The sequence below is a fragment of the Quercus suber genome, unplaced genomic scaffold, assembly GCF_002906115.3.
Source record: "Quercus suber isolate HL8 unplaced genomic scaffold, Cork oak 2.0 scaffold_108, whole genome shotgun sequence".
NCBI classification, from domain to species: Eukaryota; Viridiplantae; Streptophyta; class Magnoliopsida; order Fagales; family Fagaceae; genus Quercus; species Quercus suber.
The window spans coordinates 334,365-406,453 of record NW_027069573.1 but is presented as its reverse complement, the minus strand read 5'-3'; the positions used below and the strand labels follow the sequence as shown (position 1 = coordinate 406,453).

At 34.5% G+C, this 72,089-nt stretch overlaps 5 protein-coding genes, 1 long non-coding RNA gene and 1 pseudogene across 13 annotated transcripts in view; 5 read left to right on the top strand and 2 right to left on the bottom strand.

Moving 5' to 3' along the window:
* LOC112028940 (S-type anion channel SLAH2) overlaps window positions 1-3,586 on the top strand; it is a 7,268-nt gene extending 3,682 nt beyond the window's left edge. For all 3 annotated transcript variants that reach the window (XM_065775277.1, XM_065775276.1, XM_024061633.2), the window contains 5 exons: window positions 1-136; window positions 415-894; window positions 1,568-2,338; window positions 2,825-2,856; window positions 2,951-3,586. The exon at window positions 1-136 is cut by the window's left edge and continues 52 nt beyond it. In XM_065775277.1, the coding sequence (XP_065631349.1) occupies window positions 1-136; window positions 415-894; window positions 1,568-2,338; window positions 2,825-2,856; window positions 2,951-3,326 (1,795 nt within the window). In that variant the 3' untranslated portion in view covers window positions 3,327-3,586. The remainder of the gene's footprint in view (window positions 137-414; window positions 895-1,567; window positions 2,339-2,824; window positions 2,857-2,950) is intronic.
* Window positions 3,587-8,886: 5,300 nt separating this feature from the next.
* LOC112028936 (probable membrane-associated kinase regulator 6) lies at window positions 8,887-10,373 on the bottom strand. Its single transcript, XM_024061629.2, has 2 exons — window positions 9,548-10,373; window positions 8,887-9,438 (listed from the first exon to the last, which is right to left on the bottom strand). The coding sequence occupies exons 1-2, from the start codon at window positions 10,221-10,223 to the stop codon at window positions 9,431-9,433; spliced, it is 684 nt and encodes a 227-aa protein (XP_023917397.1). The 5' UTR covers window positions 10,224-10,373; the 3' UTR covers window positions 8,887-9,430.
* A 4,470-nt stretch (window positions 10,374-14,843) lies between these two features.
* LOC112028899 (uncharacterized) lies at window positions 14,844-21,589 on the bottom strand. Its single transcript, XM_024061594.2, has 4 exons — window positions 21,180-21,589; window positions 19,273-19,425; window positions 18,441-18,506; window positions 14,844-15,626 (listed from the first exon to the last, which is right to left on the bottom strand). Exons 1-4 carry the CDS (start codon window positions 21,387-21,389, stop codon window positions 14,958-14,960), a joined length of 1,098 nt encoding a protein of 365 aa, XP_023917362.2. The 5' UTR covers window positions 21,390-21,589; the 3' UTR covers window positions 14,844-14,957.
* Window positions 21,590-23,635: 2,046 nt separating this feature from the next.
* LOC111991692 (G-type lectin S-receptor-like serine/threonine-protein kinase At5g24080) lies at window positions 23,636-28,461 on the top strand. Of its 5 annotated transcripts, none has more exons than XM_065775272.1 (5): window positions 23,636-24,018; window positions 25,103-26,448; window positions 26,569-26,749; window positions 26,997-27,450; window positions 27,795-27,912. In XM_065775272.1, the coding sequence occupies exons 1-5, from the start codon at window positions 23,777-23,779 to the stop codon at window positions 27,852-27,854; spliced, it is 2,283 nt and encodes a 760-aa protein (XP_065631344.1). In that variant the 5' UTR covers window positions 23,636-23,776; the 3' UTR covers window positions 27,855-27,912. The 5 variants fall into 5 exon arrangements, with proteins under 5 accessions (XP_065631344.1, XP_065631343.1, XP_023879254.2 ...); XM_065775271.1 differs by lacking the exon at window positions 27,795-27,912 and adding an exon at window positions 27,922-28,461 and having other exon boundaries at window positions 23,639-24,018; XM_024023486.2 differs by lacking the exon at window positions 27,795-27,912 and adding an exon at window positions 27,919-28,461 and having other exon boundaries at window positions 23,641-24,018.
* A 4,132-nt stretch (window positions 28,462-32,593) lies between these two features.
* Window positions 32,594-35,653, top strand: LOC112028897 (G-type lectin S-receptor-like serine/threonine-protein kinase At5g24080). Its single transcript, XM_065775270.1, has 4 exons — window positions 32,594-33,504; window positions 33,625-33,805; window positions 34,054-34,507; window positions 35,032-35,653. The coding sequence occupies exons 1-4, from the start codon at window positions 32,703-32,705 to the stop codon at window positions 35,383-35,385; spliced, it is 1,791 nt and encodes a 596-aa protein (XP_065631342.1). The 5' UTR covers window positions 32,594-32,702; the 3' UTR covers window positions 35,386-35,653.
* Window positions 35,654-55,280: 19,627 nt separating this feature from the next.
* Window positions 55,281-60,063, top strand: LOC112028933 (G-type lectin S-receptor-like serine/threonine-protein kinase At5g24080; annotated as a pseudogene).
* A 4,391-nt stretch (window positions 60,064-64,454) lies between these two features.
* On the top strand, window positions 64,455-67,202 carry LOC112028943 (uncharacterized). Of its 2 annotated transcripts, none has more exons than XR_010629681.1 (2): window positions 64,455-64,980; window positions 66,538-67,202. It is a non-coding gene; the product is annotated as an uncharacterized LOC112028943 (long non-coding RNA). The 2 variants fall into 2 exon arrangements; XR_010629680.1 differs by having other exon boundaries at window positions 64,455-65,738.
* Window positions 67,203-72,089: the final 4,887 nt, after the last annotated feature.

Here is a 72,089-nt window from a genome sequence, read left to right as displayed (position 1 = left end):
TTCCACTGAGGTCCCATCTCTCCTCAACTATATATCATCAAATAAAGTAGCTGGCTTTGATGACATTAGTATATCTAGCTCCACAAATGATCAGTGTCAGACAGGCGAATATGGATCTTTCAGTCCAACAACTAATGTACGTTTTCTTATAATCCTGTTCCTATTGAAAAGGAATTGACACTTCTAGATTCATGTCTCTCGGATGATTCTGCAGGACTAGAATGCCTGAATAAGCATTTGAATATAATAACTACTATTATTTCGATCTTGCTCTGAAAGATCTGCTGTGTGGCAATGTTCTATTATCGTTCTATTACTGTCACATAGGAAAATAAAGAGTATATAGTGATTAGGAATATATACTTCTATTACGTGTTATACTAGGGAACTGAAACAACTTCTATATTAAGGCAGGGCATTGAATCTGAACCCATTCAACATCATCAAAGGGTACCTTCTATTTCTATCAGCACGCCTCCATCTCCTGTGAATGTTCACTTACCGAACACCAAAAGAGTTCTCTTCAGTGGCGAAACAATTATTAGGGATGGAATTGCAGACTCTTTTGGTGTAACCAAGACTGCTAGCAGCAAACCATCAAAATATTCAAAGTATCATTCTCAGCCACTTGTAACAGGCCCTGCATTTAAGGAGGCAATTACTGATGGAAAATTTGCATACCACCCAAGTATTAAAAGGATAAAGGACAACAGATTTGATTCTTTCAAAACATGGTCCGGGAAACTTGAGAGGCAGCTCACACAACTACGTGGAAAGTTGCCACGGGAAGCTGGACCCAAGGATGACACAGTGCATAAAGCAGAATTTGAAAGAAATTTGCCTGTGGACCGATACTTTGATGCCTTGGAAGGGCCAGAGCTGGACACTGTTAAGGTATGTGTTTTCTTTCCTCCATCCTTAGGCGCATTTTACTTCTTGTTTTATTCTCTCTCAATATTTTGGGTTCAGCCACATCTGGGAATTTACACAATTCACAAAGTTAGGCCATCCAATAATTACAATGATTTTGAAATAAATAGAAGTTTTGCTTCATAAACATTGAAGGCTAGCTTGATTTTGTATTCAGCAAGGCCAGCCTTACCCCCCTAATCAATTATGAAAACAATGTTTGTATCTATTGCAACACATCAAGAAAGTACTTAGCTGAGAAAAAAAAAAAAACCTAGCATGTGCTACTGCTCATGCTAGCATTTTACATAGATTCTTCTCTGTTTGCGTGTACATATTGCTACTGCAACTAAGTGATATGAAAGTTACACTCCAATAGTATGATTATGAGGAAATCTTTTTGGTTAGTCACAGCTTTAATCAAGTTAGGATGCTCCATTTATGTACAATATATGGGTTGTACTTTCATTGCCAAATGATTAATTGACTGTTTTTCTACATAAAGAATAGTCAACAATTCTTGGTTGCTACTATATATTTGGTGACTATGCAACCTATGTGTTTCACATTGTTCATATAATTGTATATGATCTTGTTTTTCTTCAAAAGAAGCCATATTTTGTTTTGTACCTTGATCATGTATTGGTTCTTTTAACAGGCTTCAGAGGAAATACTGCTTCCAAATGATGATTTATGGCCATTTTTTCTACGGTTTCCCATCTCTTCATTTGGTATCTGTCTTGGTGTTACCAGCCAAGCAATTATGTGGAAATCTCTGGCCACCACTGCCTCCACAAAATTTCTCCACATAAGTCTGACAGTAAATCTCATTTTATGGTGCATCTCTATTGCTCTTGTAGCAACTGTTGCTTCCATCTACCTTCTAAAAGTGATTTTCTACTTTGAAGCAGTTCGTCGTGAGTACTACCACCCTATCCGTATCAACTTTTTCTTTGCCCCATGGATAGCCCTCTTGTTTTTAGCTCTTGGAGTGCCACCTTCAGTTGCTAAAAACCTGCCTCAACCTCTTTGGTATGTTCTCATGGCACCAATTTTCTGTCTTGAGCTTAAGATCTATGGACAGTGGATGTCAGGAGGCCGAAGGAGGCTATCAAAGGTGGCCAATCCTTCAAACCATCTCTCCGTTGTTGGAAATTTTGTGGGGGCATTACTAGGTGCATCGATGGGTATAAAAGAAGGGCCTATATTCTTCTTTGCTATTGGGATGGCTCACTACATAGTCCTATTTGTAACTCTCTACCAGAGGCTTCCAACAAATGAGACACTTCCAAAAGAGCTACACCCTGTATTCTTTCTGTTTGTGGCAGCACCAAGCGTTGCTTCAATGGCATGGGCAAAGATTCAAGGAACCTTTGACTATGGTTCACGGATTGCTTACTTCATTGGCCTGTTCCTTTATTTCTCACTGGTCAGTTTCTAATGTAGATGGACACAGATTATTACTGCTAACTAATTTAAATCCTCCACCATGCACATATGCTTACGCACATATTTTTAAGTGTACTGCCACCTTTTGTTGCATCTAGAACAGATGATTAATTACCACTTTTCCCTAAAGCTTAAGCTTTTTGGACAAGTGGTAGTTTATCATGCATTACAAAACAGTGAGGAAGAAGACTGGTAAAACATGAACAAGGTACAAAAGCAAGCAAGACAGAGAGGTCAAATTTAATATGACCAAAAACCTTTTTAAAGAATCTTATTAGTAGTAAAAAAGAGAAATTTATAATTTGGTAAAAAATTTGCCACTTTAGTGCCTTCACCATGAACGGAAATTACACTTCATTTAGTATTGACTTGGTGCCAAAATATGATTAGTTGCCCCCTAGCACAAACACTATGATCAATTGTTATGATGGTTTTCTGAACTATTTATTTTTCTGTGTTTTTGCAGGCAGTTCGGCTTAATTTCTTCCGAGGATTCACGTATGATATGACTTATATTTCTCAGCTACATAATTATTGTTCCACCTCCTTTTGTTCACTTTTCTGATACTATATATTCTTTTCAAATCCATAGGTTTTCGATGGCATGGTGGGCCTACACTTTTCCAATGACTGGTGCTGCCATTGCAACCATTAGGTACTCAAATGAAGTCACAAGTGTATTGACCCAAGCCCTGTCTGTCATCCTCTCCGCCACTGCTACGCTTACAGTTACGGCTCTGCTTATAACAACTATCTGGCATGCCTTCGTTCTCCAAGACCTTTTTCCTAATGACCTCGCTATTGCCATCAGTGAGACAAAGCCAAAACCATACAGGAAATGGTTTCATCTAGGACACGGTAGCTCAGACGACAAAGATGATGAAAATTTCTTAAAATTTAGAGGCTCAGGTGGCAATGATTTAGAGGCCTCTACAAAACCTCCAAGCTCTGAGAGAGGTGAAGCTTAAGCTTGTACTATGAGGTCCATTTTTCAATGGACTTAAGAAGTTGGTGACATTCAATGAGTGTTTGGCTACTCAGACATGGGAGGAACAAAATATAGAGTTTTGAAAGTTCCCGTGAACATGTGTAGTGTAATGAAAGTTTCTTTACTAAGAGAAGAGTGATGTGTAAACAGTAGCTGAGTGTTACATTGTAACAGATGGTGTTTGGAAGTATATTAATACATGTATATTTTTCTAGAAAAATAGTCAGTTATTTCCACACCAAAAAAAAAAAAAAAAAAAAAAAAAAAAAAAAAAAAAGGAAGAAGAACCATTTCTCTATCTGCTGGGTTCATTTAATCATTATCTTTCTCATACTAGCAAGGAACCAGGTTTGATCATATACAGGCCTTTGATATTTTTAACCACAGAACATAAATGAAATGAAGTGCCTAGGAAGTTTTCACCTTGCTCACTATGGCATGGTGACTCAAATGTATGATTGATAACTGCAAATATTGGATTTAAGCACATTGGTCACACACTTTCATCCTAAATCATGGTGGAGTTGGAATAAACAGAAAGTATATTGGATTTCTATTATGAAAATTTTTGGTTTTTGAGGGTGCAATATCATTGCTACAAAAATTTTGGGTCGAAGGAAACTTGTGTATCATTGATTTGCATGGTTACCAGCCATACTAACTCTCATTATGTATGTTGTTACAATTTTAGGGATTTAATTTCTAAATTATCAAATAGTTTATATACCATATATGTCAATTTGTTTTGAAGGCAGTGCATGTAATATACACAAAAAAATATATATATGGAACGAATATATTTAAGTTTAAATTTACAAATTTGAAATAATTACCAAAACACCATAAACCAGAACCTACAAGGACTGGTTGGCTTCCATTAAACCAGCCTTCTCTCTCTCTCTCTCCCTTGTGTTGCCTTTGTCGTATTCTAGCAAACCTCACACAAAAATGTAAAATATTCATATTTTTTACCCTTTTGGATCCTTCGCACATTTCATTCAATAAAATACTATCAGATAAGTAAGCAGACATATTATTCCCAGATTTGAGGTCAATTTTATTTAAATCCTATTGCTTTGGTTGAAATTAGAGAAACCTTAAAGTTAAGGTTAGGTTTAGGTTTAGGCCTTGATTTAGGGATTTCCATGTTACACTTATATTTTCTTCCAATTGATCAATAAATCACGAAATTTAGGGCCCAAATTGAAGATTTAAACAAACAATTGATCAAACAGTGGCTTCTTAACAAAATTTTAGATATTTGGCATATTAGAATTAGGGTTTAATGCCTAAATTGGGGATTTTGTGTTCCAGCTTTCAATCTATCAAATTTATTACTCAACAATGTAATTAAGGGTCTCAATTAAATATTTAAACTCCCAATTCAGTCAGAGTTTGATCGGAATGATAAGATTTATCAAAATATGGGTTTAGGTATTAGGTTTATTATGTAAATTAGGGTTTTTCAATCCGCTATGGATCTACTCAAATTGAATCAAGTAATATGTAATTGTGACATCTAATTAGGGTTTGGTAACACCAATTGGTCGAAAAAATTATATATTTGGGATTAGTAGGATCCCCTATCTATTTAGCATCATTGAAAGTCTAAATTTTAGATATCACGGACATATTAGGAGGTGCAAACTAATTGAGTTATAAGGCTCTTGGCTCTATGATGAGTTAGAAAATACCATGTCAATTGATGGAAACCTAAATCAGGGACTAGTAATCTAAGACCATCAGTATATTGATTTTGAAGCAGAATAACATGCTTGTGTAACTTCTAGGTGAGAACTTTTAAAGGCTTATCAGATTTTATATTGTTCATGATCATTATCATGAATCTCTGATAATCTTCACTGGCTGGACACGTTACTAATTAACCCAATGAAATTTTCTCCTTTTTTTTTGGTGGTTTGTGATTCTTCCTCTGCTTACCAGCAATGACATCAAATTCTATGCTTTTTTTTTTTTTTTTTTTTTTTTTAATAAACATTTTAAGTGAGGGCTGAGCTATGTTTATGAATTGCCTCAATATCTGAGAACCATATCTCACTTTGAGCAAGTACTTTTCATGCAGTCATTTGATAGCAAATAATATCAATTCAAAAAAAACAAAAAAATTGATATGTATAAAGAAGTCTTGGTTTCCCCTGATATCTTCATGGTCTGTTGAATTTGTTCACAAAAATGGCAACATTAGAAACTGGTTCGAGTTTCTAATAGTGTGTATATACCACATCCATTATAAAATTCTTCCATGCAAGACTGCTATGCCATTATATCATTGGGTCTAAATGCTTCAATTCTTGTCAAATATAACAAAAGCCAAACAACTCAGTGATATGGACCCTGCCCTAGTGCAATGAATATTATTAAGTGCAACACATGATCTGAACTGAAAGAAGTTATATGCACCATTCATTGTCCTAAAATTTGCAAGAATGATCTTAGGCTGAATGCTTCCGACATACGGCCTGTAACAAGCTTTTGGTTCCCCAGCCTGTTTATTTCAATGTGTCTAAAAGTTGCTTCAAAGAAGCCTTCTGAATGCATATCTCTTGGCAAGGAAGATAACTCTCGACATTCATCATAATGGGTTTAGTAAAGCATATTTCTTTCAATAATAAATTATGTGACATGGAAATTTATAGCCATCAATACCCTTTGTGCATTTGTGACACATTGATTCTTTCATTTTCATGTCTCAAATATTATATTGCACACATTATTTTCTGTGGCCCTCTATGTCAGGCTTTTTTTTGGGGGGGTGGGGAATAGGATTGTGAGAGGAAATGAATTCTTTATGTACTTACAAGCTGAGAAAGAAAGAAAAGGAAATGGGAAAAGAAAATCATTATCTTCAATCCTAAGAGCATGATTTTGTTACCCCTATGTCTCATTTTCTCAGTGAAGCCCTTCTTAATGTGATGAGACATGTAAAAAATTCTTGTATTTATATTTCTGTGTCAATGATTTGTCTCTTATTCAAGATAAGATGAACTTCAATGTTGTGTTTTCACATTAATTTTTGTGTCCTCAACAGGACTAATCTTGGAAAACCATATCCTCAACTTGCAAGTCTGTGCAGGGTTTTGATAACAGGCACAATTGTCACTTGGCTAAAGTTTTAGTAGCTACAGTGACTGAAGGATGTAAAGCAGCGACAAGTAGCATGTATAAGTTTCTGGTCCCCCACAAGCTAATTGATGTAGCAACAAGAGAGAGAAATTTATGAAGGTACTCTTGGATGTTCTTCCTTTGATAAGGAGCAGAAAATCCAACATGGAAGACAAACGGATGTAGAAAGAAATGGAAAAGCTGTGTTATCAAACTTTGGAATTTCTCCTAGCACATCTTGTCCATGTCTCCCTATCTTGCTTGTTGACATGTGACAAACTTCTTAGTCTTAGCCATTTCCTTTCCCATTTCCACTGGCTAAAATTGGGCCAGCTAAACTTGAATTAGGTGCCATGAGAATTACTTGCAATGGAGTTTCAAGATTGGAAGATAAGGCATGTCTAGAGTGCAAGACCTATCACATGCCGGACCCATTGGCGCAGGGGACCAGAACCTTTTAGCATGGTTCTTTCCTCTCTTTGATATCGAAAATTCAAAAGGGAATGATTCTCAAATAAAGTTCTGTTTAGTAAAAGATGTACATCCCACGTCAGTTTCAGGAGCATTTAGCACAATCAGCTAGAGCTAGTAAACACTGAAACTAGCATTTTAAGTCAGCTAATTAAAGAATTTTATACTATTGCAAGAAGGATACTGCACTTTTGTAAAGTTGCCCAAAATTATGAAAATAATTATGTGGACAATGCATAACGTGGCTGTACTTGTTGCAATCTTGTGTGGTGTAACAGCAATACCTAGATGATCTCCAACTTCACAATAATACCCAATCCAAGTATCAATGGCATTAAATTGGCTAATTTATGTGCTGGAATCACTGAAGTATATAATTGAGCAGACATAAATATATGCCACAATAATGCTGTAGAGATATGGACACAGCTAGAGCACATTCCATTATACCAATGATTGTACTACAAAGATCACATTGAAGTTTTGTGTGAGGACACTGCGAATTACTCACAATGAAGCTAACATACATGCTAGCTGTCCTTCCATACAAAATTAAATCTCTATATGGAATCAAAGATTTTCCCAATTCCAAGCAAAAAATATGTACCTCTTGCACCAATCCTTTGCCTCTATCACACGTTTCTTTAGTGCTACAATTTGAATATGAGATGCTAGAGCCTAGAAGAAAAGAAAGGAACCCGGTAAATGTGGAGCCACATCAGGCATTATTAAGTAATCAATAAAGAATGTAAAGAATAAAAGGACTGGCAACCATTTCTAAACAACAGGGTAAGACCATTTGGTTGGGGAAAGATTAAGATTGTGAATTAAAGTATAAGAAAAGGAGTCATCAAATTAATTGAACTAAGAATGACAAAAGTCAATGTATTTTGATTCTTGATTCTTGATCAGACTCAATGTATTTGATTAGCTTGATTAATTTATCCCACATTATGTGCAAACTTTAATAAAATGTGGATAATGTACTATATTATGTGAGTAATTAGTTATTTATTTATTTTTTTTAATTTCTTTTGGAAAAGTAAGTCAGCTGCCATGATGAAAGTGTATTTAATAATAGATGAATCCAAATTCTTGACCTTCTGACAAATAAAAATTTCCTCTTTTTCTGTTTTCTGCTGGAAACAAAATTAAACATGATGTAAAATCTAATGTGAGCACTGCAAATATCAGTTGTCATAGGTAATGGAATAACACTATAATACTATACTAATTTTCTAGCATTTTTTTAGTCTTGTTAAATTGTGTAAGAGGGCATGTGAAAGATAATATTCTGCTTTGTTTGTTTAGAAAATGTCCTAACTTTTAGCACGTGCTGGAGAGAGAGTGAGAGATTCTATGGAGCCCTACATTGACATCAGGGTTTCCAAAAAGAAAAAATTTAAACAAAAAGTCTAACTTCTAAACTATGATTTTAAGCTAGTATTGCTCTATTAAGCCTTCGATTTACAATAAACTAGAGTGGTGGATTATATATATTCTTTAATACAACTTTGGCATTGTTGCACTAAAAAAAAAAAAACCGACCTATATCAGCGCTTCAATAACACTGCTATAGGTCTCTAAACCGCTTCAATAACACCGCTATAGGTCTCTAAACCGCTGGCATAAGTCCAGTAGAGCTATACCGGCGCTTTCTATTGTCAATTTTTGAAATAAATCATTGTGTGCAAAAGAGTATCTATTGATCCAATGCTAAGATTACCTTAAGAACTTGAACCCCACTACTAGTCTACAAGGAAAACTTCCTTCACTCAGACCTTTCAAAATATAATTAAATCCTATATGGAATCCCTCTCTCAAAAGCTTAGCAGGGTATATATTTTTGGATAAAGGGGGGCTAAGACTTAGGAGGGCCTATATAGGTATAAACATCGTATTTTCGAACTGATTTCAAACTTTATAGCATTTGATTGCACAGATCATTATAAAGAAAAAATAGTAAGGCCTGTCATATCAGCATAAAGTGTTTACATAGTCATGAACTCTGGTATACATGCTAAAAGAAAAGGAAATCATTCATGCTTAACTTTCATCTCAACACTTTAGTGACTTTACTGTGGTCCTTCAAATCAGTACTACTAGTTTCGTATCTATATAGAAGTGAAAATATACCATGAATTATACAATCCTCTTTTTCATACATTAGATACAACTTCATACGAATAAGCAAGGCAGATTCTTTGTGTTCCTCCCATAATGAAAAAGACAAACACAAAATTATAATGTATCCTTTTTTGTTTTTCCTCTCTACTTTCCCAATGCCAGAAAATTCCATGGCCGACCATTCACACTACTTCTACTCCCTTGTAGGACAAAAACTTTACGTTATCATTCCCAGAAATATAGGACAAAGGGACAAATAACATGTGGCTGATGATCCTCTTGTCACCTCACATTTCCTCTGTTTCTAAATGTATCTTGAATTGCTCCTTTCCTTTCTTTACTTTTCTCTGTAACACCCTCAATTCATTTTCCTGAAAATAACAAAGTTTGGAAAGCTGTTTAGAACCCAAAATATATGCAGAATGATGACAATAATACAATAGTAAAAACCGATTAAGAAAGACATATATTAATATGTACCTATGGATCTTTTGCAATGGAGAACTGCCTCATAAATTGAACTCTCAGAGTCACAAGATTTGCGCCAATCATCATCAGCAGAGTAAGCTACACTAATTCTTGGAGATGTTTCGGATGAGTATACCCAGTTCTTCACCACCTTATGAACTCTTTTATCAACGCTGTCAGCTTTAGAACTTGATTTGCTTCGTCTTAGTCTTTGAAACAATGGCCTAAGAAAATCCATATACTTTTGAAATATGTGCTTTGATAATCTTCGACACCTTCTAATACTTGAAGAGCGACGAGGAATATCATTTGGAATTAGGACTTTAGGTGCATGGGAAGAGGATGGCAGCAGGGTTGGAGTACCGCAATCTGAGGCCTTATAATTATAAGCCTCCATCTTCAATGGATCAACAAAGAGAGGCATAACATAGCCATTGGAAAAGAGCTCGTCTGCGTGAACCAGAGCAAGAGAAGATTGTGAAATTGGAAGGTCAAACTTGAAATCCTGAGAGTTCCTAAAGAATCTCTTGGAGGGTGGCATTCTTGGGTCCATCTCAATGAAGGAGGCTTCATCGGATGCATCAAGCGAGTACCTGAAGGAGTTGTCTAAGCTTTCTAATGATGGTCTTAGGTTCACTAGCCAACTGTATGAAAAGCTTTCAATTGAAAGAGGCTGTGAAGCTTCCATGGATTAAGGTATGTTGGGAATATGAGGAAGCAGAAGAGGACTAATATATACACTACAAAGGGAAATGCATACAAGGTGAGGTAGTGGCAAGCATAGGCCCTATATAGCACATATCTTTAATATGTACATATATATATACCTCAATATCCTCTTTCCCAAAGAAATTGCTTGTGTGGTTGTCTGGCAAGAGACAACGAATTTTAATAATTGAAAAAGAGAAAAGAGAAAAGAAACAGAAATGTGAGCCCCAACAAGACCCATAATGCACTGTTGCATCACAAGTTTACCCCACTTTTTTTTTCAATCATTTCTTTTTTTCTTTGTAACTTCACAAAGAAGATGGTTTCTCTTTTACAAACTTATATTATTCACCATCAACTAGAAGTAACTAACTAAAGAGAAACAGAATCAGATTCGTGCATGCTTCCTCTTTTTCTTTTTTTTTTTCTTTTTTTTTAAGTTCCAAGTCACCTATAGAAATTAAATAAAGAGAATAAGCACAATTGAACCTCCACAAAAGGAAAGTAATTCTAAGAAGTTCAATGTTTACGGGAGACAGGCTCATGCATGCTCCATTAATTATGCAACCTGCTCAAAAAACTAGTACAAAGAGTTCAACCAAATTTAATAATGTTGAATGTTTCTCCATAGTACTATATTCTTTACATTGTGGACAATGTTGATGATGCTTGCTTAGCTACCTCTGTTTGTCATTATCTTTTGATATTATAATTTTTGTGCTAAAAACTTTTGAGTGGGCATGACCAGTTTGAAAAGATGATTTCACCATTTTGATGCTTACATCCTAGCTGCTTCAGCACAAGGCTCCACATAAATGATAAAATATTTGATTGTAACATGATATTATAATCAAATGGTGGTCTGGATAAAACAATATTACAATTGTTTAAAGGGAAAAGAAGAATATTGCAAAGGTTTAAGTAGGTCATTCAGCAGCTTTAGAGCACAGTATGCTGCATTAAATTTTGGATGGTGTATTTTTTATCACTCTCCAACACAATCTGGACAATAGGGTGACCTGGATCTGTTCTAGAAGAGCTGCATGCGTCAAACTCACATAATTAAACAAGAAAAATGTAAGACACAAAAGAAGAGTCGGCATATGCAACAAACCAGTTTTTTACCAATTAACTATATATGGCGGAACAAGTTTTTAAAACTATGGAAAGCTGTTTTAACATTTACTCTAGTTAGTATTTTATGAGATGAATGGTGTGAATTCTAACATATATTTCCAAATTTTTGAAGCAGGAACATCATTATTTTCAGCACATCTGCACCTTACATGGACCATTAGCCAATAGGTTCCACCCTTAGAGGATTGGATTTAGGGTTTTTGGGTTTAGTTATGGTTTAGGGTTAATATATAGTACGGCTCTTTGGGTTTCGGTACTTAAATTAAATAAGATAAAAGTGTATGTAATCACAGTTATGAATCTTTAACAAGCTGATTGGTGCTGACCACGTATATTATTCTCAGTCATTATGTCTTACATTTTTCCAACAATCTATAGTAATTTCTTGTTCAACAAAATCTTGTATCTGTAATTCCGCAGCACTATTATTTGATATACCACATTCAATTTGATACTGTCTTTTAATACATAAACCTCATGAAAATAGGTTATCTTTAATAGGGGGATGGGGATATATATGGTCCTAACTTTTAAATAATTTTTTGCATTAAGTGGCAGCTTTTATTCATCGAACCAAAAATTACGCTTGAAAATGTGACACTTTTACTTTTACACAAAATAATGGAACCTAGAAAAGAAAAAGACAGATAGCTCACACTTGAAAAAAAATAAAGTTGAAAAGGAAAAGAACAGAAAAAGAAAAAGAAGTGTGAGCATCGTATTTGCACTAACATTTGACAAGATTTATGAAAGGTAAATTCAGGAAACAATTCTTGAATTACTCTCTTTCATTACAACATCAAAACAAATACAGAAGAAGACACTAGACATAAATTCTACTTTTCAATACAAAAACAGATAAGAATAAATGACATCCATTGTCATATGTAGCTACACTTTTGTCCTTGAATCAGTTAAAAGATACATCTAAAATGCGAAGGAAAAGAAAATGGAATTAAGAGAATATCACAAAGTTATTGGTAAGGAAATTTCTGGCTTTTCCATCCACTAACAGTTAGTGGTGTTCAATTCAAATGACCTCTAGTTTAATTGTCAAAGAAAGTTATATCCTTTTCTTTCACAATTGAGCTAATTACGATTTACAAACAATTGACAAAAACAAATATAGCAGACAAGGGTCCCCCGGATTGTCTGTGAAAGAAATGAACATTGACTTATGTTTTGGGACAAAAGTCAGAAATAGAGAGTGACATGATACCAATTGGTCCCCCCTCATGTGGCACTTCAAGACAATAAGCAGCTGTGAGAGAATCCAAACACTCATAAATGCAGTTTAATATAAGAAAAAGAATGTTTTTTTTTTAATTATGCAAAATTTGATTACAATTTGGAAGAAAAAATCCATCAGTTATTAGTTGACTTACTACACTTCAGATACTGAAAAGCTTGAAACACGAAGAAAGAACCTTGATAGCTAATAATGTGGACTTAAAACTTGCACAGAGCAGCCTATAACTTGTTACATGAATACAATTTTATACCTGACTCTGTACACATGATTCACTGTATGCTGTGGATTGGTCTCAGTGATTGCCATAACCAACAGTGATCAAGACCACCATCTAGTCCATAGGAAAACATGTACTCAGCTTTCCCAAAGACGAGTTCCACTTCGATTCACTATTTAGTCATTATTACCAAATCAGTAGCATACATGATAAACTCGTCTTTTTGAGAGATGCTAATAGCGTTTGCGCTCGTGTCTCAGACAAGTTTACAAAAGGCTGTTTCCTAAATAATTTTTAAAAAGTACTACTTTAGGAAATAATTTCTAAAAATGCATTATTTATTAAAAAAATGGCCCAATTATGAGTTCAAAATTAATTGGGAAAAAAAATTGATGCTCTAATAATCTAAAAAATATTGCCCATCCCAAATCATAGTGCACTGCATTGAACTAAGGAGGAGAAACAGTTGCAGGGCTCGCGACAGTTGTAATTGTCAAATGACCGCGGTTGTAGTGAATATGAATATGCCACGCATTACATAGCAGGTGGGCTCAAACCTATGCATTTGTCATGGATAAGGATCCTTTCCATTTCACTTTCAAATGAAGAGAATCCATTTCAAGGCTAGAATTTATTTGAGATAAATGTGTGAGAGACAGAGAGAGAAATTTAAATCAAAATAAGCAGATAGCAAGATGTAGGCGTTGTACGCTAGGAACATGATCCTCTCTATTTTATTGGAAATGGAGAGCCCATTTTGCGTTTAAGATTTTATTTCTTGTATCAAACAGTTACAAAAAGTACCATCTCATTTAAAATTTAAATTGGTAATATTTAATTTGAACTATGAAATTGATCATTTTTGAATGGAGAAAATACTAATACTACAAGTTAGCTAAGCTTTCCAATGCCAATTCTATAAAGGGGTGGAGGATATGACAACGGAGGCCGGAGTTTGTTGTGGCTGGCAAATTGTTTTTGATAAATGATACGCCTCAAATTGTAAAAGATCTTTTAAGCAGTGTCTAATTTATGCGGGAACAGAGAAGAAATTTTTATTAAAAACAATTTTGGTGTCTACCACTAACACATTGCCTCACCATTTTTTATCCACCACTCACACACTACCACATTACAATTGTAGCAATGAAGTAGTAAAATAGTTTGTAGTCCTAGATTTTTTTCAATAAATTTTAGCCAGGACTCTCAAAGTGAAATGGAGAGGATTCTTACCATTTGTCATGCACGCACTACTCATGCTCATTAGCCAAGGGCCAACAGCATCAACCATACAATAGTTGCCAGCAAGCAGTAAAATTTCAACAGCAAACCAGAGGAGGATTACCAGTATTAAACCAACGTGAATTTTTTTGGATACGTTTAAACCAACTTGATTATTGTACAAAGTGGGACAAGCAATGCTAATTGAAACTTGATTTGAGAAGAATGGAGTACAGAGCAAAATTATTTCATGAGATCTAAAAAAACAAAAGCATTCCACAAGCTATGCAACAACATCGATGGTAAGAGGTTCCTTGACCGGGCAAAGACAGCACCCATTACCACCCCAAGAAATATAAGTGGCAGCATCCTTTGCATATTGAAATGTGCCAAGGCAAAAGCTACTGAACTCACTAAAATTGAGCACCAAACGGGCATGTACTTGGTCAAGGAAGGAAGAAGGAATCCACGGAAAACAATCTCCTCCCAAATGGGGGCACAAACTGAAACTACTACTGCATAGAGGGCCATTGCCACTGGGTCTCGTGCCACTATTTACAATTGTAGCAATGAAGTAGTAAAATAGTTTGTAGTCCTAGATTTTTTTCAATAAATTTTAGCCAGGACTCTCAAAGTGAAATGGAGAGGATTCTTACCATTTGTCATGCACGCACTACTCATGCTCATTAGCCAAGGGCCAACAGCATCAACCATACAATAGTTGCCAGCAAGCAGTAAAATTTCAACAGCAAACCAGAGGAGGATTACCAGTATTAAACCAACGTGAATTTTTTTGGATACGTTTAAACCAACTTGATTATTGTACAAAGTGGGACAAGCAATGCTAATTGAAACTTGATTTGAGAAGAATGGAGTACAGAGAAAAATTATTTCATGAGATCTAAAAAAACAAAAGCATTCCACAAGCTATGCAACAACATCGATGGTAAGAGGTTCCTTGACCGGGCAAAGACAGCACCCATTACCACCCCAAGAAATATAAGTGGCAGCATCCTTTGCATATTGAAATGTGCCAAGGCAAAAGCTACTGAACTCACTAAAATTGAGCACCAAACGGGCATGTACTTGGTCAAGGAAGGAAGAAGGAATCCACGGAAAACAATCTCCTCCCAAATGGGGGCACAAACTGAAACTACTACTGCATAGAGGGCCATTGCCACTGGGTCTCGTGCCACTATTGATTGCTCAACACTAGAGACAGTGACAGGTGTAGAGGGAAGAATAGGCCACAAATTAAGGTTGACCTGTGAGAGTCGGTTGACAAGGGGAAACATGAGACAGCCCAAACCAACATCGAATTGCCACTTCCCTTCAAGGCTAAACTTGAACCAGTCGGATGGAAGGGGATGAAACCTTGTGAGGCAGCGATGCAGGAGTGCTATCCCAGCAAGACCTTCAGCAACATCAGTCAAGAGGCTGTACAAGGCTTGCCCTCTGTATGTCAAGGATTCCTTCCTAAATCCTGCTGCGTGGGCTAAAAATGGAACTACCCAAGATCCTACCAACCAGAATGAGGCAATCCAGAGAAGCATAACCTGCAGAACCCAAAAAGCTTTTACTTTCCTATTCTTATTATTCCTTTCCACTCATATTCATCGTGACTAACAGCAAGATTTTTCATTTACTTCTCATGAAATTTAAATTTCAAAGTCAATAAGATAACATTATTAAACTTGTTAAACCTTTATTCATACATAAAAGATGTGATTGATTATATGTAATCCAAACTTTAATAAAACCATAAAAGCTTCAAAGATTTTTCAACGTCTCCACTCCAACAGTAGTTTTTATTTCTTTATGAATTACTTTGGGAATAAGACTTAACATTTCATAAATACTTCAAAACCTAAAAGGCAAATATAATCTATTCAATATCATCGCTACTACCTTATGATTAATGCACTGCCACTATCTTTGCAATCTAAAAGGCCTATACAAAACTTCATCTGATTTCTAATTAACCTAATTATATAACTAGCTGCCACAACTATAATATTGATTCAAATTGGCCTGTTCATTTGGCATTCCCATCATTTAAAATTATGCACATATGGTTGCAGTCTTTTAGCTTTATGAAATTGGGATCTTACTACTAAATTTAGGAGAAAAAAAAATGATAATAAAAAATAAAAAATAAAAAATAAAAAAAAACCAATGAAAGTCGACTTTAATGGCCACAACTGATGAAGGACCACAGCAACAACCAATAACAACATAAAAAATGCATCCCAAAACTAATTCTAATTCCCAAGCATTAATGTGGCACATGTCAGATGATGCCAAGGGTACCTGGGAGCTTGAATAGGCTTTCTGGTAGATTATGACTTTTATTTTATTATGTTTTTGAGAATTTAATAGTTCTAGACAGATTTCTGATTGTTCTATTTATTTTTTTAGCGATGTTTTAATTTCTGATAGACTGTACTAATGGTCCATTGGATCTTATTTTAGTTTATTTAGGGTTTCAAGAAGGTACAAGTTCTACTAGGTATAATATTAGTCATCTATTTATATGAATGTAAAACTTTCTATTCAATACAGAGAATAAGTTTTTCTAAATTTCCAGAATTTGTGAATATTTGTTTGTATCTCTTTTCTTCCACGTCCTTAAATTTCCCCCAACTTGAACCTTGCAATCACTGTTGAGTCACCTTTAAAACCCTAGAATCCCAAAACTTCAAAACTCTAAACCAACCATCCATCAAATAGCTCAAAATAACCCACAAACAGCCAAATTACTGTTCATGGGTGACTATTCATAGCCCTAGAACAGCAACCTAAACCCTTGGTTTTCCCCTTTGTTTCATCACACTCCTACTATTCCTTTTCACCAATAGACACCCTATATTTCTACTATTCTCCTGCAGATTTTCCCATCAATCCTGAACCCTAATTCTTCAAAGTCCTAGTTGCCCAAAACTTCCAAATTAGATTCTGTTTCATTTCCCTTTGTCCCACATCAATGTCCAAAAGAAATCCCTCTTGACTGTAATCTACAGACTATGTTCTTATATGATGACTTCATAATTAGCCTTATACACTATGAATCCATCCCAATATTCTCTTCATATGATTACTCCGATGCCCCAGCTAAGTGGAATGTATCATCTGCCCCCAACTCCATCTTTATCGCAATCAACACAACCTTTTTCATTGCAAAGCCAACACCACACTACGCACACACATCAAGTCTCCCACCAGGGACCGTCAAATCCATCACTTTTTTCCCATCCACCACATGTAAACACTCACCTTCTCAACAGCACACTACCACCTCCCACACCACCATTCACCTCACCACCCTAAACATAGAAATCCTGTTTCTCCCACTGATTAGTTTACCTCCAAAATCCTCCATGAAGTTGATTAAGTTATGAACGTTCAAAGATTGTTAATTATAAATACTGCACCTAGGCTGCTCACGGTTGAGTTGGATTGAGTTTGGTGTCAACCCACCACTTGACCGGATTTATTCGGGACTGAGTTGCTTACACCTGCCACTGACCAATAAAATGGTTGGAACTGTTGGTCAATTTCCTCAGACTTAGTAGTTGAGTGCCGTTTAAATAAAAGTTAAAAAAAAAAAAAAAAAAAAAAAAAAAAAACCCTCAAATGACCCAAAGGTACCAAACCTAAACAGTGAATCTGCTGCTTTAGTTCAAGCCATTGACACTGACTAAGATTTTTGCTGGATAAAGCTTTATTGAATTCAGAAAATTGTGCTAGTAAAATTGATCATATCTAAGAATTTCTTATTTGCAACTGTTTCTCAGCAAGAGCTCCAGCATGAAAACAGTTTTATTAGGACATATCTCCTCAATCTTTTTTCTTTTTTTTTTTTTTTTCTTTTTTTTAATTTTTAATTTTATAAGAGGATGTATCTCCTCAATCTTGGACATAACTAAAGTTGAATATAAATCTGAAATCTAAAACCATGATAACAATATAGGGTTCAAATTTTTTTTTTAATAGGTAAATAAAGGGGGAGGGGAAGGTGGGGTTTGAACCACAAACATGGGACACTAGGTTCACACTATCATATAGACAACTCTTATTGTACACCTATGTCAAAAGAATGCCCTTTAGGTAGAGATTCGGCCCAAAAAGCAGACATACATATCATTCTCACCAAATGAAGAAGAAAAACGCAGAGACAAAGGGGAACATTGATGCAAATATTATTTATGGTCATGTAGGAAACTTAAATCTATGCATAAGTAGTTGAGTGGATTAGCTTCAATAAAATTGCAATTTGGAAATAAATTTATATGGTAAATAGTAACTAGAAAACTTAGCGCAAAAAGATGAATGCCACATAACATCAAAGTAATATAAACAGAATGCTGCACCTGTGCTATGGTCTTTGCTGTCCATGGCACCGTCCAAGGCTTTGCACCAAAAAGTGCATCTGTAACCTGCAATATTATCACAAAATAGATATCAATCCTGAAAATGTGCAAAACAATTGGTTATCATTCTTTAAAAAGGAAAACATTATACTAGTGAAAAACACTTTGTGCAACAACTCTTTAAACTGAAATTAACAAAAACTTCATCTAATTTTCAGTAGATTTTGTTTATGATAGTTATGGAGTTAAAAAAAGATCAGGTCTATTTCAATACTATGGCTATGGCCTATAGGTCCATAATAATCATATACCAACCAATAGTAGATTAATGGAATGAGTTTCAGACTTCAGAAACCATCAACTCAAACATGTTAGGGTGAGTAAGCACCAGGCTTTACTAGTAACATGGCATTAAGATTATGCTTATGCCTCTAGTCTTTAATGGGTTCAAGGTTTAATTACGAAGAAAATTATATACAGATGAATTCATTTACATCACAGTGACATGAAAACTGAATGATTATACCACAATCCTTTTTTTAATGGACAAAATATAAAAATGAGATCAGAAATCATTTTGGGTATGTGCAAAAAAGTAGTGCATCCATAAAGACCATATTGATGCATGAAGATAAAATAAACTAAAATAAAAAATTTATTTGAGAGAGATAGAAAGAGCATTCAAAATCAATCTCCCCTTAGAGGCATAAACTTCAATTAATCAGTCACAAACACCCCCCCCCCCCCCAAAAAAAAAAAAAAAAAGGAAAACAAATAATCCTCATCCAAAGACTGAATATCATTGCACAAATGTTATAAAAGAAAATCCTACCTTTCTAGGTCTTGAAATCCAATCTTTCTGCACATCATTTATTTGATTGAATTCAGGCTTCACCAATTCTTCTGATAATTTATCTTCTACAAACTTGGACTCAGGTATTGCAGATGAAGATTCTTCATCCCTAAGACACAAAAATCTCCATTTCTACAAAACAATAATGATTTAGCAATGAATATCAAGAAAAAATAAAAAATAAAAAGAAAAACTAATAATTCATCTTAGAATCAAATATAAGTAAATAAACAAGCACATGGAGGAAGTGTTAACTCTGAAGGGCGGCTGATTCAGAGAGTATGTCAGGATGTTAAGGGAAGAATAATGTAGTGTAAGCATATGAAGGACAATCCAAAACAGGATTTCTGTGCAGCATATGGAAGATTCCTAACAGTGTGCTGCTTTGATATGTTGTTTATTTAGTTTTTGAATTTTATTAATTTGCTGGTTGTCCAGCTGTAGGATTGCTTAGTGGGAACTTGGTGTAGCTGAGATGCTTGTTTTCTGTTGGGAGTTTGTGGTTATGCTCAGGAGTTGTACCTGTGTTTTGATTAAATCAAAATTTATCATTCGTTAGGGGAAAAAACCCTGATGAATCAATCATTTATTCCAAATCTGATGCAACATAACCCGCAACTTGGCCACTGAGAATTTTAATGAAATGTAAGGAGAAGTAACATTTGAATTCTTAGGGTATATAGAAAGCTCAACCCAACAAATGAAAATAATTGTGCCAGGTTCAGTCGTGGAGATTTTTGTTCTATCATCCCGGCTTGCTAACAAAATGTTTGAATGGAGGTATGTATTCTGATCAAACAAAACAAATTTAGAGCTTTTTATGTCTTCATATACACATTTAAGAAATCACAAAATTCAGCCCAATAAACAGGGGTTTGTTCCCCTAAGTGATTTATGAGAGAGCAGACTGTACTTGTCAGCGAGACAAAGGATTCTTTGATTTGACTGATAAAAAATCGTGAGTTGCTTAAGGGGTCCAATCAGCACCTAGAAGGATAATGTTGACGAGGCATCTTCATAAGCGGGGTGGAAAAGGACTAAATTGAAGAGCCAATGGAAAAGAACAGAAATAAAGGAGGATTCCATAAGTGGAAACTGAGATCAAGGAATGGAAAGATGCCTCAATTGATAATGCTTTTGAAGCAAATCCACTTTCAAGGTTACAGGAAGTTACATAGGTATCATATAAAGAAGGTACTGCACCTTGAAACAGAAATTTCTACAACAGAGTCCTCAAGACTTTTGGGGCAAAGGCATTTATTCTCAGACAGCAGGTGCATGATGTGATTTTAAATAAATAAGAAACAAGGACAGTATCTACTAATGGAATTACCCAAAATTAATAATCATTGGACCCTTGTGCGATGGCAAGTGCTCTCCGCCAAAGATATATTTTGCGGGTTGAGTCCGGGGAATCAGACTCTCCAAATTTGTGAGAAAGACTGCCTACCAAGTACCAACCACACTTATTTTTATAATTGCTAGTGCAAACACCATTGTTCACATATTTCAGAAAGTTAATAACTTTTGTAATTAGTTTCTTATGCCTCCAATAGAAGCTCTAAGGTGTCTAATAGTATATATATATATATATATATATATATCAACTATTTATCACTTTAGCTTTAACAAAATTCAGTTCACCCATCCAATAAAAAGAACCAAAGCATATTCCATTTCTTTCCCCCCCCTGCTTTAATTTAATCCTCAAAGATTCCAATCCTATCATTTCTATTAACAAATTCCAAAACCCCACGAAACCCATTTAAAAAAAAATCAAAACTTGCACCTAATTTCTCTTCAAATTCCTCACTTTCTAGGCAAACAAACAGCCAATTTCAAATTCACTAAACAAATGGAAAGAGTTTAAGAAAGAGAGAGCTTACATTTGTTGGAGAGATATAGGGTTTTGCATTGAGACGAGGAAGGGTTGGATTGAAAGAGAATTGGATGAGTCTAGGGTTAGGGTTCTTCTTCAAAACCCTAACCCTAGAATTGGGAGGAGAAGAGTGTGGCAACATGGGTTGTCGTTGAGGTTGACATCGTGGCGGAGCCGGATTGGTGAATCCGGGGCGTAGAGGGCTTAGATTATGCATCAGATATAGGAAATTAAAAATCCAAAATTTTTAGATAGTAATGATGTCCTATGTCCTATCCACTATGAGCTGGGAGGGGTGAGTTGGTTGAGGCTTGCGGTGTTGGAAGTTTCAACGAACACGGGCGGAGAGAGAGTCTGCGACGTCGTTTTGAGTTTTGACAGCAGAGAGAGAAATACCAGAAACTTCTTCGCTTTTACTATTTTAACAGTTATTAACAGTTAACTCGTCTTAACCGCAGTTACAATTATAAGATCTAAGTGTGGAGACAAATGTCAAGATTATAAGGCATTCACACCTATACTACAGTGTAAAAGTCAAAATCACTTAAATTTACACTTTGTGCATTGCAAAGAGAACATGATAAATGTTGTATACATTTACAAAAAGTTGTATATATTATATTATTTTTATAAATGTGTATAATATTTGTCACTTTTTGTGTCTTTATAATGTAAATTTACATTGATTTTACAAGTGAAAAAGGAATTTTCCTAAGAAAAAATAATTTTCTCTAGAAGTTTCATAAAAAAAATTATTGACATTTGACCAACTAATTTTACTCTTAATTTCACAATTGGTTAGTTTATATAATAATATGAGTAATGAAAGACTTTTTGTTCACTATTGACTTTACATCAATCACTTACACTTTTACAAGTCAACAAATTGTAAGAACATTGTAAGTGTGCAGTTGTGACCTCTAATGCACCAAATGATCGATATGCATTTAGTCGTACATGATAATTTTTCAACCTTTTGAAAAGATGTTTGAATAAGGTGTACCTACAAAGAAGGTGAATTAGAAATATTGTACTTTGAGAAGGTTTGATTTGATAATGCATTACCAAACGGGCTACAAAGGAGATGATCTTGTGAATGCCATTCAAATTCCAACGCGTGTAGAACAATCCCTATACAATATTCCATTAGACATGACTTCTTTTTGAGGTTACAAATTTACAATAGGTTTGAAATCTTTGAAATACACAACTTTGCTTTATTGAGTTAATGAAACTACATAAATATATATACAACTTGAAATGATATTATTAATTTCATATTAAGGATGGATGATCAAGGTTTTTGATGATTTTCTTTTGCACACTCGTAGTGTATCTTACTCTGCAGTTCAACGAAAATGATGGGCTAACCAGAGGAGGATTTCTACTTCCATGCAAAGAAATTTTCACGACACTTGATCTGAATGTCAATTTAAATTTAAAATTAATGAGCCTTAATTTATGGTTTTGCAGTCATGATAGAATGCCTAAATTTCAACAATTGATGTATTCGTCCATTTAGACATTACTTCTACCTTACAAAATTGATAAATGTTGAAAAATGAATGGTATGTGAATTCCATTTTCAATGAAATTTTGATGGAGCTATTTATTGTTAATGTCAAATGCAGTCTCTGTTATGTGTGCCCATACAAGAAAATATAAAAACTTACTTTTGAAATAGAATTCTCCCGCGCTTAAAATTTCAAGTTAGTTAAACTCTCTTGCTCTCTCCATGATACACAACCAACTTATAGAGCTTCGCAGTAAATGTACGGTACAAATAACATGTATCTAATTAATGTCCATCTTTATATATCAATATCATGCACGTATAATTTAATGGAAAAACCTGTTACACACGTGAATCCACATGCTGCAAAATGTATTGAACTCATGACTTTTAAGTCACGATTGTGTGTAATAAACACTATCCTAATTTGAATCCGACTTGTGTTCTTTTTTAACTGTTGAGAGTTTTTGATACTGTGAGGCAAAGTTGCACACTAGATGCCAACCTTTTCTGATTGTTACTGTCAAAATTCAGTTAAGGCCATTATTATGACCCTAAGACAACAGATATTACTAATACCATCTCAGGTAAATGATATAGTTTCAGATTAAGCAATCCAAGTCTTGATATAACGCCACCATGACCTCAAAAAGTCATCATCCTTCCCCAAAGGTCTGGTATCAAGTCGTACCAGTCCATATATATTCCCACTATGCTAAAGTGTGAATATCTGAATTTTAAGGATTGTCAATAATTAGAGAGGAGCGTGTCCACTGTCCAAGACTTTTGGCCTATTCGGCTTTTTTGGACTGATCACAAACTCCACAGACTACAGTCCATTTAAAGACCACATAGCAATAAACAAGTGCCCCAGCCACAATATTCAATTATATCTCTTTACCGACCAATATTTCATGCAACCATTTTCAAAGTTTAGCTCACCCACTACTCTATAATTAAGTGTTATGATTGTCCACAACACTCGGCTCCTTTTAAGTTTTTATTCATCCACTTTTTTGACATTAAAAAAGACGAGCTAAACCTTTTTTTAACATCAATACCACTGGCCACTTTAGCTTAAGCTTGATTCCATGGCTTCTTCTTCTTCTTGGATTTTGCTCTGCTTATGTGTAGCCAGTTTTGGCGCTTGCATGGCTGCTAGCCACGTTGGTTTGGGTTCGAGACTGTTGGCTAGTGAGGACCAAACATGGGTTTCGGATAATGGCACGTTTGCTTTTGGGTTCACTCCAGCGGAAGTACGTGATCAGTTTGAACTGGCTATTTGGTTTGCGGAGCTTCCTGGAGATCGAACAATAGTGTGGTCAGCAAACAGGTAAGTTTCAATGGACATCATTAATTTAATAAGTCCTTTAAATATTTGGTTGTTATTACTTAATTATTAATATTGCATTGATCGTCTTGGTTAATTTATTATCAACTACCACTTGTTTAAAAGAACTTAAGCTATTAGCAAAATATATATTTAATCATTTAATATTATTAATTCTAACAATTTTATACTATAAATAATTAATTACTGTCCTAAAACTTCTTCTCCCACTGTTATACTAGATTTTTGTTGTGCTGCATTCGGATAAGTACATATAAACTCATAGATTATCTCACACTCGGTTAGTACATTTTGTCCAAACTCACCATACATTTTTATATTTTAAATGTGAACATTAACAAAAGATATGATTATTTCATGTTTGTATATATGGAGCGTACAATAATAAGGTGTGAAACAATATCTGTCATAAGGCAATATGTATTTTATACGGTGTGCTGCCTAAATACACTAAAAGCGTCACGTAAAGTCCCATTCTCAATATATTTTTGCAGTGTGTGTAATACAATGTGTACAATAGATTTTGCCATTTTTCGTATATATAAACAAAAATACTTTTGCACAAGATCAAAACTAGACTTGTGAAATATTGTCCATGTTTTTCTAAGAAATATGGAGCATATATTAGGATGGTAGATGTTTTGCTAAAAATATTATAGATAAATGTAAAAATTAGTTAAAACAGTACAGTAAAACTTATGAATAATATCAAAAAGTGTAGTGGGGTCCATGAATAGTAGCAAAAATAAGGTGATTTTTTAATTTGAAGCCAAACATGCATTAAAGGAAATGATAAATTCTTAGAAAACTGGGATAGTTACTGGTTTTCGAGTTGCAACAAAGCAGTAGTACCCCATCCCCCAAGTTTGTAGGATTGTAGTGCTGCACACTCCTTGAAAGAGCCTGATACATAATAGGGTGGATATGGTTACTGGTTCTCTAACTTAAAAAAGAGAAAAATCATGAACCATTCCTCCATCTCTAGTCTTTACTAATGCTTTTGTAGGTAATATATGATCCGATCGCTTAAGCCAAAAAATTTCATTCTCTCAATCTAATATTATAGAAACTCTCCAGTCACCAACAACGCAATCTTGGAGCTCGACACCACCGGAAACCTTGTCCTCATTGATGGCGACACCACTGTCTGGATGTCCAACACTTCAAGTGCAAGTGTAGAATATGCAGTCATGTCAGAGTCTGGAAACTTCATCCTCTATAGCACGCCCAACAACACTGTATGGCAGAGTTTTTCACACCCAACTGACACTATACTCCCAAATCAACCTCTCACAGTCTCATTAGAGCTAACAACATCTAACTCAGCTTCACAAGGTGGTGGCTATTACACTCTCAAAATGCTTCAACAATCCAATTCACTAACCCTCGCTTTAACATACAATTTGCCTAAAACTTATAACAACTTGCCAGAATCTTTCACCAATTATTCCTACTGGCAAGCACCTGTTATATCAAATGTGACTGGGGATGTTGTAGCAGTCTTAGATGATGCTGGAAGCTTTGGAATTGTTTATGGGGAATTCTCGGATGGTGCTGTGTATGTGTACAAGAATAATAATGATATAGGTGGATTGTCAGCAACCTCAAATATGACAACAAGGTCAGCGGTTCTTCGAAGATTGTCACTCGAGACCAATGGAAATGTACGTTTGTATAGATGGGATGATGATGTAAATGGCTCGCACCAATGGGTGCCAGAATGGGCTGCAGTTTCGAATCCATGTGATATTGCTGGAATTTGTGGCAATGGGGTATGTAATTTGGATAGAAGCGAGACCAATGCTTCTTGTACATGTTTACCGGGTACTTCTGAGGTAGAAGGTCGTAGTCAGTGCTCAGAAAACTCATTGTTGATTGGTAAATGTGATTCACAGCATAAATATTCAACATCCGAGTTTAGGATTTCAACGGTGCAGCAAACCAATTACTATTATTCTTATTTTTCTGTAATAGCAAATTATAGTGATATTGCCAAGTGTGGGGATGCTTGTTTATCGGATTGTGAGTGTGTTGCTTCTGTTTATGGGCTTGATGATGGGACGCCTTATTGTTGGGTGTTGAGGAGCTTGGACTTTGGTGGGTTTGAGGACGCTGACTCAACTCTCTTTGTGAAGGTTAGGTCTAATGGTTCAAACACACCAGAAGGCAATTCTGGGGGTTCTTTGGAAGGGTCCAAGAATGCAAGAGAGAAGGTCTTGGTTATTCCAATTGCTCTCAGCATAACAGTGCTCATTGGGTTGCTTTGTTTGTTATTATACTATAACATTCATAGAAGAAGAGCTTTAAAGAGAGCCTTGGAGAGCTCCTTGATCTTATCAGGTGCTCCATTGAATTTTAGCTACCGTGAGTTACAAACCAGGACATGGAATTTTAGCCAGTTGCTTGGAACAGGTAAGCATAGAATACAATGCTAATTTCAACAAATAGAGGAAATGAAACAGAGGATGTTGTACTAATTATATAGTTTTTTTTATCATGTATATTTGCATTAAAGTAATGCTTCTTTTACAGGAGGATTTGGGAATGTATATAAGGGAAGCCTAGCAGATGGAACTTTGGTTGCAGTGAAAAAACTAGATAGGGTGTTGCCTCATGGAGAGAAGGAATTTATAACGGAGGTGAACACTATTGGCTCCATGCATCACATGAACTTGGTTCGACTCTGTGGATACTGCTCTGAGGGGTCACAACGGTAAGTAATGTTCCTAGGCAGTCTTTTTTATTATAATTTTGACATAAATGTAACATCTAAAAATGTCCACTGGGTATGAAATTTCCTTTTTTTTAAGCTTTATGAATGATATGGTTTAAAGCTCAGTGGACATTTTGAGATTTTGCATTTAGATCACCTCATAATTTAATATTTAAATAATTTGAAATTAAATTTTTTTTTTAAAATTAGTTATGATTGACAATTTATTGTTTTGCTGCTTTGGCAGGCTTCTAGTTTATGAGTTCATGAAAAATGGGTCCTTGGACAAATGGATCTTTCCTTCATATAATTGCAGAGACAGGCTACTAGATTGGCCAACTCGCTTCCATATAGCTGTGGCTACTGCACAAGGAATTGCATATTTCCATGAGCAGTGCAGAAATCGAATAATACATTGTGACATAAAGCCTGAAAATATTTTGTTAGATGAGAATTTCTGTCCTAAAGTATCTGATTTTGGACTAGCTAAGTTAATGGGAAGAGAGCACTCACACGTCGTCACAATGGTCAGAGGAACTAGAGGCTATTTAGCTCCAGAGTGGGTTAGTAACCGCCCTATAACTGTAAAGGCTGATGTTTATAGCTATGGAATGCTTCTTTTAGAAATTATTGGTGGAAGGAGAAATCTTGACACATCTTTAAATGCTGAGGACTTCTTCTTCCCTGGATGGGCTTTTAAGGTATCGTCTGTCTGATGTCTTTCTCAACTTTAGATCAGTGCAGTACTTTTGGATTCTTCAGGAAAAAACTTTTGAGACTAACTTCTCATAATCATGATAAATAAAAATGATCTTTAAGAATAATCATCAAGGTGAACATAGGCTTGGTTAATCCCGCAAAATGGTCATTCTATATACTAACCAGCCCTTCCAAACAATGTAGAAATAGGAGATTGTGCATTGAGCATAACCAAATGTTCTCATCCAAAACATTAGATAGACATAACAGCTTGTCTACTTCTATTTATGTGTCTGTTTTGCTACTTACTTCCAAGCAAAATAGTAATCCTAATTGTGTTTTTCAGGACAACATCACAATATTGTCAAGTGACATTTGGAAGTCAATCTTCTCAAAGATGCCGTAACTCATAAACAAAAGTGATAACTGTATGCTAATTCTTAACCATAGCAATGTTTATTTCTTGTTAGGAGATGACCAATGGGACACCAATAAAAGTTGCAGATAGGCGACTACAAGGGGCAGCAGAAGAAGAGGAACTCGTGCGAGCTCTGAAAGTTGCATTCTGGTGCATACAGGATGAGGTATTCACGAGGCCTTCAATGGGGGAAGTGGTGAAGATGTTGGAAGGATCAATTGATCACATCAACATGCCACCAATGCCACAGACGGTTCTGGAGTTGATTGAGGAAGGCCTAGATCAAGTATACAAAGCAATGAAGACAGAGTTCAATCAGTTTAGCTCCTTCACAATCAATAGCACAATCCATAGCCATCGTTCATCTCAAGCTACATGTAGCTATTCCACAATGTCACCTAGATAGTAAAGGTAACGCAAAACAGATTTTTGTTCAGACCATGAAACTGGTACCATGGATTGGCAAATAGCTAAAAGCTCCTCAATATTGTGTTGTGCATACATCAATTAGATCAAATATTTGTAAACATTTTAGTTGCACAGTTTACGTAAAAATGAGATCATATATAAACAAGTAGGCGACAGTTTAGAGTGATTCTATGCTCTATATTTGTACGACATCAAATTATAAAACCAAAGTACACAAGCATCAGTTCAATGACCAATACAGCAAGGAAGTACAGGAATTTATTAGGAAATAATTTAGACATCATTCTTGTTGGAAGAGCTTAAGCCAGTTGTTGACACCCCATTTTGCAACCCGTATTTAATCACGCATGGAGGGTAAAAGGGTAATTTTGCCTGGAAATATGCATCTTGATTCTAACCATTAGATCCTTGGATTCATTTCACCAAAATGATCTTGATGTTGTAACGATCAAATCGACTGGTCATAAGCCCTAATCGGACCACCAGATTGAAAGTTATCATCAAATCAAGTTTTAATGGCTAAGATGTACTATCACAAATTGACTCCGACTATATATGATTATGAACAATTGATTTCAATTGGTTATAGGAGTGATCAATTTGAGATCAATGATGTGTCATAATTTGATTGGTTAGGACTACATTTTATGGTGAGGTTGCATATACCTAATTAATTAGATAATTAAACATTAATTATTCAATGAGTAATTTGTATAATTATCTTTTAATTAGAGTAAATTTGGAACCAATTAATTCTGAAATGGGAGTGATTGGAGCCATTTAATGTTAATTAGGAGCTAATTTGGGATCTATTAATGTTAATTGTGCTGAAACCATTTTCTAACAAATGATCTCTGCTCACCATTTCATCAATATCTCTCAGAATATTTTGAATCTGTGAATGAGGTTAATTTTCCCAAAAACTAGACATCCGGGGCTTTAATTTAAGTACAAGAACGAGACAATTCCGATCATAATTGGGCCAGATATGATTTTTCGAAGTTGGCTCTACAAGCTGTTACAGCAGCTACGGGAAAACCGAATTTTGGCTTGCTCCCCACTCCCACCAATCTCTCCATTTAATGCACCAGATTTTTCCCAAGGCTAAAATGAGGTCTAGGTTCATAATCTTTGTCAACCCTCATTAAATAACATTCCATTCATATTCCCTCCACTACTACTATATAAACCCTCCCCCTCCTTCATTCCAAGATACCAAAAAAATTCTCCTCTCTTCTCCTCTCTTGAGTTCTAGTGAAGTAGAGTAGTCTTGTCATATCTTGGTCTTCTTGAAACTCAAGGTATTGAGTGAGACTCACTCTCCCTCTCCTAGTTCTTCTTTTCTCCACCCTTAGGACCTCTACCAAGAGTCTCCTCCTCCACCGTATGGATCTTGCATGAAGGTATAATCCATTTCTCTAACTTGTTTATTGTGTTGCCATGATTAGAATTTAGGATTAAAGCATGATAGTGATTATTTAAATTCTCTTGAATATGTTTGAATGTTCTTAAATGTTCTTATGCGTTCTTTACATGTTCTTGGTTGTTCATCACATGTTCATGCATATCACTAGTTTGGATCTTAAATTTACATCAAAAATATGAAAAACATGTTTGTTTCATAATTCTTTCAAATCCTTGAATCTAGGTTATCACCATCCACACACATTCACTAGAATTTTATTTTTCAATCCAAATGCAATGTTTAATAAATTGAATTAGGGTTTATCACATGCACACACATTAAATTCAACATGTAAATTGATTGACATATTGGATGATATGATATGATTGTTGGCCACCATAGTCTAGAAGATTGGTTTCACCGGGCAAGGTGGGTGCCTAACACCTTCCCACCTTGTAACATAGCCTCCAAACTTAGATCAAGGGTTAGTAGATCAAATGCTTATCCTTGTAATTTTCAATTTTTAGATTGTAACTAGAAAATAAAGCCATGTACTTTATCTTAGATTGTATCTAGGACCAAAGCCATGTAATTTCCTATGTTCAATGTAAATTCAATTTCAAATTAATAAAATGATGAATTTTTCAATTATGGTTTTCTTATTTATTCCAACAATTAAATAAGTGGCGACTCCATTGAAAAACCCTAAATCTAAAGGGGAAAATATAACTAGTCGAACCTTAATTTTGAGAGGCAATAACATGACTCCACCCATTCACGTGAGTTTGGCTCAACAAACATAAAAATCGGCCGGGGGCTCGATCTCTCACAGTGGCAACTCCACTGGGGATATTGAGAGCTAAGTTTCAATTAGATTATGGTGGCTAACCATGTCATTGTCTGTTTATTGCTTTTTTGTATATAATATGTCTAATATGTCATTATTTTGCATGTCATGCATCATTTGCTTGAATGGAATTTATTTTATTTGTGTGCTAACCCAGAAGCCTGGTAGTATTAGTCGTGGATTGTGGTCTTCCTGAGACTCACATACCCAGCGGTGAACCTACCACCCACCACGACAAGGATCATCATAGTTATGCCATGGTGGTTCATAAGGACAAACTGTACCATTCGGACCAACACGACGCTCCTGGCATCACAAGTTGGGAGGTACGACGTCCTAACTTGTGGGAACCTTTAACCTACCTTCTACCCATGTTGTAATGACCCATAGAACCTACCTTTAGGTCGGTCCATGTAAATTGCATTTCATTATGCATTTGTTTGGCTGTTGTTTGAACCATGATGACTCAAGTCCAACGCTTGATCCCATCATAATTGTTTGAATCTTGTATGCTATGAATGAGCTCAAGCCCAAAGGCTTGTGATTGAACTCTACTTGGTATGGAAACTGAAAAATTTTTCTTGAATAATTCTAAGCCCAATACTTGAGCCCATCAAAGGTGTATACGCATGATCAACATCAAAAGCCAAAAGCTCACAAGATGCGAGCCTTCCAAGTGCAAGCCCAAGCCATTTCAAACAAATATCAAAAGATCATAATCAAGGTTCAAGCCTTTCAAGTGCAAGCCCAAGCCATTTCATCATAATCAAGGTTCAAGTACACCAAGCCTCAAGCATCCTAAATGGACCAAGAAAAAGCAAGTGACTCAACTTTGCCTCACTCCACATTTGGTTTGCAACATCATGGTTAAGCTTAAAATTTGTTTGTTTATTCAATGTTTCTATGTCTCTTTGAATTCAAAATTTTCATGTAGCATTTAATGAACTTTGTTCATGTATATATATTAAGAAAAAAAAAATTTCAAATTTTTTTTTTCAAGATTTCCAAATCTTTCCCAAAAAAAGAGAAAAATTTTCAAATGAAAACAATCATTGGACTAGGGGCATTGAGCCCTTAAGTCATTTAAAAAAAAAAAAAAATTTCTTTGAACTAGGGGCATTGGACTTGCTAGTGGTTTTTTTCAAAAAGATCCATTTTTTTTCTTTCAAAGATTTCAAGATTCTTTAAAGTCTTTTTTTCAAAAGGGCACATGAAGATCTCTTGGACAAAACTTTTTCTAAATCTTGATGTTTAAAGGCTTGAGCAATCAACTTGTACCAAGGAATGATTAATTTCATTTTATTCATGTAAAGACTTTTGCTACTTGACTTAGAATATAAGAAGAAATGGTCTTAAAAGGCAATCAAAAAGAATCCATCCATCGGAAAATCCCAAGAATCCATGCACTTGGTCCAATTTTCAAAAATCTTTTGTTTCACATCATTAGAGCATTCATACTTTTTCTTTTAAGAGGAATTTATTAGAAGAGCTCAAGTCATTGTGCCTACAAGCAAGCATTACTAGGGATAGGAGGCCATCTTTAGTTAAACCAAATTATTTCCTATTACCTAGAATGATCATTATCTATTGCTAGCCCATTTAAGCCTTTAAACACTTAGCCTTTTTTTTACATAAACCCACTAAAATCTAAACCTAGGGTGGGAAAATTCAAAGTATGCATGCTTAAATCTCATGTTGAGGAGGAGTCGACCCGGTAGGTTTGAAGCTAATTGATAAAGCTCTCCTAGAAGAGATGAAAGACAAGTAGAGAATTCATTAAACTAAATGAGCTTTCACTTAATCAAGGAAAGAGAAATGAAATTCCATCAAGGTGAAAGAAAGCAAAATGTGCATCAAGTTTGAAGAACCTAAAATTCATCATGCTAAGAAGAGTAGAAGGTTCATTTAAAAGAAATCCAATTCACTAACCCTCGCTTTAACATACAATTTGCCTAAAACTTATAACAACTTGCCAGAATCTTTCACCAATTATTCCTACTGGCAAGCACCTGTTATATCAAATGTGACTGGGGATGTTGTAGCAGTCTTAGATGATGCTGGAAGCTTTGGAATTGTTTATGGGGAATTCTCGGATGGTGCTGTGTATGTATACAAGAATAATAATGATATAGGTGGATTGTCAGCAACCTCAAATATGACAACAAGGCCAGCGGTTCTTCGAAGATTGTCACTCGAGACCAATGGAAATATACGTTTGTATAGATGGGATGATGATGTAAACAGCTTGCACCAATGGGTGCCAGAATGGGCTGCAGTTTCGAATCCATGTGATATTGCTGGAATTTGTGGCAATGGGGTATGTAATTTGGATAGAAGCGAGACCAATGCTTGTTGTACATGTTTACCAGGTACTTCTGAGGTAGAAGGTCGTAGTCAGTGCTCGGAAAACTCATTGTTGATCGGTAAATGTGATTCACAGCATAAATATTCAACATCCGAGTTTAGGATTTCAACGGTGCAACAAACCAATTACTATTATTCTTATTTTTCTGTAATAGCAAATTATAGTGATATTGCCAAGTGTGGGGATGCTTGTTTATCAGATTGTGAGTGTGTTGCTTCTGTTTATGGGCTTGATGATGGGACGCCTTATTGTTGGGTGTTGAGGAGCTTGGACTTTGGTGGGTTTGAGGACGCTGACTCAACTCTCTTTGTGAAGGTTAGGTCTAATGGTTCAAACACACCAGAAGGCAATTCTGGGGGTTCTTTGGAAGGGTCCAAGAATGCAAGAGAGAAGGTCTTGGTTATTCCAATTGCTCTCAGCATAACAGTGCTCATTGGGTTGCTTTGTTTGTTATTATACTATAACATTCATAGAAGAAGAGCTTTAAAGAGAGCCTTGGAGAGCTCCTTGATCTTATCAGGTGCTCCATTGAATTTTAGCTACCGTGAGTTACAAACCAGGACATGGAATTTTAGCCAGTTGCTTGGAACAGGTAAGCATAGAATACAATGCTAATTTCAACAAATAGAGGAAATGAAACAGAGGGTGTTGTATTAATTATATAGTTTTTTTTATCATGCATATTTGCATTAAAGTAATGCTTCTTTTTCAGGAGGATTTGGGAATGTATATAAGGGAAGCCTAGCAGATGGGACTTTGGTTGCAGTGAAGAAACTAGATAGGGTGTTGCCTCATGGAGAGAAGGAATTTATAACTGAGGTGAACACTATTGGCTCCATGCATCACATGAACTTGGTTCGACTCTGTGGATATTGCTCTGAGGGGTCACAACGGTAAGTAATGTTCCTAGGCAGTCTTTTTTATTATAATTTTGACATAAATGTAACATCTAAAAATGTCCACTAGGTATGAAATTTCCTTTTTTTTTAAGCTTTATGAATGATATGGTTTAAAGCTGAGTGGACATTTTGAGATTTTGCATTTAGATCACCTCATAATTTAATATTTAAATAATTTGAAATTAAATTTTTTAAAAAAAATTATTTAGGATTGACAATTTATTGTTTTGCTACTTTGGCAGGCTTCTAGTTTATGAGTTCATGAAAAATGGGTCCTTGGACAAATGGATCTTTCCTTCATATAATTGCAGAGACAGGCTACTAGATTGGCCAACTCGCTTCCATATAGCTGTGGCTACTGCACAAGGAATTGCATATTTCCATGAGCAGTGCAGAAATCGAATAATACATTGTGACATAAAGCCCGAAAATATTTTGTTAGATGAGAATTTCTGTCCTAAAGTATCTGATTTTGGACTAGCTAAGTTAATGGGAAGAGAGCACTCACACGTCATCACAATGGTCAGAGGAACTAGGGGCTATTTAGCTCCAGAGTGGGTTAGTAACCGCCCTATAACTGTAAAGGCTGATGTTTATAGTTATGGAATGCTTCTTTTAGAAATTATTGGGGGAAGGAGAAATCTTGACACATCTTTAAATGCTGAGGACTTCTTTTTCCCTGGATGGGCTTTTAAGGTATCGTCTATCTGATGTCTTTCTCAACTTTAGATCAATGCAGTACTTTTGGATTCTTCAGGAAAAAACTTTTGAGACTAACTTCTCATAATCATGATAAATAGAAATGATCTTTAAGAATAATCATCAAGGTGAACATATGCCCGGTTAATCCCACAAGATGGTCATTCTATATACTAACCAGCCCTTCCATAACTATGTAGAAATAGGAGATTGTGCAGTGAGCATAACCAAATGTTCTCATCCAAACATTAGATAGACATAACAGCTTGTCTACTTCTATTTATGTGTCTATTTTGCTACTTACTTCCAAGCAAAATAGTAATCCTAATTGTGTTTTTCGGGACAACATCACAATATTGTCAAGTGACATTTGGAAGTCAATCTTCTCGAAGATGCTTCTAGCATTACCCTTAGGCACATTCATGGACTACTACTCAGTTTTTGCTAATTGCCGTAACTGATAAACAAAAGTGCTAGTTGTATGCTAATTCTTAACCATAGCAATGTTTATTTCTTGTTAGGAGATGACCAATGGGACACCAATAAAAGTTGCAGATAGGCGACTACAAGGGGCAGCAGAAGAAGAGGAACTCGTGCGAGCTCTGAAAGTCGCATTCTGGTGCATACAGGATGAGGTATTCACAAGACCTTCAATGGGGGAAGTGGTGAAGATGTTGGAAGGATCAATTGATCACATCAACATGCCACCAATGCCACAGACGGTTCTGGAGTTGATTGAGGAAGGCCTAGATCAAGTATACAAAGCAATGAAGACCGAGTTCAATCAGTTCAGCTCCTTCACGATCAATAGCACAATCCATAGCCATCGTTCATCTCAAGCTACATGTAGCTATTCCACAATGTCACCTAGATAGTAAAGGTAATGCAAAACAGATTTTTGGTCAGACCATGAAACTGGTACCATGGATTGGCAAATAGCTAAAAGCTCCTCAATATTGTGTTGTGCATACATCAATTTGATCAAATATTTGTAAACATTTTTGTAAACATTTTTGTTGCACAGTTTATGTAAAAATGAGATCATATATAAACAAGTAGGGGACAGGGAAGTGATTCTATACTCTATATTTGTACTACATCAAATTATAAAACCAAGTACACAAGCATCAGTTCAATGACCAATACAGCAAGGAAGTACAGGAATTTATTAGGAAGTAATTTAGACATCATTCTTGTTGGAAGAGCTAAAGCCAGTTAGATCATCAAAACACTTCAACCACAGCATCACTCCTCCATATTTAGACAAGTTCTTAATGGCAGGAAGAACTTCCGATGTGAGGTCAGCTGCTCCTGCTGGAATGAAAGCCACTTCCAGCTGCCTGAGGTGCAGCAGACAGTCCTTAAAAGATGTAGTCCACTGCTTCCAAGCATCTTCAAGTTTAGCCAAATTGCCTGGACTGTACTGGCATGGTGGGTTGTAAAATTGAACCCAAACATAATTTTCCCAGCCAGTCAAGTACAACTTCTTACCATGCTTGCTATATTGTAAAATAGCGGAAGCTCATATTATCAAAATTGATTGTGAAAATGTTCTAGGCTTGAGAAAGATCTCCAAACAAATAATATGAACGAAGAAAATTAATTCAAAAGAAAAATAAATACAAAACACCAATTCGGCAATAGCCTATATCCATGGGCAATGGCGAAGAAATTTCATTATATCAAATTTGGGTTAATACAAATTAGTGTAAAGGCACTCTTACAAACCCAAATCCCAAATATTCTCAAATAACTCTCTCTCACAAATACAAACCGAAGAACCAAAGCTTCACAAATACCAAATACAAATTGCACACAAACCAAAGAGAGAGGGCACAAATCAAATTCAAAAGTTGCAATAGGCCAAGAGACTGCAAAATCAAAACCAAAACCAAGTGGCAACAAAACCTCTCTCACTATTTTAAATTGCTACTCACAAATATTAAAGAACCAAACAAAAACCTTTTTCACAAATTCTAATTGCTATTACAAAAAAATTGATACTTGGAATGAATATATATATATATATATATCACAAGGAGAATCACTCCTATTCCAAGTCTCTCCAAAGCAATGTAGGACTTATATTCCTACAAGTATGCAAACTTGTTAAACCAAATAAGGACCTATTGACTCCAACACTTATATTGAGTCCACATGTCATGGGAATCCCACATGCCTATTAAATTCAAGCCATATTCTACATGCTATACACTGCCAATTGATTAATTCTCCCAATTGATAAACTAACTAGATTGTTAGAAACAATGCATGACATTTAACTCAAAATGTTGCATAATTATGGAGCTAAGTCTTCAGTATCAAGGCATAAGAACCGTGGATTTCAGTTAGCTCAATTGGTAAAGTCTCTTGTGGTGGAATAAGAGATTACCACTCTCAAAAAAGAAAAAAAGAAAAAGGCATAAGAAATTTTGAATTTTATCACATGGTTATTGTGTTTATTATTGTATTTATTCTTGCATAAGTCAATTAGTAATTACATTACTTAATTCCTCTAGTTAGTCTAAAATTGACTAAGACGTAAAATTTAGGATCTAAATTGGTAACTAAAGGAATCAATTCAAAGAAAATCTTGAAGTCGTAAAGATCAATCCATGGATGAGGAAAAGTACATGAAAAATTTTAGCCGAAAGTTCAAAAGGGGTTCGAGAAGAATGAAGCCACACATTTTCTCTAGAGAAGAGGAAGCAGAGCTCACTCGAAGCAACAAGAAAGTTAAGGATAGCCACCACGCTGATTTCAATGATGGGTCAAGCAAAGGGTCCTTCCCCTGGAATAACCAAAACTCATGGGCTCCCCCTAAAGTATCCTTCAAAGACATGCTAGTAGGATAAACACCAAGAGCTTATGCGCAGGCTTTCAACTTCTGAAACCAAATAGAGGCTGATGTAGAATCAGACAACGATGAGCATTGTGGAAATCCAAGAAGGACTTGCTACAGTGAAGTTAACCAAGGAAACCAAGCTCCGAATGAAAAAGCCTTGGTCAAAAGCTCTTATCATCAAGCTTTACGTTAGGTTTGTGGGATTCAACTATCTACAGATTAAGCTCAACCAACTCTGGAAGCCAACTAATAGACTAGACTGCATAGATCTAAGAAACGGGTATGCTTTGATACTAAAGATGATCTTGACACTATGCTTAAGAAAGACCCATGGTTTATAGGGGACCACTTCCTTTCCATCAGGCCATTGGAGCCGTTCTTCAAGCCCTTCACGACAAATGTCTCTTCAATCGTAGTTTGGGTTAGGCTCAACGAGCTGCCCATCGAACTGTATGAAGTGAGAGTCTTTAGGCAGATTAAGGAGTCCATTGGGAGGTTGTTGAAGATTGATACCCACACAACTATGGAAGCTCGAGGTAAGTACGCTAGACTCTGTATTTAGATTGATATCAATAAGCCTTAAGTTAACACCATCCTTGTTGGAAACCTGGAACAAGTGGTGATTTACAAAGGTTGCCCTTTCACCATCCGTAAGGAAAAAGAACCAGCGTCCATGATTTAGGAGGCTCTTGGTGGTCTGATGGGTAGCCCACGAATGGAGCATGAAGTTCGTTGTACTGGCCAAAGCAATGGTATGCCAGAAGAGAGTGGAACAAAGGAGGATGAAGGACAGTACGGCCCTTGGATGGTAGTGACCAAGAAAAATGTTGGACATAAGGGGACAAGGAAAGGTAATGGCCTAAAGGGCCCCACCAAATCAGTCTTAAAGTCGTTGTCTTCCCAACTATTTAAGGACAGTAGTGTTGGACACTAATGGTAATGGTGGCACCCTTCAAAAAACCAACGTAACCCCCACGCCCCCCAGATCCCCTAAGCTGTATGAGTTGGGCCTTATTAAACAAGGTGGGCCCTATTTGGCCCTTACCAACTTGAACCCTTCATCTGACCCTTCTTTGGCCCATAAGCATGGCTCCAAGTCTTCTGCCAAGGGTAAAAAAGTAATTGCTAGGTGCAAGGTCTCTAAAGCTAACCTTAACAACGCCGCTCCACTTTAGTTAAACTCTTTCTCTCCCACGTCGTCCTCTCTTCTCACTCATGGATCCATCCCTTCCCCTAACTCACCATTCAAGTTCTTGGCCTCTGTAAAAGCCAAGATGGGCCATAAACCTAAAAAGGATGGTAATCGAAATTCCTGACATTGTCATAGAAAAGATAAGGGCGAACCCCACCCACGTGATAGGGTGGTTCAACAACAAACTGAGGAAAGCATGGAGATTCATTTTCCCACTAACAGAGGAGAGTGCAAGGATAGGCCATCTTCCCATCACAAATCCAATGGGGCTTGATGCCGAACCCATGGTGGCAGTTCTTGGCAAACAGACTATCTATGGAGTAAGAAAGAAAAATAGTTTGGCAAATGATCCCACAGATCTCTCCGATTTTGATTTTATGCAAGATGAACCCAAACGAGTCACTATTTGAAAGGAGGATGCTAGAAATCCAACCCATTTCCACTTCCATAAGGGGAAACCGACACACCACCAAGATCATCTAAGTCTTCAAGCCAACATTGGAGTTCAATTTGCATTCAATGGCTCAAAAGATGGAGATGGGAGTCCTCAAACACTGTCTAACACTGATCTTAGGGAGGGGCCAGACGAGTGAGATGCTGGCGAAGATTGGATAGAATCTAAGGAAGGAGGCGGAGCTGCTCCCTCCTTTTAATGAATGTCCCACCCCCAACCATCTTCTATCCATGAACATTATAGTCTGGAATAGCAGGGGCACTCTAAACTCTAAAACCCAACTTTCAGAATCACATCTATGAGCTTGCTCAAAACTATGATCCTACAATCCTTGTGGTTATGGAAACCCAACTTGGTGGTAGGGCGAGAGAAATCATAGACAAACTCTCTTTTGACAGCGCAATACACACCGAAACAATTCAATATGCTTGCAGACTTTGGCTCCTTTGGAACTTTGATAAGGTGGAAGTGGTGCCCCTTACGAACACTGAACAGGAGATCCAAGTGGAGGTAAAGGTATAATCCTCTGACCTTACTTGGATTTTCTCTACTATTTATGCTAGTCTTAAAAGTGCAAAACGATGTATTCTTTGGGAAAATTTAACAAAGTTGCAAATTTACACAATAAACCTTGGATAATGGTTAGGGACTTTAATGAGCCTATTGTTGAAGAAGATAAATTCGAGGGTAGAGGAGTGAGTATCAATCGATCTCTGCTGTTCAAAGATTGTCTGGACAAATGCAACATGGTGGATATGGGATTCTCCAAGCCTAGATTCACCTATACTAACAAAAGGGATATCAACAATCTTATTCTTGAACAGATTGACGGATTTTTTATGAACCTAGCCTGGTGTGTGCTTTATCCAAATGCTAAAGTCACTCATCTCCCTAGGTGCCATTTGGGACCACTGCCTGGTCCTTATGGAAGCTTATCCCAAAAGATTGGTCCAGCTTAACAGGCCATTTAGATTTCAGAGCTTCTGGCTATCTGATTTATCCTTCCTCAAGATAGTTTCATAGGCCTAAAATCAAGAAATAGTAGCTTTTTGAAGATAATGAGAAATCCATATTAGACCTCAAGTTATTTTTCTTTAGAACCTTAGTAGATTGGTTGTCAGCTTTGTGCGACCAATCATTCTCTTCCTTTCTTAAATTTCTTGATTTACGTAATTTTTGTACTGGATTTGTTTGACCCCTGTACACTTCCTACAGACTAGGGCATCTCTTTTTTTATATCAATAAATCTTATTACTTATTAAAAAAAAAAAAAGTATGTAAAAAAAAAGACTTAACATCTAGCATAGACCATTCACATCCCTAAAAAATGGTTGGAACCATTGGTCAATTTCCTCAGACTTAGTAGTTGAGTGCTGGTTAAATAAAAGTTAAAAAATTAAAAAGTTATAAAAAAAATTATAAAAAATGAAAAACAACAACACTCAAATGACCTAAAGGGGATTTTATTAAAAAATAACTATAAAACCCAAACTATATTATTAGTTAGGCGACGTTTCAAACATATTTGGTTTCTAACAATTTGAGTTCTCTGCACTCGGTTTTGCTTAGTGAATTTGCACTTAGAAATCGATTGTCTTATACTCGATTTCCATACTTACTTGAAAATCAAGTGTGTCACACTCGATTTTCTCAGAACAAAATTCAGTCCTCTAAACTCGATTTGTTAGAAATAAAATTTGTTTCAAAACTTGTCTAACTAATAATATAGTTTGAGTTTTATAGTTATTTTTTAGTAAAATCCCAAGGTCCCAAACCTAAACAGTGAATCTGCTGCTTTAATTCACGCCATTAACACTGACTCAGATTTGCAGGCTATGGCTCAGATGGGCAGCAACTGTCTTCAATCTTCTCTACAACGGTAGCTCTATTTCAAGCCGTTGATGGTAGCTTGGATATGTGGACTGTGGCTCCAATCAGCGAGAATTGGCTTTGACCAAGCTCAGATCCGAAGGAAGTGGCTTAGAGAGAGAAGAGAAAGAAACTGGAAGAAGAAGAAATGAGGAGGACTAAGGAGAAAGAGAAATAAAGGCTGTGTGTATGGGTCTTGATGAGATCTCGGGTTTGGGTACTAGGAATGGGAAATGCTCCAGTTGGTTTGATTGAGGGTTGATACACTACGAAACATAATGTTCCGTTTTTGGGAGGACCAACCTGATACCCATCCACTCGTTCTTTCAAAAACATCCCTTAATGCTCAGGTTGGACAGTTGAGGTAGTTGGATGAGCATCCCTTATTTGTGACAGTTTTTTTGTTGGATAAAGCTTTATTGAATTCTGAAAATTGTGCTAGTAAAGTCGATCATTTCTTATTTGCAACTGTTTCTCAGCAAGATCTCTAGCATGAAAACAGTTTTATTAGGACATATCTCCTCAATCTTGGACATAACTAAAGTTGAATATAAATCTGAACTCTAAAACCATGATAACAATATAGGTTTCAAACATTTTTTTTATCGGTAAATAATGGAGGACAGGAAGGTGGGGTTTGAACCACAGACATGAGACATCTCCTCAATCTTGGACATAACTAAATTTGAATATAAATCTGAACTCTAAAACCATGATAACAATATAGGATTTAAACTTTTTTAACTTAGGTAAATAATGGGGGAGGGAAAGGTGGGGTTTGAACCACAGACATGCTACACTAGGTTCAAACTATTATATAAACAACTCTTATTGTACAACATATCAAAAGAATGCCCATTGAAGTAGAGATTCAGCCCAACAAGCAGATATATATATATAATTCTCACCAAATGGAGAAGAAAAATAGAGAGACAGGGAAACATTGAAGCAAAGATTATATATGGTCATGTAGGAAACTATAAAATCTATGCATGAGTTGTTGAGTGGATTAGCTTCAATAAAGTTGCAATTTGCAAATAAATTTATATGGTACTAGAAAAATTAGCACCAAAAGATGAATGCCACATAACATCAAAGTAATATAAAGAGAATGCTTTACCTGTATTATGTTCTTTGCTGTCCATGGCACTGTCCAAGGTTATGCACCAAAAAGTGCATCTGTAACCTGCAAAATTATCACAAAATAGTCATCAATCCTGAAAATGTGCAAAACACTTGGTTATCATTCTTTAAAGAGGAAAAACATTATACTAGTGAAAAACACTATGTGCAACAACTCTTTAAACTGAAATTAACAAACACTTCATCTAATTTTCAGTACATTTTGCTTGTAATAGTTATGAAGTTAAAAAAATCAGGTCTATTTGAATACTAAGGCTATGTCCTATAGGTCCATAATATTCATGCACCAACCAATATTAAATACTGTTTGGTTAGAGCATTTTAATGGAATGGGTTCAGACTTCAGAAATCATTAACTAAAACATGTAAGGGTGAGTAAGCACCAGGCTTTACTAGTAACAAGGCATTAAGATTATGTTTATGCCTCTAGTCTTTAATGGGTTCAGGGTTTAATTAGGAAGAAAATTATATAAAGATGAATCCATTTACATCACAGTGACATGATGCATGGAGATAAAAAAAAAATTATTTGAGAGAGAGAGAAAGAGCATTCAAAATCAATCTTCCCTTTGAGGCGTAAACTTCAATCAATCAGTAACAAAACCCAAAACAACAGAAAAAAAGGGCAAACAAATAATCCTCATCCAAAGACTGAAGATCATTGAACAAATGTTGTAAAAGAAAATCCTACCTTTCTAAGTCTTGAAATCCAATCTTTCTGCACATCATTTATTTGATTGAATCCAAGCTTCACCAATTCTTCTGATAATTTATCTTCTACAAACTCGGACTCAGGTATTGCAGATGAAGATTCCTCATGCCTAAGACACAAAAATCTCCATTTCTACGAATCAACCATTTATTCCAAATCCTGTGCTACGTATCCCGCAACTTGGCCACTGAGAATTTTAATGAAATGTAAGGAGAAGTAACATTTGAATTCTTAGGATATATAGAAAGCTCAACCCAACAAATGAAAATAATTGTGCTAGGGTCAGTCATGTGGAGATTTTTGTTCTATCATCCCGGCTTGCTAACAGAATGTTTGTATGAAGGTAAGGTATGTATTCTGATAAAACAAAACAAATTTAGAGCTTTATACGTCTTCACATACGCATTTAAGAAAACACAAAATTCAGCTCAAAAAACGGGGGCTTGTTCCCCTAAGTGATTATGAGAGAGCAGACTGTACTTGTCAGTGAGACGAAGGATTCTTTGATTTGACTGGTAAAAGATCATGAGTTGCTGAAGGGGTCCAATCAGCACCTAGAAGGATGAAGTTGATGACGCATCTTCGAAAAAGACTAATTTGAAGAGCCAATGAAAAAGAACAGAAATAAAGGAGGATTCCATAAGTGGAAGCTGAGATCAAGGAATGGAATGATGCCTCGATTGGTAATGTATCTTATAAAGAAGGTACTGCACCTTAAAACAGAAAGTTCTTCAACAGAGTCCTCAAGACTTTTGGGGCGAAGGCATTTATTCTCAAACAGTGGGTGCATGATGTGATTTTAAATAAAGAAGAAACAACATTCTCAAAAAAATAAAAATAAAGAAGAAACAGGGACAGTGTCTGCTGATGGAATTACCCAATATTAATAATCTTTGGACACTTGTGTGATGGCAAGTACCCTCTGCCAAAGAAATATGTTGCGGGTTCGAGTCCGGAAATAGACTCTCCAAATTTGTGAGAAAGACTACCTACCGAGTATCAACCACGCATTTATTTATATATTACTAAAAGTTGAAGTGTTGTATTTATTATTGTTGAGCCCTATTGCGTCACGTGATTCGCCACATAATTATTATTTATTATTTATTCCTTTTTTTAAAAAAAATATATAAATAGATTATTAATTTTACATATTTATCTTTATCGGTTTTAGTATCTATATATATTTCTTTTTTATTTCCAATTTCCCTATAATTTTTTTTTTTACATTCACTTATTTTTGAAATATTTACACTTTCTCCAACCCTTTTTCTTTCCTTACCTTTTCATCTTTCTACTACCCTCTACTTTAATATTTCTATTTCAATTTTCCCATTAATTTTTTTACATTCACTTATTTTTTTAAATATTTACACTTTCTCTAACCATTTTTCTTCCCTTACCTTTTCATCTCCCCACTACCCTCTACTTTAATATTTCTATTCATCTTTCCCTTCATCTTCCTTTATTTGTCTCTTCTTATCCCTTCCCTCTTATTATAATTTTTTCACTCTTTTCCATTCTTTGCATAGTTTTCTCTCACAAAAAGGTTCTCTCTCTCTCTCTCTCTCTCTCTCTCTCTATATATATATATATAAATATGTTTTGGTGGATGTTTATTTTTTATTGCATCTCTGCTTTAGGTTGATAAATTTTTGTGTTTTTAAGAACTCTAATTTAGGTTGATACGATATTGTTTGTGTTTTAAGTTATTATTATTATTATTATTTTGCTCTTTGATTGTTAAATTTTATCTGATTACATTATAAAAAATTAAAGATAGTAGATGAAAATAAAATAGTATACAATCATATAGCATAATTTGGATAATTTAGTGTTTATTGTTATATCTTTTAATTTTTTTTTTCTTCTCTTCTATTTTACTCAATATTTAAATTCAACCACATCCTTCTTATCATTAAATTATTTAGTATTTTCTCTCTTTTTGTTTTAAAAAATAAAAAATGTAATATTTTACTTAAATTCAAATAAAAGAAAATTATGCTCATCAAATTGTACTCATTTTTTTTAACACTTACACTTTCTCCAACTTTTCTCATTCTCTTTACCTTTTCAACTCCCCAAACATTCTACGTTGATATCACTCTTGCTCTTTCCTTTTATCTTCCTTTATTATGTTTCTTTTTATTATCATCCTCTTAGTATAAATTTGTCATTCACTCTTCCATTCTTTACATAATTTTCTCTCACAAAAAAGTGGTTATTTCCCACTCTTTCTCCCTCAATTTTTTGGTGGATTTTTATTTTTATTTTTCTTACATCTCTATTTTAGCTTGATAAAGTTTTGTATTCTCTAGAACTCTATTTTGGTTGATGGGATTTAGTTCTGTGTTTTAAGTTTTTTTTTTTTAATTTTTTAATTTTTTTTATGACTTTGATTGTTAAATATTATCATATTGCATTACAAATAATTAAAAATAGTATATAAGAATGTACTATAGTTATATTACATAGAATTATTTGGATAAGTTAGTGTTTATTGTTATGTATTTTTTTTTTCTCATATCATTTTATTTAACATTTAAATTCAGCCACATCCCTCATATATATCATTAAATTATTTATATTTCCACTCCTTTTTTATTTTAAAAAATTTAAAATATAATATTTTGCCTAAATTAAATATAAAAAAATTGTCCACATTAAGTGGAGTAATGTAAGGGAAACACTCATTCTCACACCCAATGCGTCAAAGGAAGAATGAAATACACAAAAAAAAAAAAAAAAAAAATCAAGTTAGAAACACTAAATTTAAAAAAAAAAAAAAAAACTAATAATGCATATATTTAATGTCATAGAATCATATCAAATTTTAGAAAACAATAGGTGTCAATGGAGAGAGAGAGAGAGAAGAGAGAGAGAGAGAGAGAGAGAGAGAGAGAGGAGAGAGAGAAACCAATACAAAGTAATAAAGATTAGAAAAAAAAAAACAAACAAATGTCAATTAGTAATCGTTGATTGGAAAACAAAGAGCTTATAAGGAGAAGTAAAAAATAAAATAAAGATTATCGTGTGGAAAACATTAAAAACTTTACAATGTAGTAACATAAACCATTAAATTCACTTAAAAAATTAAATCAACAATCAACAATTAAATACAATCACAGTATTAAATTTAAATTTAAAACTAATCAAACTCTAACTATGGAAACCATATTAATCATAACTAAAAAAAAGATGTTCTCTGATAGTAGTAGAAATTACATAAGAAATAAAGTTAGAAAATTTAAAAATCCATTTTTTGACATTTCATTTAACCTTATTTATTATATATATATATATATATATATTAATAATTTTCATACACTATTACTTTTGAAAATTTAATGAACAATGATACCTCTCATTTATCATCTTTGTTATGCAAATCATCAATTAGAAAATATATGATAATGGTAAGAAGCGTTAAAAATGAGATCACTAAAAAATATATATAAAATTAATTAGCCACTATCATTATGGAGTAGTAGTCTATAATCTTACGAATCCAAAAAAGTGAATATATAGAGTTTTCTTAAAGGTATGTGTAAAGATTCACTATATATGTGTTTGTGTGTGTGTGTGTGTAAAGGTAAAAAAGGTATATTTAAGGTTTTTATAAACTTAAAAACTAATGAAAAACCAATGATTAATAACTAAAATTATAGTATTAATAAAATATTGAATGAGACCATCCTAAAAAATATCATGTGCGATGCACGGGTATATGACTAGTTTTTATAATTGCTAAGGTAAACACCATTGTCACATACTATAGAAAGTTAGTAACTTTTGTAATTAGCTTCTTATGCCTCCAACAGTAGCTCTAAGGTGTCTAATAGTGTATAAATTCAATTATTCATCACTTTAGCTTTAACAAAATTCAGTTCACCAATCCTATCATTTCTATTAACAAAGTCCAAAAACCACAAAACCCATTAAAAAAAAAAAAAAATCAAAACTTGCATCTAATTTCACTTCATTTCCACACTTTCTAGGAAAACAAACAGCCAATTTGAAATTCACTAAACAAATGGAAAGAGTTTAAGAGAGAGAGAGAGAGAGAGAGGTATAGGGTTTTGCATTGAGACGAGGAAGGGTTGGATTGAAAGAGAATTGGATGAGACTAGGGTTAGGGTTAGGGTTTATGCATCAGATATAGGAAATTTAAAAATCTAAAATTTTTAGATAGATAATGATGTCCTATCACTATGAGCTGGGGGAGTGTGTGTGAGTTAGTTGAGGCTTGCGGTGTTAGAAGTTTCAACGAACACAGGTGTAGAGAGAGTCTGCGACGTCGTTTTGAGTTTTGACAGCAGAGAGAGAAATACTAGAAAGTTCTTTGATTTTACTATTTTAACAGTTGTTAACAGTTAGCACTTACACACGCCTCTGGTTTTACAGCCGTTAGAAACCGCGGTGTCTAAAAGTCAAAACACACGTGAATATTGTGATTAGGAAAAACTTTATGTGTTTACCTTACATTGTACCTGTAAAATATGATAAATGTTTTACATATTTGAAAAAAATGAGTATAATATTTGTCACTTTTGTGCTTTTACAGTGTAAATTTAAAAGAAGAAATTTTCTTTAAAAGAATAAAAATTTTCTAGAATTTCCGTGAGACAATGCGGTTTCAAATGATAATTGGAAGTTCAATAAATCTATTGATATTTGACACCATTAATTTTACACTTAATTTTACAATTTGTTTATTTGTATAATAATGAGTAATGGAAACTTTTTGTTCATGGCTGATTACATGAATGATGAATCTATTACTTTACATCAATCAATCACACTTGTACAAATCAACAAATTGTAAAATATATAGTAAGTGTGCGTTTGTAACTTTTAATGTACCAAATGATTACTAATGCATTTAGGAGGACATGATAATTTTTGAGCCTTTTGAAAAGAGTTGTTTGAATTAAGATTTTCAAACCCGGATCATTTATTGAACCATAAAAGAGAGATGTTCAAGGTTTTTAAGGTCAAACCGAAGTTGAACCGGGGTCAAACTGTGATAAAGTTATAATTAATTTAATAATTATTTAAATATAAATAAATATATTAAATTAGTATAAATAGAAAAATTAAATTAAATTACCTAATTAAATATAGAAATTTATCTTTCAAATGTATTTTTTCATATCATAATTTTCACAGGACAAATAAGAAATATCATATCCTAAGCACACATAGATATAATATTTATTTATTTATTTATATGTTGATTAGTTAAACTCGTGATAGTAATTTTAAATTAAAATAATTATTTAATAATTATTATATTCTTAATTGTATTCACTATTTTTTCTCTACTATTCAAACTTTTTTTTTAGTAAACAGTAATACTTATTAGGACACATACGCAAAATTTAACAAATAAAATATTATAAGTACTTTTAATTAATATTTAAAAAAAATTTTATACTTAAAAAATCTAGTGTTACAAAATATTTCACAACTTTTTTCTCACAATTACGATTTAGCAAAGTTTGAATGGTCTTTTCTCATAAAAAAAAAAAGTTTGAATGGTCAAAACTCAACAACTCCGTTAGTATTGGCCATCTTGTGCACTGTGCAGTAATGTCCATAGTGTACCATACTTGTAGCATCCAAAAAAAAAAAAAAAAGGCATGCTCTCTGTGTTCATTGTACCATTACTGGAAAAATACAAAGAAATGGCTAGTGCCACATCACGGGCTCAAAGATCTAACGATTGAAACATTTTGTCATTTTTAATTCAAAAATCAAAAGTTGTCTTCTTTCCCAATGCAAGTCACATGAAGGCGCTTTGGAAATATTAAAAAAAATTCAAAACAAGCAAAAACAGAGAGAAGGGTGAGAAACTCAGAAAACACAGTAGTGGAGACGGAAAGAAGAAAGAGAAGAAGGAGAAAAAGAAGAAAGAAGAAGAAATAGAAGCAGAAGACAAAGATGAAGGCCGTGATTGGTGATTTGTGCTGGGTTGCTAGCTTACTACTTCAACTTCGCACAACCCCTACTTTGTCATCTTCTTCTTCTCAAAAAAAATTTTCCCCTCACAAATCTTTTGGTTCTAGATTTGAAAAAGTCCAAAGTGTATGTTGGCCAAATCTTTAATTTCAGCCGGTATTTGCTAGAAAAAAAAAGTAACCGTGAGAACCGCGAGAACCGTTCACGGTTCTCAGAACCGTGAGGTTCAACCGCAGTTCGCGTGGGTCCCTGCTTTTTTCTCATAGAATGGTTCTTGAGGCTAAAAGAACTGCAAAAATGAGTGGTTCAAGGTTTTCTCAATCGGACTGTACGGTCCGGTCTGGGTTTCAAAACCTTGGTTTGAATAAGGTGTACCTACAAAGAAGGTGAAGTTAAAAATGCTACACTTTGAAAAGGTGTGATTTGATAATGCATTATCAAACGCCTACAAAGGACATGTTTGTGGGAATGCCTTCCAAGTTCCAACTCGTGAAAAACAGTCCTTTACAATATACCATTAGACAAATTCCTTAATATTGCTAATTTGGAGACCTACCCGCTTTGTAGATACGACGACAAGCTATATTAATATTCTTTTTGTAGTTAAAATAGGATTTGAAAGTTTGAAATACACAACTTTGTTTATCGAGTTATTGGAAACCACATAAATATATAATACAACTTGGAATGATATTAATTAGTTATTGACTTATTTAATATTTATGGATGGAATGATCAAGGGTTTTGATGATTTTTTCTTTTGCACACTTGTGGTTGTATCTTACTCTGCATGTTCAATTGAAAATGATGGGCTAGCCAGACAAGTATTTTCTACTTCAATTCAAAGAAATTTTCGAGGCACTTGATCTAAATGTCAAAATAAAGTTTAATGAGCCTCAGATGATATATGGTTTTGCAGAGTCATAATATAAGTGCCTAAATTTCAATAGTTGATTCCCTTGGTCCATTTAGACATGACTATCTACCTTACAAAGTTGATAAATGTTGAAAAAGAATTGCATATGAATTCCCTTTCAATATCAATTTTGGTTGAATTATTTATTGTTAATGTCTGATATGTCGTGCCATTACAAGAGAATACAGAAACCTACATCCAATATAAATAGAAATTTCCCGCTTAAAAGTTCAAAGTTAGTTTAACCTCTTGCTCTTTCCATAATACACACAATCAACTTTTATGAGCTTCACAGTACAATTATATATAAATGCTAATTATTATTGCATACACTAAATTACACACTTCAATAAAAATTGTGTTTTCATGAGTTATAATTTTGAAATAGTCAGTTGTTACTCAAAACACGATTTCAGTTGTGTGTCTCGTACACACAGTGTATATATTATCATCATTCACATATTGGATGTACACTATCATCTTTATTTATTTTTTTTTTTTGTTGGTAAAAGTATGTACACTATCATCATTCATATATAAATGTATATACAAATAAACATGTATCTAATGTAAATCTTATATGTGAGAGAAAATATATATATATATATATATATCATGCTCATGCACACAAAGTTTAAATGCCATTTGTGATTCTTAAGTGGCAATACTATTGTGAGTTTCTGATCTTGTTGGGGGCAAAGTTGCACACTAGATGCCATCCTTTTTCTGATAGGCCAAAACAACAGGTATCACTATAACCATCTCAGCTAAATGATAGTTTCAGATTAAAGCAATCCAAGTCTTGACGTAACGCCAACCGGCCAACATGAGCTCAAAAACAAAAAAGTCATCATCCTTCCCCAAAGGTCTGGTACCAAGTCGTACCAGTCCATATATATTCCAACTAAGCTAAAGTGTGAATATTTGAATTTTAAGGCTTGCCAATAATTAGAGGAACGTGTCCACTGTCCAAGGCCTGCGGCCTTTCGGACTGATCACAAACTCTACAGTCCATTTAAAGACCACATAGCAATAAACACGTGCCACAGCCGCAATTAATATCCAATTATATCTCTTTACCGACCAATATTTCACGCAACCATTGTCAAAGTGTAGCTCACCCACCTCTATATACGTGTTATTATTATCCATATTTCTTGGCCGCATAAAACTCTCGGCTCCCTTTAAATTTTAATTCATCAGCTTTTTTTGCCATACAAAAAGACTAGCTAAACCTTTTTTTAACATCAATACCACTTACCACTTTAGCTTAAGCTTGATCCCATGGCTTCTTTTTCTTGGATTTTGCTCTGCTTATGTCTAGCCAGTTTTGGTGCTTGCATGGCTGCAGCTAGCCACATTGGTTTGGGTTCGAGACTGTTGGCTAGTGAGGAACAGACATGGGTTTCGAATAATGGCACGTTTGCTTTCGGGTTCACTCCAGCTGAAAGACGTGATCAGTTTGAACTGGCTATTTGGTTTGCGGAGCTTCCTGGAGATAGAACGTTAGTATGGTCAGCAAACAGGTAAGTTTCAATGGACATCATCGATTTAATAAGTCCTTTATAGATTTTGTTGTTATTGCTTAATTATTAATTGTGCATTGATGGTCTTGGTTAATTTATTATCAACTACCACTTGTTTAAAAGAACTTAAGCTATTACTATTAGCAATATATATATTGCTAATAGTAATTCTATATATATATATATATATATAATTTTTATACACTATTACTTTCAAAAATTTAATGAACAATGCTACCTCTCATTTATTGTTTTTGTTATGCAAATCATCAGTTAGTAAATGTATGATAATGGTAAGAAGCATTAAAAATGAGATCACTAAAAAAATATATATAAAATTAATTAGCCACTATCATTATGGAGTAGTAGTCTATAATTTTATGCATCCAAAAAAGTGGAATATATAGAGTTTTCTTAAAGGTATGTGTAAAGATTCACCATATATATGTGTGTGTGTGTGTGTGTGTGTGTGTGTGTGTGTGTAAAGGTAAAAAAAAAGGTATATTTAAGGTTTTTATAAACTTAAAAACTAATGAAAAACCAATGGTTAATAACTAAAATTATAGTATTAATAAAATATTTAATGAAACCATCCTAAAAAAATATCACGCGCAACGCACGAGTATGTGACTAATTTTTATAATTGCTAGTATAAACACCATTGTTCACATATTACAGAAAGTTAGTAACTTTTGTAATTAGCTTCTTATGCCTCCATCAGAAGCTCTAAGGTGTCTAATAGTGTATATATTCAATTATTCATCACTTTAACTTTAACAAAATTTAGTTCACCAATCCTATCATTTCTATTAACAAATTCCAAAAACCCACAAAACCCATTAAAAAAAAAATCAAAACTTTCATCTAATATCACTTCATTTCCACACTTTCTAGGCAAACAAACAGCCAATTTGAAATTCACTAAACAAATGGAAAGAGTTTGAGAGAGAGAGAGAGAGAGAGAGAGAGAGGGTTTTGCATTGAGATGAGGAAGGGTTGGATTGAAAGAGAATTGGATGAGACTAGGGTTAGGGTTAGGGCTTAGATTATGCATCAGATATAGGAAATTTAAAAATCTAAATTTTTTAGATAGATAATGATGTCCTATCACTATGAGCTGGGGGAGTGTGTGTGAGTTAGTTGAGGCTTGCAGTGTTAGAAGTTTCAACAAACACGGTTGTAGAGAGAGTCTGCGACGTCATTTTGAGTTTTGACAACAGAGAGAGAAATACCAGAAAGTTCTTTGATTTTACTATTTTAACAGTTATTAACAGTTAACACTTACACATGCACCGCTAGAAACCGCAGTGTCAAAAAGTCAAAACACGTGAATATTGTGATTAGGAAAAACTTTATATGTTTACCTTACATTGTACTTGTAAAATATGATAAATGTTTTACATATTTGAAAAAAATGAGTATAATATTTGTCACTTTTGTGCTTTTACAATGTAAATTTAAAAGAAGAAATTTTCTTTTAAAAAATAAAGTTTTTCTAGAATTTTCGTGAGACAATGCGGTTTCAAATGATAATTTGAAGTTCAATAAATCTATTGATATTTGACGCCATTAATTTTACACTTAATTTTACAATTTGTTAACTTGTATAATAATGAGTAATGAAAACTTTTTGTTCATGGCTGATTATATGAATGATGAACCTATTACTTTACATCAATCAATCACACTGGTACAAGTCAACAAATTGTAAAATATATAGTAAGTGTGCGTTTGTAAATTCTAATGTACCAAATGATTACTAATGCATTTAGTAGGACATGATAATTTTCCAGTCTTTTGAAAAGAGTTGTTTGAATAAGGTGTACCTACAAAGAAGGTGAAGTTAAAAATGCTATACTTTGAAAAGGTGTGATTTGATAATGCATTATCAAACGCCTACAAAGGACATGTTCGTGGGAATGCCTTCCAAGTTCCAACTCGTGAAAAACAGTCCCTTTACAATATACCATTAGACAAATTCCTTATTGCTAATTTGGAGACCTACCCGCTTTGGAGATACGACGACAAGCTATATTAATATTCTTTTTGTAGTTAAAATAGGATTTGAAAGTTTGAAATACACAACTTTGCTTATTGAGTTATTGGAAACCACATAAATATATAATACAACTTGAAATGATATTAATTAGTTAATTGACTTATTTAATATTTATGGATGGAATGATCAAGGGTTTTGATGATTTTTTCTTTTGCACACTTGTGGTTGTATCTTACTCTGCATGTTCAATTGAAAATGATGGGCTAGACAGACAAGGATTTTCTACTTCAATTCAAAGAAATTTTCGAGGCACTTGATCTAAATGTCAAAATAAAATTTAATGAGCCTCAGATGATATATGGTTTTGCAGAGTCATAATATAAGTGCCTAAATTTCAATAGTTGATTCCCTTGGTCCATTTAGACATGACTATCACTATCTACCTTACAAAGTTGATAAATGTTGAAAAAGAATTGCATATGAATTCCCTTTCAATATCAATTTTGGTTGAATTATTTATTGTTAATGTCTGATATGTCGTGCCATTACAAGAGAATACAGAAACCTACATCGATCCAATGTAAATAGAAATTTCCTGCTCAAAAAAAATATAAATAGAAATTTCCTGCTTAAAAATTCAAAGTTAGTTTAACCTCTTGCTCTTTCCATGATACGCACAACCAACTTTTATGAGCTTCACAGTACAATTATATAAAAATGCTAATTATTATTGTACACACTAAATTACACACTTCAATAAAAATTGTGTTTTTATGAGTTATAATTTTGAAATAGTCAATTGTAACTCAAAACACGATTTTAGTTGTGTATCTCGTACACACAGTGTATATACTATCATCATTTACATACTGGATGTACACTATCATCTTTATTTTTTTTTTTTTTGGTAAAAGTATGTAGACTATCATCATTCATATAGAAATGTATATACAAATAAACATGTATCTAATGTAAATCTTATATGTGAGAGAAAATATATATATATATATATATCATGCTTATGCACACAAAGTTTAAATGCCATTTGTGATTCTTAAGTGGCAATACTATTGTGAGTTTCTGATCTTGTTGGGGGCAAAGTTGCACACTAGATGCCATCCTTTTTCTGATAGGCCAAAACAACAGGTATCACTATAACTATCTCAGCTTAATGATAGTTTCAGATTAAAGCAATCCAAGTCTTGATGTAACGCCAACCGGCCAACATGAGCTCAAAAGCAAAAAGTCATCATCCTTCCCTAAAGGTCTTGGTACCAAGTCGTACCAGTCCATATATATTCCAACGAAGCTAAAGTGTGAATATCTGAATTTTAAGGCTTGCCAATAATTAGAGGAACGTGTCCACTGTCCAAGGCCTTCGGCCTTTCGGACTGATCACAAACTCTACAGTCCATTTAAAGACCACATAGCAATAAACACGTGCCATTCTTTATTTTTTTTTTTTTTGGTAAAAGTATGTAGACTATCATCATTCATATAGAAATGTATATACAAATAAACATGTATCTAATGTAAATCTTATATGTGAGAGAAAATATATATATATATATATATCATGCTTATGCACACAAAGTTTAAATGCCATTTGTGATTCTTAAGTGGCAATACTATTGTGAGTTTCTGATCTTGTTGGGGGCAAAGTTGCACACTAGATGCCATCCTTTTTCTGATAGGCCAAAACAACAGGTATCACTATAACTATCTCAGCTTAATGATAGTTTCAGATTAAAGCAATCCAAGTCTTGATGTAACGCCAACCGGCCAACATGAGCTCAAAAGCAAAAAGTCATCATCCTTCCCTAAAGGTCTTGGTACCAAGTCGTACCAGTCCATATATATTCCAACGAAGCTAAAGTGTGAATATCTGAATTTTAAGGCTTGCCAATAATTAGAGGAACGTGTCCACTGTCCAAGGCCTTCGGCCTTTCGGACTGATCACAAACTCTACAGTCCATTTAAAGACCACATAGCAATAAACACGTGCCACAGCCGCAATTAATATCCAATTATATCTCTTTACCGACCAATATTTCACGCAACCATTGTCAAAGTGTAGCTCACCCACCTCTATATACGTGTTATTATTATCCATATTTCTTGGCCACATAAAACTCTCGGCTCCCTTTAAATTTTAATTCATCAGCTTTTTTTGCCATACAAAAAGACTAGCTAAACCTTTTTTTAACATCAATACCACTTACCACTTTAGCTTAAGCTTGATCCCATGGCTTCTTCTTCTTGGATTTTGCTCTGCTTATGTCTAGCCAGTTTTGGTGCTTGCATGGCTGCAGCTAGCCACATTGGTTTGGGTTCGAGACTGTTGGCTAGTGAGGAACAGACATGGGTTTCGGATAATGGCACGTTTGCTTTCGGGTTCACTCCAGCTGAAAGACGTGATCAGTTTGAACTGGCTATTTGGTTTGCGGAGCTTCCTGGAGATAGAACGTTAGTATGGTCAGCAAACAGGTAAGTTTCAATGGACATCATCGATTTAATAAGTCCTTTATAGATTTTGTTGTTATTGCTTAATTATTAATTGTGCATTGATGGTCTTGGTTAATTTATTATCAACTACCACTTGTTTAAAAGAACTTAAGCTATTACTATTAGCAATATATATATTGCTAATAGTAATTCTAACAAGTCGTACCAGTCCATAAAATCATTTAATATTACTAATTCTAACAATTTTATAATATAATTTTAATCAATTACTGTCCTAAAACTTCTCACACTATTATACTAAACTTTTTTGTGCTACATTAGGATAAGTATATATAAAATCATAGATTATTTCACACTCATTAGTATATTTTGTCCAAACTCATCATTCATTTTACATTTTAAATGTATATAGATATTAATAAAAAGCGTGTATATTTCATGTTTGTTTATATAAAGTGTACAATAATAAGTGTGAAACAAAATTTTTTGCAAATACACCATGTATAATATATTTTCCCTTATACGTATATATAAACAAAAATACTTTGCACAAGATCAAAACTAAACTCATGAAATATTGTCCTTGTTTTTCTAAGAAATACGGGGTATATACCAACATGATAGTTGTCTTGCATAGTCCATAAGAAAGTCTTACATACATAGACTCAGAAGTCAGAAAACTTATAATAATAATAATAATAATAATAATAATAATAACAAATAAAAAACATGACAAAATATATAAGTAAAGAGAAAGAAGTAAATAATGAAGTCATAGACGGCTGTGATAGTCAAAAACCATGGTTTTTGACTATTGCAACAAAGCAACAGTACCCCATCACCCAAGGTTGTAGAACTGTAGTGTTGCACAGTCCTTGAAAGAGCCTGATATTTAATAGAGTGGATATGGTTACTGGTTTTCTAACTTAAAAAAAAAAAAAAAAAAGAGAGAAAAATCATGAACCATTCCTCCATCTCTAGTCTTTACTAAGGCTTTTGCAGGTAATATATGATCCGATCACTTAAGCCAACAAATTTCATTTTCTTCTCAATCCAATATTATAGAAACTCTCCGGTCACCAACAACGCAGTCTTGGAGCTCGACACCACAGGAAACCTTGTCCTCATCGATGGCGACGCCACTGTCTGGATGTCCAACACTTCCGGTGCACGCGTAGAATATGCAGTCTTGTCAGAGTCTGGCAACTTCATCCTCTATAACACGCCCAACTACACTGTATGGCAGAGTTTTTCATACCCAACTGACACTCTACTCCCAAACCAACCTCTCACAGTCTCATTAGAGCTAACAACATCTAACTCAGCTTCACAAGGTGGCTATTACACTCTCAAAATGCTTCAACAACCCAATTCACTAACCCTCGCTTTAACATACAATTTGCCTGAAACTTATAACAACTTGCCAGAATCTTTCACCAATTATTCCTATTGGCAAGCACCTGATATATCAAATGTGACTGGGGATGTTGTAGCAGTCTTAGATGATGCTGGAAGCTTTGGAATCTTTTATGGGGAATTCTCGGATGGTGCTGTGTATGTGTACAAGAATGATAATGATAAAGGCGAATTGTCAGCAACCTCAAACATGACAACCAGGTCAATGGTTCTTCGAAGATTGTCACTTGAGTCTAATGGAAATATACGTTTGTATAGATGGGATGATGATGTAAATGGCTCGCGCCAGTGGGTGCCAGAATGGGCTGCAGTTTCAAATCCTTGCGATATTGCTGGAATTTGTGGCAATGGGGTGTGTAATTTGGATAGAAGCAAGACCAATGCTTCCTGTACATGTTTACCGGGTACTTCTAAGGTAGAAGGTAGTAGTCAGTGCTCGGAAAACTCCTCTTTGATTGGTAAATGTGATTCACAACATAAATATCCAACATCTGAGTTTAGGATTTCAACGGTGCAGCAAACCAATTACTATTATTCTGATTTTTCTGTAATAGCAAATTATAGTGATATTGCCACAGTGTCAAAGTGTGGGGATGCTTGTTTATCAGATTGTGACTGTGTTGCCTCTATTTATGGGCTTGATGATGAGAAGCCTTATTGTTGGGTATTGAGGAGCCTGGACTTTGGTGGGTTTGAGGACTCTAGCTCAACTCTCTTTGTGAAGGTTAGGTCTAATGGTTCAAACACACCAGAAGGAAATTCTGGGGGTTCTTTGGAAGGGTCCAAGGATGCAAGAACGAAGGTCTTGGTCATTCCAATTGTTCTCAGCATGACAGTACTCATTGGGCTGCTTTGTTTGTTATTATACTATAACATTCATAAAAGAAGAGCTTTAAAGAGAGCCTTGGAGAGCTCCTTGATCTTATTAGGTGCTCCATTGAATTTTAGCTATCGTGAGTTACAAACCCGGACATGGAATTTTAGCCAGTTACTTGGAATAGGTAAGCATAGAATACAATGTTACTTTCAACAAACAGAGGATGTTGTATTAATTATATGGTTTTTTTTTAAACATGTATAAGTAATGCTTCTTTTACAGGAGGATTTGGGAGTGTATATAAGGGAAGCCTAGCAGATGGGACTTTGGTTGCAGTGAAGAAACTAGATAGGGTGTTGCCTCATGGAGAGACGGAATTTATAACTGAGGTGAACACTATTGGCTCCATGCATCACATGAACTTGGTTCGGCTCTGTGGATACTGCTCTGAGGGGACACAACGGTAAGCAATGTTCCTAGGGAGTCATTTTTGTTATATTTTGACATAAATGTAACATCTAATGTGTCCACTGGGTATGACATTTCATTTTTTTGAGATTTATGAATGATATGGTTTAAAGCTGTAGTGGACATTTTGAGATTTTGCATTTAGATCACCTCATAATTTAATATTGATATAATTTGAAATTTAAATTCTTTTTAGAAAAATTATTCATGAGTGACATTTTATTGTTTGGCTGTTTTGGCAGGCTTCTAGTTTATGAGTTCATGAAAAATGGGTCCTTGGACAAATGGATCTTTCCTTCATATAATTGCAGAGACAGGCTACTAGATTGGCCAACTCGCTTCCATATAGCTGTGGCTACTGCACAGGGAATTGCATATTTCCATGAGCAGTGCAGAAATCGAATAATACACTGTGACATAAAGCCAGAAAATATTTTGTTAGATGAAAATTTCTGTCCTAAAGTATCTGATTTTGGACTAGCTAAGTTAATGGGAAGAGAGCTCTCACAAGTCGTCACTATGGTCAGAGGAACTAGAGGCTATTTAGCTCCAGAGTGGGTTAGTAACCGCCCTATAACTGTAAAGGCTGATGTTTATAGTTATGGAATGCTTCTTTTAGAGATTATTGGGGAAGGAGAAATCTTGACATGTCTTTTGATGCTGAAAACTTCTTCTACCCTGGATGGGCTTTTAAGGTATCCTCTGATGTCTTTCTCGACTTAGATCAATGCAATACTTTTGGATTCTTCAGGAAAAAAAACTTTTGAGATTAACTTCTCATAATCATGATAAAGAGAAACGATCTTTAAGAATAATCATTAAGGTGAAATATGGCCGGTTAATCCCACAAGATGGTCATTCTATATACTAACCAGCCTGGCAAACTCTGTAGAAATAGGAGCTTGTGCATTGTGCATAACCAAATGTTCTCATCCAAAACATTAGATAGGCATAACAGCCCGTCTACTTCTATTCATGTGTCTATTTTGCTACTTTTTTTTTTTTTTTTGGAGAGAGGTCTATTTTGCTACTTACTTTCAAGCAAAATAGTATTCCTAGTTGTGTTTTTAAGGACAACATCACAATATTGTCGAGTGACATATGGAAGTCTACCCTTAGGCACAATATATATAGATTCATGGTCTACTCATTTTTTGCTAATTGCTTTTACTCGTAAACAAAAGCACTAGTTGTATGACTAATTCTTAACCATATCAATGTTTATTTCCTTTTAGGAGATGACAAATGGGACGCCAATAAAAGTTGCAGATAGGCGACTACAAGGGGCAGCAGATGAAGAGGAGCTTGTGCGAGCTCTGAAAGTCGCATTCTGGTGCATACAGGATGAGGTATTCACAAGACCTTCAATGGGGGAAGTGGTGAAGATGTTGGAAGGATCAATTGATCACATCAACATGCCACCAATGCCACAGACAGTTCTGGAGTTGATTGAGGAAGGCCTGGATCAAGTATACAAAGCAATGAAGAGAGAAGTTACTCCGTTCAGCTCCTTCACAATCAATAGCCATCATTCATCTCAAGCTACTTGTAGTTATTCCACAATGTCACCTAGATAGTAAAGGTAATGCAAAACAAATTTTTGTTTGGACCATGAAATTGGTACCATGGATTGGCAAATAGCTAAAAGTTCCTCAATATTGCGTTGAGCATGCGTCAATTTCATCAAACATTCGTAAACATATTTATTGCATTCTTTGTGTCAAAATGAGATCATATATAAACAAGTAAGCAATAGTTTAAAGTGATTCTATACACTATATATGTACTACATCAAATTATAATACCGAAGTATTCAAGCATCAGTTCAATGACCAAATCAGCAAGGAAGTACAGGAATTCATTACAAAATAATTTAGACATCTTTCTTCTTGGAAGAGCTAAAGCCAGTTAGATCAGCATATTACTTCCACCAAAGCCTCACTCCTCCATATTTAGCCGAGTTCTTAATGGCAGGAAGAATTTCAGATGTGAGGTCGGCTGCTGGAATGAAAGCCAGTCCCAGCAAGTTAAGGTGCAGCAGGCAGTCCTAAAAAGATCCTGGTTGCAGGAATGGCTGAAGTCCACTTCTTCCAAACATCTTCAAGGGTAGTCAAATTGCCTGGACTGCAGTGGCACGATGGGATATTGTAAATTGAATTAATAATCAAAGAGTCCAGTCTTAAAGGCATTTCCAATTCAACCGTCAGCCATCAGGGAAAGGACACTGCAGCAGTAGTCAAGTACACCTTCTTATCATGCTTGCTATACCCCGCCAATTGGTAAATTTAACCAATTCAGAATCAATGGATCATGGCTCCATACTTTAAAATCATAATAATAATAAATAAATAAATGGATGGAATTTAACTATTTTATCACATGATTGATTGAGCTAATTCTTCAGAATCAATGCATGCAAATATGGTAGGAAAAATTTTATAACATGTTTGACTGTTTTGACTTTCTAAAATTGATTTGTAATCAAATTTGAAATCTCGTTATATAGGGAGTTTTGTTTGATTTGCGTTGGTTTTTCTTTGCTGAATGTTGACTTTAATTTTAGACATGCGATTAATAGGGTTACTTTTGTTTGATTTGCGTTGGTTTTTCTTTGCTGAATGTTGACTTTAATTTTAGACATGCGATTAATAGGGTTATCTTAGTAATATAAGTGTAACTAGGCTAGTGATCCTAACTTTTTCCAGATAGGACCTAATAACATGAGTGCTAGCATTGGTACTTAACACTTACTCAAGCCCATATGCTAACTCCGAACTCAATCCATACCAATTAGACCTCTGTATATGGGGTTCAAAGTGGTTTTCGGACTTTAATTATTGAGTGTAGGCTCATTTTTTCTACCCTAGCCCATGAGGCCTACAATATATATACTCCCAAGCCATGTGCAAGATGGGCCCACACTAGGAAACCTGATTTCGATTTGCTGCAATTCACTTTGGAGGCCCATATTGAAATCAATGGGAACTCAATTGAGATGCTGACAAATTGACATAGGGTAACCCTTGAAAAAATTGGCCTTTTATGCCTTAGACCTTTCTCATCACATCAAATTGAGCATCCTCTAATCCCTTGTGAGTCTAAGCAACTCAATCCTATGTTAAAAAACCTAACACAAAAGTCATGTACTCACATTCATAATTTGAGTTTAATAACATTAATTAATGCTAATAGATAATTAAATATATAAGTAATAGATACAAACTTTTTTATAAATGGCTAATGTGGTGAGTGAGTTATTGGAAAATGAAATAGTAATGTTAATGGTGAGTCTAGGTGAAAACCAATAAAAATTCGGCCACATAAACAATTTATAAAAATATTGTAAAATAGTTTATAGCTATAACATTACTTTAAAAATATTTTTTGAAAATGGATAAACTTTACATTTTAAATTAACGTGGAAAACAACTTACATGGCAATTAATATTATTATATCTAATCATATGAGCTCAATGACATGGTTAATATATAATTTGTTAATGTCAACCATTAAAAAAAAAAAAAAAAGGAACGAAAAGATGAGAGAATCATTTGAGATTATTTGGTTGAGAATAGAGCAACTAATGCACTGCACCACTGGTGAGCATAGTTATTAAACCCGGACCGTACGTTGACCCAGTTTATGAGCCGGGTCACTAGTTCAACTAGTGGGTCAACGGTAGAATCACAAAGTCAAATAAAAATATTGGACAAAGTTTAGCTACAAAATCGATTGTAGCCTTAGGCTACAAAATTGTTTGTGGCAAACTCACTCAATATCTTTTTATTAGATGTGAATTTTAACAAATCTACCATTGGATTACATTTTCTTCTTATATCTTCTATGTTTGCAAAATTTCAAGAAAATTAAAGATCAATAGCTATGTCATCAATAAAATTTTAAATTGCAAGTTTTTGTAATTTAAAATTATGCATAAAATATAAAATTATAGATTATATAGTAAATAATATCTGATTGATACAAAAATTGATATGTGTATTAAGAGCGTAAAGAATATGTAATTCAACGGTTAGATTTTCAAACTATGCAGTAATATTTATTTTATTGAGTGAGTTTGTAGTTTAAAGCTACAACCAATTTTGTAGCTAAATTTTGTCCAAAAATATTTTAAAAATTATATATATATATATATAAACAAAAGAAGAGAAATTTTTTTAAATTGAGTAAGTACGCTGAGATGGCCCAGGGTTTTTTTAAAAAAATTTGTTCAGGCAGAATAGTACTCGAGCTTGATGAGCTCGAGTACTGTATTACTGAAGTACTCGAGCTCACCAAGCTCGAGTACGAAGCAAAATATTTAAAATTGCCATGTCATTGTGCCACGGTGGAAGTGGAAAATGTAGTACTCGAGTTTGGTAAACTCGAGTACTTAAAAAGATGGTATTTTGCTGATTATTTCCGAAACAGTGTCTTCGTGCAAAATAGTTCAAAATTTAATGGTATTGGGCCAATTTGGCCCAATTGAGATGCTGACAAATTGACATAGGGTAACCCTTGAAAAAATTGGCCTTTTATGCCTTAGACCTTTCTCATCACATCAAATTGAGCATCCTCTAATCCCTTGTGAGTCTAAGCAACTCAATCCTATGTTAAAAAACCTAACACAAAAGTCATGTACACACAATCATAATTTGAGTTTAATAACATTAATTAATGCTAATAGATAATTAAATATATAAGTAATAGATACAAACTTTTTTATAAACGGCTAATGTGGTGAGTGAGTTATTGGAAAATGAAATAGTAATGTTAATGGTGAGTTTAGGTGAAAACCAATAAAAATTCGGCCACATAAACAATTTATAAAAATATTGTAAAATAGTTTATAACTATAACATTACTTTAAAAATATTGTTTGAAAATGGATAAACTTTACATTTTAAATTAACGTGGAAAACAACTTACATGGCAATTTATATTATTATATCTAATCACATGAGCTCAATGACATGGTTAATATATAATTTGTTAATGTCAACCATTCAACCATTAAAAAAAAAAAAAAAAGGGAACGAAAAGATGAGAGAATCATTTGAGATTATTTGGTTGAGAATTGAGCAACTAATGCACTGCACCACTGGTGATTATAGTTATTAAACCCGGACCGTACGTTGACCCAGTTTATGAGCCGGGTCACTAGTTCAACTAGTGGGTCAACGATAGAATCGCAGAGTCAAATAAAAATATTGGACAAAGTTTAGCTACAAAATCGATTGTAGCCTTAGGCTACAAACTCGCTCAATAGCTTTTTATTGGATGTGAATTTTAACAAATCTACCATTGGATTACATTTTCTTCTTATATCTTCTATGTTTGCAAAATTTCAAGAAAAGTAAAGATCAATAGTTATGTCATCAATAAATTTTTAAATTGTAAGTTTTTGTAATTTAAAATTATGCATAAAATATAAAATTATAGATTATATAGTAAATAATATCTGATTGATACAAAAATTGATATGTGTATTAAGAGCGTAAAGAATATGTAATCAACAGTTAGATTTTCAAAATATACAGTAATATTTATTTTATTGAGTGAGTTTGTAGTTTAAGGCTACAACCAATTTTGTAGCTAAACTTTGTCCAAAAATATTTTAAAAATTAAATATATATAAACAAAAGAAGATAAATTTTTTTAAAGACTTATATTTAAAGCAATAAACAATAAAGCCAAAAAAATATAAACAAAAGAAGAGAAAAAAATGTTTAAGCAATAAGCTATATATCATATACTCGTATACTCATATCTACATGCTAACTAGCTTCGTGAAATTGAAAAGTGCATTTATTTATTTAGGTTTTCTCTTATTTAAACTACCATATTATCACATATTAAACAATAAAAAAGTCAATGAGATTGACGTATTAATATAATTTTACACAATTCATAAACCCAGCTAGGTTAATAAAACCCAGCCGGGTTTTATCAGTTTGGACTGGGTCTTATGCACATTCAATCCAATAGATGACTCAGACTGGTTTATGTGCTGGGTTACCTAGTTATTGGTCTGACCGGTTGGGCTGGGTTGGGTTTAATAACACTGCTGATGAGAAAGAATGAGATGATACAAGTTGAGTGAAAGAGAACAGTAGAAAGACCAAAACTAACATAGTAAAAATAGTTTAAAAAAGAAAAAGGACTTGTGAATTAAGGAATAGCATGACTTGGAATAATAAAATGGCAAAAAAGGATATACGCGTTTAATTTGTTGAGGATTCATAGTTGGTTTTCAAATTTTGGAACTATACTCGAGTCTTGATGTTGTTGCTATTGTTGAACAATAATAGACAGAGACACAGGGAGGCCGAATATGACAGAAAAAGAAAGGAGCTGTATTCCAATAGCGTGTACAAACTAGAATAGCACAAGTAGCAACGTGATTTTATCAAAGACGAGATTTCTCCGAATCCAACCAATCTTCAACTTGAAGGCCAGTCCTGTCAATTTATATGTAAACTTATTTGAACAATCACGCTGTAGGAAATTTCCTTTGAAGTAAAATGACGCGTGTGGTGTACAATATAAGTGAAATTTTGTGGAGACCGAAACTTCATGCATTCAATATTATCAGATTAGAGACAAAACTCTGATGCTACGTACCTTGACGTGACATACAATGGTGTTTGACAAGTTCAAAGTCTTGTGATACCAGCTACAAAGAAAGGTATATATGATGCTACCTTCCGCGTGGTTATCTCCAGTTTTACTATAGGATATATATGCATTTTCAAATTTCAACTGTTATATAAATTAACCTTAGATTCGAGGAAGCAACCCTATTAAATAGTTGCTTTCGTTATTGTCAAATAGCACTGGCCCATTAGGAGGACCTTTGCTATGCCCCCTTGTAGAGTCTCTCAAAGTCTCTTTCTTCTACTCTCTTCCTCTGCAATTCTTGGATCACACAGTCTGACCCAGTTTTGCAAATATATAATCCTTGCTTTTTCAAACTTTTACTGTTTTGAGTGTTTCTTATTTCTATATTATTAGCTCAACCTTATAAGACCATTCTACCATGAAAGATAAGATTGAAGAACCCACCCACGACCCTTTCTTCTACCGTACGTGTCTATCTGGACCTGAGCGTGGAAACAATACAAACTATCTGGGAATATTTCAAAGAGTTTGGGGAAGATTCTAGTGCTCGAGATCGCTTTGAATCTGGGCTAGAACAAGTTAACTCTTCGGCAAGATTGCTCAGGATCTTGGGTTTCTCTCACAACCATCTCTTCAGGAACTAGCTCCCTTCAAAATCTCCTCATCCTCAAAGTCTCGTACAACAACTTCTTGAGAGGGGCAATTCTTTGCTAGTCCCAGAAAAAAGCACACCATGAGGCCCGCACCCTTTATGTGAGCCAGGAGCATTGAGACTAACTAAGGTTTTTACCGTGCTTGGGACCATTAGCAAACAGATGAGTGGAGGTCAGTTAGCTTTTTAATTGATTTGGCAGGGTCTAATTAGGCCAGCTGGACAGCATTGTGGAAATTACAGCTTACTTTCGGTACTTAGAATATCACAAATACTCTTTGCAGAAAAAAAAAAAAAAAAAAAAACAAAAAAAAACAAAAAACAATTCTACCAATCACCCTTGTTGCTCAATTAACATGTCTACAATTACAAAGTGCTTAAGTGAGAAATGCCTTAAATTGCGAGTTTAACAATATATTATAATTATATTTTAAAAAAGAATAACAAAAATTCTAAGACCATATAAAATATTACAATTTTTACCACAATTGTCTATGTGTGCAAATTATGAATAGTAAAACACTTAAATCAGTCAAGATTGTAATGAGTAAATTTTGAACAAGCTAATATCAAATATCACCCATCCACTTAAAACTGTACAAAATAACATTCTAGCTATAAAAACTATGTAAATATATAGAGGGCTACTATTTGTGTGCATTTTAGTTTTTAATTCTTTCTTTATTTATCTTGAAGGTGAAAGAAGAAAGTTATTAGTGGTTGTGGCATGTAGAAAAGATAACGATTAAAAAATGAAGAAAAAAAAATTATATTTAATAAAATAGAGTTTATAATAAATAATATATGAATATTTTTGAAAAGAGTTTTTTTTTTTTTTTTAAATAGAAAAAAATAAACTTTTATTTTAAAATAAACATGAAATTTTTATATAGCTTTTTGGTTATGCATAAAAGTTAAAGGTAAACGGACACATATATTGTCACTATCCTAATTTTCCTCCCTCTCGTTCAGCAATCCATTACAATCAAGCTTAGACAAAAAAAAGGAACCTGCGGAGAAATTGAGAGTATAATGGCCTTACAAATATGATCCATCTTTCTGCTCTTCAAGCAGAGATGTTATGGACCTGGAGGACAACCAAAGAAGCTACAATGAACTTGCCACCATCAATGAGAAGCAAGAAAAGCTGATTCGCCACCACGAAACTAGAGCTCAAAACTTAACCATTGCATACCTGCTGCTCCATATTGGAGTATATATAATCACAATCTCACACAGATCTTCGACGTCTCTTATTCAGTGCAAAAACTGGTGGGTACCTTTTGCTTTTTCCCTCTCATGCTCTATAATATACTTCATGACCTTCTTAAATACAGTGAACAAGTTTTATTGGTCACAGTATTATCTAGACATGAACTATCTGGATCAGCAAGTGTTACATATGAGGATACGGGAAGCTAAAGTCGAGACAAAATGTCACACTACGAGTGAGCAGAAGCCTGATCCTGTGGTTCTGTTCAAGCGAAAACTCTATATTAGTATTACTGTTTCAGCTTTGGTTGCTGTTACTGTTATTCAGTTATATGCCTGCAGGTTTCTTTTGTGCTGAAATTGTGTGCCACTTGGTTGTAATAGATCTATTATAAATAACATAACTTGTAAGTTTTTGTTTTTTTTTTCCCTTCCTCCAAAAGTTATAATTATAATAACTTGTAAACACCAAGTGTAATAAACACTGTCCTTATTAGAATAAACTCGGCACTTAAATTTAATCACACCTATAAAGAAAGTGTGGATGGTTGTATCTTGTAAGAATAAGTTTTTTTTTTTTTTTTTTTATTATTATTATTTCTTTCTCCCAAAAAGTTGTAAGTTATTATAACTTGTAAAGCTAGATGAGATTGACTTGTATTTTTTATCGTGCCGATGGTTTGACCGGTACAGAAACTGGGCTGATTCGTATCATCCTAAATACCAGGGTGTTTCAGCTCGTATGGCTATTTCGGCGGATTCCGATGCTTTTTGGCGGTAACTTCATTCCGAACTGATACAAATTGAAATGGGTTTCTAGAATTTTTTTGCTACTTACAGCACCTCTTCACCACTGTTAAACCTTCATTCACCAGTGAGATATTGCTAGACATTAAGGCTTGAGCTCGTCGTCATTGCGTCATAACTTCATCATTTTTCTTCTTTTCCTCACTGTCTCTTTTTCTTTCAACATTTCTCCTAGTTTGGGTTTCTAAAGAGAATGTTAACATAGAAACTCAAAATGACTTCTTCACCATTTCACTCCTACCTACTTTTGATCATTGTTATTGATACCATTCTGTTCCGGTTGGAATGGCCAAAATTTTTNTAAAGCTAGATGAGATTGACTTGTATTTCTAATGGCTAAAGTCTTATCGGATGGCCCTGCGTACAATAGCCTTCAAAACGAAGGACTAGGAATTTCTCACGGAAAAGGGCTGTTTGATTTTTTTTTTTTTTTTTTTTTTCTCTTGGAAAAGAAGGGGTGTTTGATTCTGGGAAGTGAAAGAGGAAAAGAAGTTTCATAGAGGGCCAAACTAATTTAAGGCCTTTTATTCAATGAAGGGATTTTCTATTCAATAAAGGTTTCATTGACAATGTTTTAGACCTTCATTAATTCTCTATTTTACGGCTTTTGAGATATTATGGCCAAAACCTAAGGTCTATATATTGGTAAAATAAGAAACTAATTCTAGCGTTCCTATTGTATAAACTCTACGTTGAATTCATTATAAAAACAAGTTATATACAAGAGAATTAATTTTGTACTATATCGGCTAGTATGGCCGAAATTTTTCGTGCCGATGGTTTGACCGGTACAGAAACTGGGCTGATTCGTATCATCCTAAATACCAGGGTGTTTCAGCTCGTATGGCTATTTCGGCGGATTCCGATGCTTTTTGGCGGTAACTTCATTCCGAACTGATACAAATTGAAATGGGTTTCTAGAATTTTTTTGCTACTTACAGCACCTCTTCACCACTGTTAAACCTTCATTCACCGAGTGAGATATTGCTAGACATTAAGGCTTGAGCTCGTCGTCATTGCGTCATAACTTCATCATTTTTCTTCTTTCCTCACTGTCTCTTTTTCTTTCAAACTTTCTCCTAGTTTGGGTTTCTAAAGAGAATGTTCATAGCATACCGGTATGCAAACTGGTACCAGAATACCCCACGTTCCACCTTGAGTCAGATTTCGGGCCGTTCCGGGCCATTCCGGTCATTCCGAACAATTTCGGCCGAGATATAAATTCCGGCCGGTACAGGATTTGGCCTGTTATTAAAAAAAGAAAAGGTACAAACAATGCCGGCCCTCTATTTGCCTGAATGAACCCAGCATCCCAGCCCACTTCTTCTTCATCATCTTCTTCTTCTTCTTTATCTTCTTCTTCTCCGTTTTGAATGAACCCAGCGGCCCGCTGTTTGCTCTTTTATTTTCTATTGTCTTGACTCTTGAGTGTGTCTTCTAGAGCAGTTCTATTCCATCTCTTTTATTGATTTCAAATTTAACTTTTCTGAGCCCATCTCGTGAGTAACTTTGGAAATGAAAAAGAAAGTTAAAAAAAGTCCAGAAGCAAATGTCAGTCAGGTATTATTTTTATTTTCTTGTGTACAAGGGTTTATAACTTTATATTAATATTAATTTATTTAAAAAATATATATTATTATTAGAAAAATGTTATATTGATAACATTTTCACAATACTTACACAATAAATTGTAAGTAATAAGTTGATATTAGCTTTTATTGGTAATCAAAAAAGTAATTTTAATTCTAGATTTAAATTAAAATTAATAATAACTAGACATTTATGATTTGTTATAAAAATATTATGAACATAGCATTTCTTTTATTATTATAGTTTTAAGATTTATATACTAATTAAAATGTTAAGAACTTTTGTGCTTTGACTTTCACATATATTGTATTTTTTAGGATTATCCAAAATGAGAATTTTATTTGTAGACAATTATAAATAAATATATTTTTTAATTTTACTTTATTTAATTTAAAAAAATTAATTAAATTCATTTTTTATATAATAGTAACACTTCTTTAAATTGAAACTTTTATGTTGTATACATGTGTGTTCATATATATATATATATATATATATTTTCCCCCTTTTTTAGGAACCCCGAAACACCCTAAAACGGTACGCCGAAATAGGCCTGTAGGGACTCAATTTGGATTGACCCTGAGCAATGGGTTTTTAGCCCACTAAGCCCAAACAATAAATTTTTAGAGAATGGGTCCAAGAACTAGTACTGTTTTTCAGGAAAGGTTCTACTCATCAAGTAATAAGGGATACTTTAGGTTCGCTCTGTGAGAAAAATTATCCTCGGCCTCCTTTCAGTTGGTCTCTCTCTCTTCCTTTTGTTATTTCTGTTTTTGGTTCAAAAGTCCCCTTCTGCTTTCTTCGTTCCTATGTTATATACTCTGTTTCTTCCTTGTCTCCATCGTACACGTGTAGTTCTTATCCCGGGAGCTCCTTTCTGTCCCATCCAGAACCTACCGGAACTTTCAGCTTAGTGTTCATAAAGCTGCTTAGTTACTGTTCAGGTATCACCTCCACATTAATGCGGCCAGGGCGTTAGCTGGAAAGCATTTAATGTGGAGGTGATAGCCGTCAGAAGATATTTGCTACCTTCCCCTAATATATTAATTTATATATATATATATATATATATAATTGTGAAATTGTGGTAACTTCAAAATGGTATAATAGTATTGACCGGTACTAAAATATTTCATTCCTTTAAACAAACTGAAACAGCTTTCGGTACGGTATTGACTCCCTTAATTATATAGGCCCTCAAGACAAACTATGTTAAATTCCTTTAGCTCTCTCTCTCTCTCTCTCTCTCTCTCTCAACAACATTGACATGGTATAAGAGTCAAATTTGCTCAAGGCATTGAATTTCCAATGGCAAAAACCATTGATATGGAAGAAAAAATCCACGTGGAACTGAGTTCTTGCAAATCTGGATTTGGGTTTGTTCCTACAGATCTTCTTCTTTTTCTTTTCCTTCTTGGTTTGCTTCCTATACGCTCTAAGACTAGAGTTCCACATGGATTATTTATCCTCATTATCTTGGAACTCAAGTCTTTAAGACTCGAGTTTCTTTACTGAACTCGAGCCTCTAAGGCTCGAGATGCTAGTTTGTTAAAATGTTAATTTAAAAAACCTGCCAATGTGAAATAGTTGCTAAAATCATATTAAATGACAAATTTACTCTACATTTAATACCTTTATCTTAAGTTTGAGGAGATGTTAGAAATAGTATGGCTCAAGAAGCTCAAACCTATTATGGGTCTATGAACTTAGTATAAAACATAACATTGTGTCATTGTAAAAACAAGTCATGTTGCAAAGATATATAGTTGTCAAAGACTTTTTAGTTTTTACTATGAACGTAAGTTGTTAGATTGATCTACTTTAAAATCCTTGCTTTCACTTATGCCTAATTAGACGTAAGCTTACAACCCTTCGTGCTTTCAGATCATATAGTTTCTCCCATTGTCTCTTATGGCTTGTTTGGAAGTTTAGAGAGGGGGGAGAGTAGAGGGGAGTAGAGGGGAGGAGAGTAGATGGAAATGGTTATCCTCCATCTTGTTTAGATGTTTTTAAAATTAGTAAGGAAGAAGAAAGTAATTAGTCTTTTCTCTTATTTGGATGTTTTAAAATTTAGGAGGGAGAGGAGAGGAAACGATTTAAATAGACAAATTTACCCCTATTTGAAAATGGACTTGTAACATTGGTCTATGATTAATTTGTTAGATTAAATAATTATTTAATCAACATTCTCATCCTATCAAATACCACTAATAAAAGTATAAAACTACTATTAACTATTATAAAATGATTTTTATTACCTCAAAAAAATTATAATAAAAAATCGAAAACCTCCTCCAATTTCCTCAACTTTCTCGAGAAACAAACAATTCCCACAGTTTCTCACTCCCCAAACACCTATGGCAGCAGCCACCTTCAACCCCAAAACCTAAACCTACACATCCCCAAGACCATCGATTCACCTCCCCACTAATCCCAGCCTCTCTCTCACCTCTTTCCTCTTCCAAAACTCCTCTTCTTCCCCACACAGCCTCGCTCTCATTGACGCTGATTTTGGCAAAACCCTAACCTTTCGCCAGCTCAAACTCTAGGTCTCCAAGCTTGCCCACTCTCTATTCCATCTCAACGTTCACACAAACGACGTCATCCTCATCGTTGCTCCCAACTCAATCCACTTCCCCATGTGCTTCCTCGCCATCGTCGCTCTCGGTACCGTCAATTCCTCTTTCGACTCTCATCCTCACCCCCAGCTTCAAAGTATCCCCAACTTGTAAGAAACCGCTTCCTTTCTCCATTTCAAAAGATTCCATTTTCTATTTTCCCAGAAAACAAACTCAAATTCCCACTTGCTTTTAAATCCCAAGCCCAAGGCACCTGAGAATTTACACATATATATGCCGCAAACAAGACACACCACGTTGCCATTTTCAAATTCGATCTTGATTTTCAATTCAAAA

What these genes read in the sequence shown, in the direction of transcription:
- LOC112028936 (XM_024061629.2), bottom strand. Translation starts at nt 10,223, where the DNA reads ATGGAAGCTTCACAGCCTCTTTCAATTGAAAGCTTTTCATACAGTTGG.
- LOC112028899 (XM_024061594.2), bottom strand. Translation starts at nt 21,389, where the DNA reads ATGCATAATCTAAGCCCTCTACGCCCCGGATTCACCAATCCGGCTCCG. An exon ending in GGATTTCAAGACCTAGAAAG is followed by an intron (nt 18,507 to 19,272) that starts GTAGGATTTTCT and finishes ATAATATTGCAG; the next exon opens with GTTACAGATGCACTTTTTGG. An exon ending in CAGCAAAGACCATAGCACAG is followed by an intron (nt 15,627 to 18,440) that starts GTGCAGCATTCT and finishes TGGGTTCTGCAG; the next exon opens with GTTATGCTTCTCTGGATTGC.
- LOC111991692 (XM_024023486.2), top strand. Translation starts at nt 23,777, where the DNA reads ATGGCTTCTTCTTCTTCTTGGATTTTGCTCTGCTTATGTGTAGCCAGT. An exon ending in ATAGTGTGGTCAGCAAACAG is followed by an intron (nt 24,019 to 25,102) that starts GTAAGTTTCAAT and finishes CTAATATTATAG; the next exon opens with AAACTCTCCAGTCACCAACA. An exon ending in TGCTCTGAGGGGTCACAACG is followed by an intron (nt 26,750 to 26,996) that starts GTAAGTAATGTT and finishes CTGCTTTGGCAG; the next exon opens with GCTTCTAGTTTATGAGTTCA.
- LOC112028897 (XM_065775270.1), top strand. Translation starts at nt 32,703, where the DNA reads ATGACAACAAGGCCAGCGGTTCTTCGAAGATTGTCACTCGAGACCAAT. An exon ending in TGCTCTGAGGGGTCACAACG is followed by an intron (nt 33,806 to 34,053) that starts GTAAGTAATGTT and finishes CTACTTTGGCAG; the next exon opens with GCTTCTAGTTTATGAGTTCA. An exon ending in TCCCTGGATGGGCTTTTAAG is followed by an intron (nt 34,508 to 35,031) that starts GTATCGTCTATC and finishes ATTTCTTGTTAG; the next exon opens with GAGATGACCAATGGGACACC.